Here is a 59,917-nt window from a genome sequence, read left to right as displayed (position 1 = left end):
GCCCTAATGTTATTTTCTTTTTTTTTTTTATTTTTTTTCAACGTTTTTTATTTATTTTTGGGACAGAGATAGAGCATAAACGGGGGAGGGGCAGAGAGAGAGGGAGACACAGAATCGGAAACAGGCTGCAGGCTCCGAGCCATCAGCCCAGAGCCTGACGCGGGGCTCGAACTCACGGACCGCGAGATCGTGACCTGGCTGAAGTCGGACACTTAACTGACTGCGCCACCTAGGCGCCCCCCTAATGTTATTTTCAATGGAAGTGCTTTCTTAATTCCCTTTTCAGATTGTTCACTGCAGGTGCACAGGAACATAACGTTTTGATTGCTGATCTAGTCTTGCAACTTTCCTGAATTTATTAGCTCTAGTCATGTTCTTGTGAATTCTTTGGGATTTCCTATACACAGGATCATATCACGTGCAAACAGTTTTACTTCTTCAATTCCAGTCTGAATGCCTTTTATTTCTAGTGGCGGTGGAAGCAGGTCGTCCTGTCTTATATCCGGTCTTAGAGGAAAAGCTTCGTCTTTCACCGTTGAGTGGGATGTTGGCTGTGCGTCTTTCCATGATCACCCTTTATTGTGTTGAGGAAGTTCCCTCCTACCTACGGTTTCATGAGTGTTTCTACCATGAAGGAGTGTTGGCTTTTGTCACGTGCTCTATGTCAATTGCAGTTATCGTGTATTTTCTCCACTGTGCTCTATGAATGGAGTGTGTTACTGTTTCTTTTTCCTCCTGGTGTGTGCCTTCTTTCATTCAGCACGATGTCCTTGAGGTCCATGCAAGTTGTTGCTTGTATCCACAGCTCATTCCTGTGTATTGTGTTGTGTGGATGACTGATCTCCTTACATTGAAACACCTTGATCATGGTATAGAATCTTCAAACGTACTGCCAGATTTGTCAGTATCTTGCTAAGGATTTTTGCATTAATACTCACAAGGAATATTGGCCTGTAGTCTTTTACTGAAATGTCTGTATCTGGTTTTGATATCAAGGTAATTTTGGGTTTACAGAATGATTTAGGAAGTTTTCCCTCCTCTCAATTTTCTGAGAGTTTGAGAAGGACTGGGGTTAACTCTTAAAATGTGTGTGTGTGTGTGTGTGTGTGTGTGTGTGTGTGTGTGTGTGTGTTAAGATTTATTTTTAAGTGATCTCTACACTCAATGTGGGGCTCAAACTCAACCCCAAGATCAAGAGTTGCACGCTCCACAGACTGAGCCAGCAAAGTGCCCCAACTTTGAAAATGTTTGGCTGAATTCCCCAGAAGCCACATGACCCCAGGCTTCTCTTTGTTGGGAGGGTTTTGTTGTTGTCTCTTTTTTTACTATTGGATCCATCTATTTGTCCTAGGTCTGTCGAAAACTTATAGATCATCGAGTTTAGATCATTCTTGCATGTCTGGGAACTTGCCATCTTAAAAAGACCGTCAGATTTCATGGTGTGAAATTTTTCTGTAAGACCACTGGTGACGCCCCCACTTCTGTTTCTGGTTCTAGCTATTGGACATTCACCTTGTTAGTGTAGCTCGGAGATTCAATTTTGTTGATGCTTTCAAAGAACCAACTTTTGGTTTTGTGGACCGTCTCTGGTGTTTTTCTATTCTCTATTTTACTTATCTCCATTCTACACATTTCCTTCACACTGCAAGCTTTGGGTTTAGTCTGCTCTTCCTTTCCTAGTTCTTCAAGGTGCATAGTTAGGTACTAACTGGAGACCTTTCTTCCTTTTATATTATTTTTATTTTTTTTTAATTTTTTAATGTTTATTTTTTGAGAGAGAGAAACAGAGCGTGAGCGGGGAAGGGGCAGGGAGAGGAGACACAGAATCTGAAGCAGGCTCCAGGCTCTGAGCTGTCACTACAGAGCCCGACGCGGGGCTTGAACCCACAAACCGCAAGACCATGACCTGAGCCGAAATCAGGTGCCCAACCGACTGAGCCCCCCAGGCGCCTCTATATTATTATTTTTAAAGTAGGCTCTACACCCAACACAGGGCTCGAACTCACGGCCCCGATAAGGAGCTGTGTGTTCTACCGACTAAGCCAGCCGGGCGCCTCATACATTTTTAATTTTTTTTTAATGTAGGCATTCAAAGCTATGGATTTTGATCTGAGCACAACCTTCCCTGCATCCCATAAATTGTGTACTTTGTGCTTTGAATTTCATAGGTCTCAAAAGTGTTTAACTTCCTTTCTGACTTCTCCACTGACCCATTGATTGTGTTTATTTATATTTGGGAGACAGAGCATGAACAGGGGAGGGGCAGAGAGAGAGGGAGACACAGAGTCGGAAGCAGGCTCCAGGCTCTGAGCTATCAGCACAGAGCCCGATGAGGGGATCGAACCCACGAGCAGTGAGATCTTGATCTGAGCTGAGGTCAGCGCTCGCTTCGGCAGCACATATACTAAAATTGATCTGAGCTGAGGTCGGATGCTCAACCGACTGAGCCAGCCAGGCCCCCCCTTTCAATCATTTAAAATACGCTGGGGTGCCCGACTGACTCAGTTGATGGAATGTGCAAGTCTGGATCCTGGGGTTGTGGGTTCGAGCCCCATGTTGGGTATAAAGTTTACATAAAAGTAAAATCTGTAGGGGCACCTGGGGGGCTCAGTCAGTTGAGTGTCTATTTGAGCTCAGGACATGATCTCACGGTTGTGGGATTGAGCCCAGTGTCAGGCTCTACACTGAGCATGCACCCTGCTAAAGATTCTTTCCTTCTCCTTCTGCCCCTCTCCCCAGCTTGTGCTTGCTCTCAAAAAAAAAAAAAAAAAAAAAAAAAAAAACTTAAATAAAATGCATTAATACTTGTTTTGTGGCTTAACGCAGACAATGGAGAATGCTCCATGTGCCCTCGAGGAGCAGGAACACTCTGTTGTCAGGGACGCTCTCGTCTGTTGGGTCTGCCTAGTTTGTAGCCCTGTTCGTGTCCTCGGTTTCCTCGCTGGTCTTCCCCTAGCGGGTCTGTGCATCTTGAAGGCGACTAACGAAGTCTCCAACTGCCACTGGAGACCCGGCTATTTCATTTGACTCTGCTGTTTGATGCATTTGTAACTGTTCTACCTTCTTTATAACCCTGTCTTTTCTTCCCCGTGGAAAAATCTTGTTTTCACTGAATACAAACAAAGCAAGCTGCATCTACGTTGACCTCTTAAAAGTTTTTTTTTTTAATTTTTATTTGAAAGACACCGTGTGCAAGCAACGGAGAGGGCAGAGAGGTAGAAAGAGAATCCCAGCAGGCACTATGCTCGGCGTGGGGCCCGATGCAGGGCTCCACCCCACGACCCTGGGATCATGACCTGAGATGAAATCAAGAGTTGGGTGCTCGACCCACTGAGCCACCCAGGCACCCCCCGTGTTTGAATTAAAGCCTATTTCGTCTGGCGTTCACAGCCATCCCAGCTCTCTTTGGGTCACTGTTTCCATGGAGTGTCTCCCCCCATGCTTTTGCCTTCAATCTATTTGTATCTTTGGAAGCATGGTGTCTGCTAGACAGTACGTACTTGGGTCACTGTGTTTTAGTCCATTCTGCCAAGCTCTGGTTTTGATCGAAGGGTTTCATCCATTTTATTTTACATAATTACCAGTAAGACTTCTTTCTACCACTTTGCGAGTGTTTTCTATACGTTAATCCTTTCTCATGCCTCATTTCTTCCAAGGACTTTTTTTTTAAAAAACTTTAGTGAACCATTCTCACTCTCTTCTCCTTTCCACCCACGTGTATCTTTTTGATAATTTCATCGTGGCTATCATGGGTGACATCCCGAATTTCTAACACTCTGGTCCACACATACAGCGACTGTGTTCACTAACATACACGACCTATCTCTGAGACGGCTCAGACCAGTCTGCTTCTGTAGCTACTCTCAAAACTCACGCTGCACACTGTGGGCCCCAAAACATAAACTTGTAATGATCTCCCATGAACAGCTTTTAAATCCTGGAGAATAAAAACAGGAGTGGCAGCCAAACACGTAACTGATTTGACGCATCCCAGCCGCGTCTTAACAGAGCCCCGAGTTCCCATCCGGCAGCAGTTCCGCCCAGAGTCCTTGGAGCATTTCATGCACGTCAGGCCACCTGGCGACAAGCCATCCGGCTTTCCCCTGTTAGTACCCAGAATTCTCCATTTCTGAGTCAGTTTTGCTGTACATGGAACTCCGGGGTGACAACTTTTCTCATCAAAGCATCATTCCATTCCCGCCTTCCGGCCTTTTTTCTCCCTCACTGGGAGGCTGGCCTTGCCGTGGGTCTACACGTCACAGGTCACCGCTCACGGCGGTCAAGCCTCCCCCACCACTTATCCCAGGTCGTCTTGTGTTGATTCTACTAGGAAGTGTCTGACCTTCTTGAATTTCTAATTTACATCTTAGAACGTCACATTTGGTCAGCGTTCAGCACTGTTTCAAATCCCCTTTTGCCTGAGACCCCAACTCTAACAGACTTGTGGGGCCTGCGGAGGGTGGGACCTGTCCCTCGGGCTCTGTCCACGGCTCACATTCTGTGGTCTCCTCGCTGCTGTGGCTACGGAACTCTGCTGATGAATCTTTCAACTGCTGCACATTTCAATGGAAGAGGATTTTTAATAATTATTCCCTCTGGTAATTTCTCTGGTAATCTCCGTGTGCTCGTAGTATTTCCCCAATTTCCCCTACTTCCATGTGTGTGTTCAAGTCGAGAACGTTTAATTTAGTTTTATTAGTCCTTTTCTAACAATTCTCAAGGCTGGACTGTCTTTAGCGACAGTTTTTAGCAACTAATTTTGTTCCTTTCATGGAGCCACACTTCCTTTTTTCCTCATGGTTCATTGGCTGTTGTCAAAACTGACCGCGACGGTTCTACTGCTGTTTTGTTTCTGGGGAGAACGGGAGGTGGATGTTGCCGCTCTGCCCCACCACAGGAATCTTTTCTCTACGCTGACCTTTCCGAGGTATCCGATTTTGCATTTTGTGAACTTCTGTGTTTCACGAAATACACAGAAGCTGAGGAAAGAACTTGGGCGTGGCGCTCGCTGGCTCTCTTTGCTGTGGGTCTGTGTTTGGGACAGGCCGCGAAGCACACCTTCCGCTCCCACGCCCTGATGCGTTATCTCGTCCAACGACAGGTAAGGTGCGTATGTGCTAACTTATGTATGGAGGACGGCAGGATTATCGGGCTGGAAACCTGACACCCCTGTGCACTGCAGTCACAAGCGCCCCAAAGCGACGATGGCTTTCTCTCAAACTACGCAAAGATGTTTCACGGTAAAGGACCCGTTTACCAACAAAGGAAACAATCCACGTTTATGCTGCCTGGAAAGTCCGTTCTGTCGGGTGGTCCAGGAGCAGGATGAACTTGTCCACCCGCCCCTCCCCGCCCCTGCAGGGCCGGGGGAGGATCCCTGAGTCCAACATGTAAACACCACAGCCGGCCAGGTGCCCGGATTCGCAGGAGGTCACAAGTGCCCCCCCAGGACTCCCGGGTCAGGGCACATTCACAGACTCTGAGACCCCGGGCTGAACCGCATGTCGGGCTGTCCCTTCAGCTCATCTCAGAACACGTGTGGGTCCAGGAGACCCAGAGCGGCCCCAGGGGACGAGCAGAGACACTGGGGCCACACAGAAGACGTTTGGGGATCAGGAATGTAAGTCATGATTCAAGCAGGAAGGTCCCCAGCAGGTGGGGCCTCGGGGATTCACGGCGCTGACCTCACGACACCATCCGACGTCATGAGAACCACAAGCCAGAAGTGCAAAGCCAGCGGCAAAGCACCGGGCGCCCAGCTGCCCTGACCACCTCTGAGGCCCTGAGACGTCAGGCTCGGTAACCCCCTGGGGAATGTCATCAGCCTGACCCTGGAGCACGGACAGTCGGCCGAGGGGACACGCCGCGGCCAAGGTCGAGAGAGCGAACCTACCCGAGGCCAGGGTTCCGAGGACAGGTACCCACAGACGCAAGACGTGTGAGGCCCCCGGGCAGTGCCCACGGGGGGGGTCACCCCACCCTAGGCGGGGCCCAGATGGGCAAGGGGTGAGCCTCAGTGTTGAACACGTAGGCGTCCAGGCTGAGCAGGGCCGGGTCGTCGGAGAAGAGCAGGTACAGGTACTTGAGCGTCTCCCCCAGAAAGAAGCTCTCCATCTTGTCCCGGGGCTGGGGATTGAGGGGATCCTGGACGTTGCCGATGGAGGAATAACCACCCGAGGGGACCTGCACGAGAGCGGAGACCGCGGCGTCACCACGGCTGCAGGCCCAGCCAGCTCCCCACGCCGGGCGCAGCCCTCGGGGGCGCCGGCGGCCGCAGGGCCCCCGGCCGGGGCCCCTGCGCCTCACCGCGGCACCCGTGGCCAAGGGCAGGGTCTGAGGCAAACGACCCCAAGGTCCGCCGGGGGACCGGCCCCCCGGGAGCTCAGCCGCAGCTCCTCCAGACGGGCCCTCAGAGACGCCAGCCGCCCTCATGCGACCCGACGTGCAGCGCGTGCTCCGGAACCCGGAGGCGGCCTCCCGAAGGCCCCGAGCACCTGAGGAGGCCGGGACCCACCGCCCGGCCGCCACAGGGCGTACGCGGGTCGGGTTTTGGCGCTCGCGCTCTACCGGGGTGGGTGGCGGGCCCCGGACACGGCGTGACCTCCGAGCCACGGCCCAGAGGGCGAGACGGGTGTCGGGGCCACGGTCACGGCGCCGTCTGGGGTGGGAAAGGGCTGCCCGGGGCCACACGGAGGATCCGGGAGGAGAGTCGCCCTGTGCACACCGGGCCACAGAGCCTGGTCCCCGAGACCCTGGGGCACGTGGCGCCGAACTCCCGAGGCCACCGCGAGCTGCACCGCCCCCGCCCTCGCCCCCCTCTGGCTGCCCCGGCTAGGGGAGCAGGGACTCGGGGCGGGGCGGGGCGGGGCGGGGCGGGGCGGGGCGGGGCAGGCGCTCACCCGCGTGTACTTGTTGAAGCTCTGCAGGATCTCCCAGCCCCAGTCCTGGTACTTGTGCTCTCCCGTGAGGCGGTGCAGGTAGAACAGACTCTCCACCGTCTCGGGCCGCAGCAAGTTGTGCCTGTCGGCCGGCTGGGCGGGGGAGCGGGGGAGGGAGGGATGGGGGACACAACACGGGCTGAGCTCGGCCGCCTGGGGTGGGGGGGTGGGGGGTGGGGGGTGGGGGGACACGGGAGGAGCTAGGCCGAGCCCGCAGGGGGCCCCCACGCCCAGACCCCGGCCCGGCTCACCTTGACCTGCACGTCCTTGCGGTCGCTCTGGGGGTACAGGTTGAAGTGCACGATTTCGGGGCTCAGCCCCGTCTCCATCTGGCGGTTCATCTGGTAGCAGGTGTCCATGAGCGCCCGGGCCAGCTCCATGTGGTCGGCGGGCAGGCCGTGGTGGGCGCCCAGAGCCAGCGTCCCTGGCAGGAAGCACACCAGGTGGTCCTGAAACCAGAGCGGTTTCCTCACCACTGTGAGTCGGTGGCCACGTGGGGCAGGGGCGGGGGCGGGGGCCACACCGGGTGCAGGGTCCAGCGCTCCCTCAGGCCCCCCGCATCCCCAGGGGTCGACGGGCCTGAGCGGGGACTTCTCAGGGCCCACAAGGGCAGGAACGTGGAAAGCGACTCCACTACGGGCCCGGCCCCTGGAGCTCCACACGGGCAGGGGGGAGGGTGGCGGACGGACACCCGCCTGCCAGGGGAGCGGATGCTGACCCGGGTCTGGCCCTGACCCCACAAACACTGATGGAGTACCAGGGGCAGGGGACAAGTAACTAGACCCAGGGCAGAGGGCAGAGGGCAGAGGGCAGGGAGGAGAGAGGGGAGGGGGAGGGGAGAGGAGAGCGGGGAGGGGGGAGGAGAGAGGGGAGGGGGAAGAGGGGGCAGGGGGCGGGGAGGGGGGAGGGGCCGGGGACCCATCACAGACCCCAGCCCCCCTCGCCGCACACCGCCGCGCAGTCCATCGTCGACCTGTGAGGGCTCACGCCCCACGACCAGAATCTGAGCCATCTCTCCAAGGTCCAGACTCGCGAAGCCATCGGGGGCCCAGAAAAACGGGTGCGTGCGGCCCCCTACGCCCCACCTGCATCACGACCGTGCTCACCATCTTGGCGCTGAACCGGCCGTGGGCCAGCTCCCCCACAAAGGTGAGCTTCCTGGGCTCAGACCTGCGCAGCAGGTGCCTTTTGATTCCCTCGACGGCTTCGAGGTAGTCTTCCAGTAACCTGTGAACCGGCAGGCCCCGTGGGCTCAGGCCAGGTGGGTGCGCGGCCCGACCCCCCCGCCCGGTTACCCAGGAGCGGGCACGTGGCCACGAGCTGCCATCCCCACGCTAGTGGCCAAGAGGCCTGGCCCTGTCTGGGGTGGCACCACGCCAGCCTGGAGATGCAGGCTCGTGGCAGTCGGCGGCCTGGGGCACACACGGGGCTGTGCCCGCCGCTCCCCCGAACGGGGTCGTTCCTCTCAGCCGGCCCCCGTGGACCACCCGGGACCCCACGTGCCCACCAGGGTTCTCTCAACGTCCCCACGTTCAGGCGTGGGGAACTCCGGCTCCCAGGCGTGATGCCCTGATCTCTGCCCGTAGGGGTCGGCCTCCTGGAGCTGCCCACCCCCAGCGGTCCTGGGCCGTGGTCACCCCCTGGCGTGAGACTTCAAGGATTTCCAGTCCCTTCACTAGAGTGACCTGTGTTTTCCCGACCGCACGACGAGGCTCCCCGAGGCACTGCCGTCTGGGAAAGCGCACGTCTGAAGCGTCAACCAGGCAGCGCGGGGAGGCCCAGGGGCCCCTGGCCACCTTCTGCTGGGGAGCGGACAAGCAGAGCCGCCTCCACAACCCCGAGGACGAGAGCTCGGCCGGTGAGCCGGGGGCCCCTCGGCCGGGCCCAGACCCCAGGCCCTGCCTGGCGCAGAGGGGCCGGGGACCTCCGTGACCAGCCAGGCGTCCTCTCTGGCACGAAGGCCGTGCCGGGAGGAGACACATCCCCCGCGGAGGGGCCGAGTCCGGGTCCGGCACGGCCGCTGCCTCCTGACCGAGAACTCGGGACAAGGGGAGCCTCGGGGACCCCGTCCCCGAGGCAGCAGAAACAGGCCTCACTGCGTCTCCTTCTTTCCGCCCTGGATCCACTGCTTCAACAGGTACTCGTAGTAGCTGTCGGCCCTGGCGCCCAGAGTGAACACTCCCATGTGAGTGAAGAGGCCGCTGTGCGTGTTGATGAACATGGGCACCAGCCCGTCCTTCTTCCCCGACAGGGAGTGCACACGCCTCGTCACCTCCTCTGCGGCCTCCTGGGACACACACACACACACACACAAGGGGAGAGTGCGGGTGAGCCAGGGGGACGGGGCTGCCGGACCTCGGGCCAGCCGAGGAAGGCGGGCCTCGTCGGCTCACCCCTCCTCCGTGACAGGCGGGCCCGTTCCCAGCGGAGGACGGAAGAGGACGGAAGAGGCCGGTGTCCCGGCCCACGGCGCTCCCCTGCCCGGCTGCACCGGGCAAGGGCTTCTGAGGGTGGCCCCAGCCACGCGGCAACCAGGTCCCCACCCTCACACGCGGCTGCCTCGATGAGCGGGCAGATGCCGAGGGCCCCGAACACGGGGCTGAGCTCCTCCTCCTGGCAGGGGACCGTGTCTGAAGGCCACAGCCGCGGTCCCCGGGACCTCCTGCCCAGGCGTGGCCGTCTGCTCCCGCTCGCTGGAGGGAAGGCAGGCGCGTCTGCTTCCGAGCCCGCGGTCGCGGCACACCCGCCCGCCGATCCTGTTCATCCTTCGAGACCCAACCAACCTCAGCTCCTCCCGGGCAGCGCCACGCATCTGTGCTCCATGGCCCTGTGCGCGTTTGCTCGCGGCGCTCGGGACCCTGCCTGGGGAGTGACTTCCTGGCCTCCACCCGCCACGTACGCCCGCCCCTTTTTACAAAGTCCTCTGAGGCAGGAGCGGCTTCAATTTCCCTTGGGTCTCCAGCAGCTACAGAGATCCGGCATCGCAACGGCGCCCGGCCGGCGTCTCAGAGCAAACAGAGAGACGCTGAGCTTCCGGAGTACGAGCCAACGACAGGAAAGCCGCTAATCCGCCGACAAGCAGACAGGCACCCGGACGCCCACCTCCACCCGGGAGATGAACACGGGGCCTGCGGGCGTTTGGAAAACGCCACACGTCATCAGGACAAAATCCACAGCCCAGAGGAGGCACCCTCACGTGCCCACCGCGAAGGCTACCGAGGAAGACCGGAGGACAAGCGCGGGCTGCCGCGGAAAAGCCAGAGCCCTGTGTGCGCCTGGAACCTTCTCCCGGGAGCGCCGCTCTTACCACCCCCGCGTGGGAAACGACCCAGCTGCTCCTCAACGCACGAGAGCCCGGACAGCACGTGGTCCGACCGCACGATGGCAGACCACCGGGCCACGAAAAGGGATGCTTCGGACACGTGCTACGACACGGGTGCGCTTCTCCCGGACGCTTCCAGCGCGGACGAAGACGTCACGCGTGGCGACAGAACCGGCCACAGACGGCCCACGCCGTACGTAGGACCTCGCTCACGCCGAGCATTCCAAACAGAGAAAGCCACGCACGACAAGTGGGTTTGCGGCCACCGAGGCAGGGGGCCCGGGTGGGAGCGCTAGGGTGCGCTGGCCTACTTCCTGAGGCGAGGACCTGGTTCTGGAATCAGACGGTGGCAGCCGCTGCCCACGTGGGACTGTGGCGCGACGTTCAAGCCAAGAGGCAAAACTTCCTGACGTTCAAATCGCAGCTCAGGTTTTTAAGGCAGAGGAAGAGTGACGAGGCAGAGCGCCAAGTCCAGAGGGTCCGCCGCGTCCTGGAGACTCACCCACAAGGAGAGGGACCCCGGCCAACAGGATCGGGGCGAGGGTCAGGAGCGAGGTCCACAAGGACCGTCAGCGACGGGCTAGCGAGGCCGAAACCCACGACCGTGGGCCCCTGCCTCGCTCCCGGCACGGACCACCCCCGGGGGCCACCACAGCACGAGGCAGGGGGCAGTTGGGACCCCAAGGACACGGGCCCGCGCTCGGACTCAGCCCCCAGTCGACACCCTTCCCGCCCGCGCAGCTGAGGAAAGGCGAGGAACGAGGGACTGGAAAGCACACAGGACGGTGGTCCCGCGGCCCGGGGTCAAGTCCACGCACGCCTCCGCTTGGTGTGACGCCTCCGGCCGGCAGGCCGGCCCCCCCGTACCTGAAACTTCTTACTCCCCGTGAGGCGGGAGAGCTCTCGGAACTCCAGCTGAATGCTCGTGACCTCGGCCACCGTGCTGTCCGAGGTCCAGCGGGGCGGGTGGGCGGCTCCGGTGCCGATGTTCACGTCCGAGTATGGGATCCTGGAGGGCGTCTGGAACGCAGGCAGCAGCCGATTCCCAAAGTCTTCCTGATGACGCGACACGACGAGGACCGAGGTTTCCCGTCACACGCCAGCCTCGGCTCCGTTCCACGACGCCCACCCTCCCGCCCCACCCCCGCCACCCGTGCTCACCCCCGTAAGCGGACACGGGACCTCACTGGCTTCACGTGGCCTCGGCGCTCAACAGCGGTGAGACCGAGGAGCCCCGAGAGCGCTTCCCCACGGGTCGCGACGGTGACAGGGACCTTCCCACGCACGTGCGCGGGAGCGAGACCCAGACGACCGGGGAGACGGGAGACCCGGAACAGACCCCCGCCCCCACCCCCCGGGGGCCCCTCGAGCCGCGGAACCTCCACCGGCGCCCGGACACTCACGGCCTTCCTCAGGAAGAGGTCGTCCCCGGACAGGTGGTAGGCGCTCAGAAGGCCGCCCAGGATCCGGATCGTGCTCTCGAACAGGTTGACGTCCACGTCTTTCTGAAACCGGAGCTTCTTAGACACCCACTTGCGGGCTTCTTCAAACTCTGCGACGGGAGACGGGGTGGGAGCGGCAGCAGGTTACAGGTCCCGGCGCCCCCGTGACCGCTCGCTGGCTCTGGGGCCACGTGCGTCCTCGTGTCTCTCTCTCCCGAGGGGCCTCGCCATCACTTCCCACGGCAAGGGGACACACCGCGGAGCCCCCTGCACCCGGAGGACGGGCAGCCAGCGTGCCGTCGTGAGCACCAACGCTGACGGGTAAAGGCCACGGCACAAAGGGCCACGTGAGGAACTCAGGGGGAGCCTCTGGCCTCTACGGAACACCGGAAATGGACTCCGAGAGACCGATTCGGAAGTACCCAAAGACCCGTAGCCTCAACCACACCCCGTCCACGTGGCCTGAGAAGGGTGTGATGGAGAGACCCGGGACGCCGATGGCCTTATAGGATCACGTGCCGCCTCCCACCAGGGAGCCCCTTTCCGGCTAGGACGGGAGCACGGGCTGGAACTGCCCCCGGACGCCAGCCCAGGCCTTCGGCCGGGAGCCGAGGGGGCGACTGCCCTGAGCGTCCCCGGGACGCCTGCCATCAAGGGACAAAGCGACTGCCTGCCACCCAGGGGAAGGGAGAGCTCCTCAGACGGAAACAGTGGCGTCTACACCCTCCAGGGCACGGCTCGCTCACTCGCGCGCCCAAGCGTTCCACCGGGGGAACTTGGCCGCGTGCTCGGGGACGAGCAGGTACCTTTTTTCAGACCCAAAATCCACATGGTGTCCAGGGCGTCAATCAGCGTAAGTCCCAGGCCAAACCACTCGCTGAAGGACCTGGACACGGGTTTCAGCTCGTCGTGGCCCCAGGCGAACTTGCGGTAGCCGGTCCACGCGTGGCGGAAGGCGTCTATCACGGCCCTCTGACGCTCGTTCGGGGAGGCTGGGAGGAAGACGGCGGGTCGTGGGGACCGGAACCGCCCAGGGTTCAGACACCGCCCCTCTGCAGCCCCAAGCCGCGGGGCGCTCAGTGGGGTGGGGGGACACCGTCCGGGGCCGCAGGTCAGCAGCGGACGACCCCAAAGATCGGGGCGCGGCGCCGCCGGGCTCGGAGCCGCACGGCTGGACGCGGCTGCCAAGGTGGCGAGGCCTCCAGGGCCCACACGCGACGGCTCGGCCTCTCATCCGCCTGGCCTGCGCCCGTCCGCCTCCACCAGACGCCCGGCGGGCACGACTCTCTGGAGCTGCGGGGAACGCGCGGTGGGCGGCGGTGTTTGAGGCAGCAGACCGGTGCCTGCCGCTCCGCCACGGCAGCCGCGCTGTGCAATCCGGCCGGGGGAGCATCAGACGTGGCGGGCGGGCCCCGGTGACCTCCACGAGAGCGCCTCATCTCACAGGTGCCCGCGTCGTGCGTCAGCAGCTCTGGGTGTTTTCGGGGAGGGAACAGCGTGTGGCAGACACACCCAAGGCCGCCCTGGGGCCCTCCCAGGGTGGCCTTGACGCCGACCGAGAAGGTTTCTCCCCTCCACACGTCGGAGGACCAGGCACGAGTTACAGGGCCAGCAGGCGGACAGAAACGTGGGCGTCGGCGGCTTCGCGACACGTGTCCTCTCGGTGTGGCCCGAGGCCCAGTCTGCCTCCCCCCACACGCCCGGGCCGCCCGTCCGGGCTCTGGGCTCCTTCTTCCTCCTCCCCTCCTCAGCGGCAACAGCGACAGGACTGGAGGGTCACAGCCCGGGCCCCAGGCTCAGCTGACCCGGCGCGAGCCCCCGCTCCGGGAGGCAAATGGCCGTGGCCGCTGCCGGCCTAACCTCGGTTCTCCCGTCCGTGGAACGGGCCTACGACAGACCGATGACCTCAAAGGCTGCCACGAGAACCAAAGCAGACAGGCCGCACGGGGCGTACAAAGCGCCAGTGCCCCGGGGGCCCCCCACTACAGGTGCCAGAACGCAGGACCCCAGGACCCCACCGAGCCAGGGCCGTGTCTTCGCTCTCCCCGGGCCCCGCGCTGGCACGGACGCGGGCAGTTCCCGCACAGGCGGCCTGTGGCTGCCGCGATGGGCCTGGGACCGCGGGCCGCCGTGGAGCCCCGTGTCCTCCCCAAGGCTCTACAGAGAGCTGGGGCCCGCCCGGGTGCCCAGCTGGGTGTCCACGCGCCCTCTCCGTCACCACGTCCGGGTGAGGCCCGACGGGGCGCAGGCGGGGCCTTACCTGGTTGGTTCTGAATCCCGGGGGCCTGTGAGGAAGGCTTGGTGGGGGGGCCCCCTGCCTTTCTCGAAGGGGGTTCGGTGCCCTGCTCCGGCTCGATCACTGCACCCCTCCAGCTTCAGGGAGAGGAGGAAGAGGAGTCAGCCGGCTTGAGGGCAGAGATGCAAACGCCCGCGGTCACAGCCTGGCTGGGCTCGTGGCGGCCCTCCGCTCCGTGCGGCACGACGCGGAGAAGGCAGGGCCCCGCCCCCACCGGGGTCCCGCTCCCTCCACTGTCTGCTCTGAGAGGAGAAGCCGCTTCAGACAGCGCGCCGATCCTATCCCTTTGTTTTTCAGGAAACGTCAAACGGACCGGCCTCCGCGCGTCTGGCGACCCGTGCTGCCTCGTCTCTGGCGCTCCCTGTACCTGACCACCGTTCTCTGTGTGCTCTCTTCCTGACGAGCGTCGCCCACCACCTCGTCCCTCCGCCTCGTGTCATCCTGCCTCCGGTCCTTGGAGTCTTTGTCGGGGGCTCTGATCTGCAGGTTGGGCGGTCCCCGTCGGAAATGCCTCTGAGGCTTCTAGATCGAAGCAAGAGCCACTCGTGAAAACAGTTCAACGCCCCAGGAGCCGCCACTCCGTTTCCACCTGGGATGCTCTCCCTATCAGACCCAACCCCACGGACCACGTGGAATGGCTGGTGGCGCACGGCCCCCAGAGGAGATGCCTTCCCGCTCCCACGGCAACATGCAGATTTGGCCAGAAGATCCTTTCTCGCGATCTCCGGGCCCTGACCAACCGGGGCGGAGACTGTGCCAACGGGCTGGCGCAGCCCTGGGCAGTGGGTTAGCATCCTGGCCCAGGAGGGTTCCAGGCCGTCACGGACCCTAAAGGTAGCAATAAAGGGTCAGAGCCGCGTCCCCGTGGATGGAGGCGCAAAGAACACTGTCCCGGGCCTGTGCCCCAGGACCCCCACCCTCCGTGCTCAGAACCGGGTGGCCAGCGCACCGGGTCCGGGGACGGAGCGCAGGGGCCCAGGCGTAGCCTGTCGTCGGCAGAGGGCAGGAGGAGGCCCCTCCTCCGCAGGACGCAGCAAGGAGGCCGACTCAGGGATCGAGCACATCTCTGCCGCTCAGTACCCACGGGACCCGTGAAGAGGTCCTCGCTGTAAAGACGCCGGTGCCACGGAGCCGGGACCCCCGTGGCCAGGAGGACGGGATCCGGCCGCACACAAAGCACCGGGGCTGACCCGGGCCTGGGGCACAAGCGCCGGAGTCCGAGCAGCAGGAAAGGTCCCGGCGGCCCCGCCACAAGGGGCCCCGCGCCCCGAGGCCCGGACCCGGGGAGCCGTGCACACCGACCCCGGCCGCCGCCACAGACGGGATCACGGGCCTCCCGAGCAATGGAAGCGTGTCTTTCGGCGGGCAACCGTGCAGGCGGGCTCTGCTCCCGTCGCCGTCACGAGAGCCCAGGTGCGCGAGAGCGGCCGAGAGGAGCGAGAGACGTGCGCGTCGGCTCCACGAGGGAGGACGTGAGCCGTTTGACGCACGGCCTCCGAGTAAGACGGTTTGCAGAGAGGCCTCCTGGCCGCTCCCCGTGGGGCCTGACCCCAGCCCCCTTCCCCGCCCACGCCCTCTGAAACTGCAGCTCCCTGAACAAGCCCAGCTCCCCCTGCCTCGGGCAACGTCACTGGACTCAAGCCCTGCTCTCCCGACTCTACCCAGGACCGGCGGCCGCCCAGTCTCACACCGCAGTTCAGCGTCCCGTCCCCAGCCTCATCCCTGGAGGACACCACGGCCACCGGCCTGCTCCCGCCGGCCCGCGGCTCCCCCAGACAAGGGGCGGGTCTGTTTCGCTCACCAGCAGGTATCCAAGGGGAAGGAAGGAAAGGATATTCCTCCTCCTTGCCCCAAGCGTCATCCTACTGGCTCAGGATAAGGGGCGCAGGGCGCGAACATCAGACAAACAACAAGGGAGAGAACCGCTCCCCCGTCCGTGCGGAACATCACGCGCGGTTCTGAAACGCCCGTGGGACCGACCCCGGTCGCAACCCCACGTGTAGTTCACCGAACATACCTGGGGTAAAAGCCCCGGCGAGTTTTCTGGATTAGCATCTGCCTTCTGAGGAGCCGGCAAGACGGGCGGATCTGCTGGTCTCACCTTCCGCTCTTCCGCTGACCTGCCATCCACGGCTAAACGAGAGAACAGATTTTATCCCAAACGTGCCGCACAGCCCCAAGGAGAGCCCGAGCGAGCGCGCGGAGGAACACGTCTAGGTGGGCGCTCCTCACCACGAGAGGACACCGTGAGACCTGGGGAAGGTCCTTTAAACCAACTCAAGAACGGCCAAGGGTAACCAAACCTTCCTCAAAGCACTTGGCAGCTTCTGTCCTGCAGCCCAGCCCACACGGACCTCCCCTCAGCGGCTTCCCTCCCAGGAAGCGCAGACGCTGGCCTATGTGCAGCTGTCTCCAGCCGCCTGCAGCAGCTCCTGAGCTTTCCTCCCCCACAGGGGTTCCCTACGCCCTCACCCAGACTGCCCGGCCGCTCGGAACACACGGTAACACGTGTCAGGAAGTTCAGGGAGCGTGTCTGGACGGGGCACGCGACCTCAGGACCCGAACATCTCCGTGAGGCGCAGAGGACGGAGAAGCCGGCCCTTACACCGGACACCCAGGAAGCAGGCGGGCAACATCACATTAACTCGAGCCACGTTCTAGCAGGGTGGCTAAAGACACTCTCCGCTCCTTTTCATCTGCGCTTCTCGCCAATTCGCAGACGCTCCAGGCGCTTAAGGCGCACGGCCAGACCGCTTCTGCCCAGCCACCCGCAGTCAGTGACGCACACGCATGGGGTTGAGGCACACGCGCAGCCGGTACCTCTCCACTGGTCAGCCACGCTGATGTAGGACAGGAGCCCGCAGAGCAGGAGAAACGTGAGGAAGAAAAGGATCACGTTGCGCTGTAATCTCGACAGCTGCTTCCATTTCTACGGGACGGAAAACAACACAGCTGGGACACGTGCGACCGCTGCAAATTCAGGGAGGACAGTGGGTAACTCCCAAGGTCCGGTTTCTGAACCGGGGGAAGCGCCCCGGCGGCAGAGACTGACGAGCCGCGGGGATATTCCAGACGGTATAGGGGAACGGAAATAAACAACAGACGCAGAAGCCATACGTGTCCTATCGCAGGGGCCGTGAGGAAAGGCTCGCGCGACGCGCGTGTTCCGTCTCAGGCAGCCGGCGGGACCCCGCATCTGCCCCGATGTGGGGGTGTCGATGCCCTGCAGCCCGAGACCGCGGGGCTCCTGACCCGCCGCACCGAGGGGCAGCCTACAGCTTTCCCCCTCCCCGACCCCGCCCCGCCGAGCGCGGGCTGTAAAGACGGCCTGCGGCCGGCGACCACCGCTCCCCGGGCCCGGACGAGCGCCTGCGCTCCAGGCAGGGGGCGGCGGGCGGGCCGCGGGACCCCGGCCCGGCGCCGACCCTCACCCTCCAGCACGAGCGCCGCCGCCAGCTTTTGCTGCCGTCGTAGCTCTGGCCAAGGCTCAGCGTCACCGAGATGAAGTCCCGATGTGGCGCCGGCGGCGGCGGCGGATACATGACAGCGGTGGCGGCGGCCCGGGCGACCCCGCCCACTGGCGGCGTCAGGAGGCCGGGCTCTGAGAGGCGCCGGGGGCTTCGCTGGTCCGACACCCGCGGGCAGCCATCGCAGCGCCGTCCACACCCCGCCCATCGCGCGCGCGGCCAATGCGCCTGCGCCGCGCCCTCCTAGTCCCCACCGCGCCTGCGCCCGCCCTCGTGGCCCCCCCGCCCCTGCGTGGGTGTTTACGTCCCGCCGCGTCGGCGCACGGCCGCACCTGCGCCGTGACGCGCTTGCCCGCCCGCGCCTGCGCGCAGCCCGCCGGCGCAGACCCTGGGACTGGGCTGGGTACCGCGTCCCCGGGACCCGCCGGCTCCGTGGGGTTGGCAGGACGTCCGGCGCCCCGCGCTCCCGCCCCGGGGCTCGACTCCCGGCCCCGGGCTGACTTCCCGGCCCAGAGCTAGTGGGGGCCGCAGCTCAGCGAGAGGACAGCGGGTCCGGTGCGAGCCCGAGTCGAGGCGGGGCGGCTGTCGGTGTCCGCTCTTTGGAGCCGATGGGCTGGGGGGCGCGCGGACGGCCGCCGCGGCGAGTTGTGCGCGCGTTTCCCCTCAGTAGACACGCGGCAGGGCGGAGCGAGCCCCGCAGCGCCGAGGGCCGTCCCCGCTCCTTGCCGGCCCCCTCGGGTGAGCCCGCCGCCTCCCGCAGTCCTGGCCGCCGCACTTAGGGGTGTGTGGCGGGCTCCCCGGCGTGTGCGCCTCCCTGGCTTGTCTGAAGCTGCCCCAGAAAGCGCCTCCTGCTCTCCGCCCCCCCCCCTTCCCTAGCGGGGGTCATCCCCGAGGCCCCTGCGGGTCTTTTCCCCACACAGGGCTCTGCCGGTAGTGCCAGCGGTGCCCTCGTGCGTCCGTCCCTGCGCATGCCGACAGCAGGGAGAAGGTGGTATCTGGAGGGTGGGTCACCGGGCTCTCCAGCTGAGGGCGCGGGAGCCCACCCCTGGAGACCTAGCCGGGGTGGGGTGGGGTGGTTCTGCCCCACCCCCACCCCCACCGCAGGGTGTCAGACTCACTAGGTGGTCCCTGGCCTCCCTGAGACCCTGGCGAAGAGCTGGGTGGGAGCTCGAGGGGACTCCTAGGCCGCCCAGAGCAGGTGCGGGCTCAGCGTGTGGCCTCTTGCTCTGTCGGATGCACGGAGCTGGGAACCCCTGGTTGCCGTTCCCAGCACCCGTGCCGGTCAGAAACTGCGCTCGCCAGGCCAGGGATCAATCACGGCATCTTGCGTTTATTGGGAATCCGCCACGTTCTGCGGGAAATCAAGGAGTTTGGCAGCCTCTCAGAAGCCCGTTGCTTCCTTATCGGTTGTCTGGGGAGGGACAGTTTTGTGCTGAGGGGCCCGTCCTGCTTCTTGAGTGCAGCGTGCACAGCAGCGCGCACGTGTGAGCAGTGACCTAGGGCTCCACCCGTGTTCCTGGTTTGGGGACGTGCTTCAATCCTGTGGAAAAGCCTTTCCGAAGGCTCTTGTGCCCCCGGATCTCTGGGCCGTGTTTGGAACTTTACACGCAGCTGTGATTCTTTTACAATAAACGGGGTCTTTTTTTTTTTTTTTTTTTAAACTTTTAATTTTTTTTTTTTGAACGTTTATTTTTGGGACAGAGAGAGACAGAGCATGAACGGGGGAGGGGCAGAGAGGGAGACACAGAATCGGAAACAGGCTCCAGGCTCCGAGCCATCCGGCCAGAGCCTGACGCGGGGCTCGAACTCCCGGACCGCGAGATCGTGACCTGGCTGAAGTCGGACGCTTAACCGACTGCGCCACCCAGGCGCCCCTAAACGGGGTCTTTAAAAACAGGCCGTTTCAGTAGCTCCCCCAGCTGGTGTAGGAAAGAGGCTGCCCGGTCGTCGGGCTGTGGCAGTGAGGAGCAGCAGCTGTGGGCAGGACCCCGGACCTGGGCCCCCGCCTTGGCTGGCCCTCCTCTGTCCCGGGCCCTCTGCTTGCCAGCGGAGCAGCTGGGAGAAGCGTCGTAAGGCACGCGGTTCGGTTCTGAGGTCTGCGAAGGACTGGCACAGCGCGGGTGGGAGCAGAGTCCTCCTCTGGGCTTTGGGCCTGGCCCCGACCCCGCCGCCACGCCCAGGTCCGGGTGCGGGGACACCCGTCCACCCTCCGCTAGTCCACTACGAGCCACTGGAGGAGTCAGCGGCCTCTGAACCCACCGCCCAGCTGACATCCTTGCCCTGGGGAAACCGGCTTCCGTGGGGGTGTCGCCGCAGCGTGAGGGCGTGGGAGCAGGCGGCCTGGCGGAGCGGCAGGCTGCATTCCACGCCGCCCTTCGCGTCAGCGGGCGGGGAGGTGCCCCGTGCTGCTTTCCGGAGGGGAGAGCAGCAGGCACTGGGGCCCGGAGCAGCAGGGCTAGGGGCCGGGGGCCAGCGGGTCTTCCCCAGCCTCGGTGGGGCCGCAGGGGTGCAGCGTGGGGACCGTGGCCCCGTACGTGGAGTCTGTGTCTCCCTCCAGAGAGCGCGGGAGGTCCGTGAGCACCGAGATCTGTCAGAAGCTACTAGCAAGCTGGTTGGGGGACGGTGCTCCCCGCCTGCTTATATTTCAGACCAATTAGCCACCACGTGCGGCCACTGGAATTGGTCCGACTGGTTGTTGGGGAAAAGAGCTAAAATTCAGCAGCCTGAACCAACCGTAGCCCTGGCCGAGGAGCCAAGGCCTCCAAGGGAGATTGAGAGAATTCAGTTTTAGGTGTGCAGGCTGTGCGTGGGGGGTGGGTGGGGGTAGCTGGTGGGCACTGGGGGGCTGGAGGGCTAGGCCGTGACACCCCCCCCCCCGCCCCCGCCATGCCAGGTACTTGGTCAGCTGCAAGAGAGGGAGGGAGCGGCACCTGTGGACAGGTCACCCTGCAGGGGACGGACACCGTCCCCTCCTCTCGCCTCGTCCGTCCGTGGGTCTGCAGAAAAGCTGGAGCGGCCGGTGCTCCCCGCCGGGCGGATCTGCGCGTAGGGCTTGAGGTGCCGTCGTCCTCACCTACGTCTCCGCTCCGACAGAGGCAGGCCTGCCGCCGTCCCCGAGGACGCCGCACCTCTGCCTCTCGCCCAGACCTCACAGCCAGGAGCACGGCCAGAGAGCCCTGTTTGGTCACTTGTGTCCCCGGGAACGATGACGGGAGCGGCGCCACCCCTCAGGACCCCGGGGTTGGCAGGCCAGAGAGCAAGTCGGGGCTGCAGAGCCCTGGCCCGGTTCTCATCCAGGATCAGCGGGGATGGGAACGTGCACTGTGGGTTGCAGCCATACCAGTGGGAATGTTTTGGTGTTATATGATGGACCGTCATTGTGGCCTTTCTGGTTGCCACAGTGACAGTCCTGGGGCAGTGTGTGGGGCAGCTAACTGGCTGCTCCCCGATCGTCTGGCCTGGCCTGGCGCCCTGGTTTCTCGGCTGGAACCAGAGCGCAGGACCCCAGCCTTGGCCTGTGCCTGTGCTAGACAGGCCGGACCTGGGCAGAGACTGGGGTCATGCTGGCCAGGGACAGTCTTGGCACGGGGACAGGTGACTCAACTTCCCTTTGTGGCCTTGGACAGGGGGTGGCTCTGCTGATCTGGCCCCTCACGCATGCCCAGGACTGGATGCCAAGGGAGAGGTGGCCCCCCTGGTGTCTGGGCACTGGTTATGTGCCGCAGCCCCTGGCACTGAGGGGCCAGTGGAGGGAATAGCCTGAGGGGCTGGGGTCACGGTCCCAGCTCCCAGCAGGGGCCTGGCGCCCCCATTCTTTTCTCCTGTCAACAGCTGGAAGCCTGGAGTCTATTATCCTTCCAGAAGCTCTAGGAATTCTGAAGTGTCCTGACCATTCCTGTCATGAGTGCTGGGGAGCCATGTCTGTCTCTGCCGCGTCTGGTGCTGTTTTTCAAGGACACTCGCTTCCCTACTCTTTGCATGGAGGCCTTCCTCATTTACAGCCTGTGTGACTCTCCCACTGGGGCCACAAACTCCCATGTGGCGTCTTTTCTCACCACCTCCAGGTCGACTAGTCGTGTGGACCCCTCTCAGAGCAGCTGGCCCTCACGTCTCCAATTCATGTGTGTGTGTGTGTGTGTGTGTGTGTGTGTGTGTGTGTAGGTTTCCATCCCATCCAACCTCCCAGGTCCCCTGAGCCTCCTTCCCTGTTCTTGCTTGCTTTCTGTTGTGACATTGGTGACCTCTCCACCTCAAGTTTCCTGGCAAGGTCCAGCCAAGTCCTAAAGGTCATGGTGAAGGCTCTAATCTGGCCTCTCAGGAGAAAGTTCCCAAATACAGCATCTTCCGTGTCAGGGGACGTTGTAACCCCTCATCAGAGGCTCCAGCATCCACTCCCACAGCCTGGCCCCAGCTCCCCAAATGTCAGCCGGAAGGATCCTGAGGTTCCTCGGGTGGGATCCTTTTCCCCCGGGTGCAAAGCTGGCTGGCCAGGTTCTGCTGGACTCTGCCCAGCAAAGGCCTCATGGTGGGGAGGGGAGATTGCTCAGGTATGATCTCGGGAGGAAGCTAAGTGTCTGCATTGTCTTCCTTGGGGCGGGTGGGGACCGTGTCTGCAGGCTCAGAAGGGTTAGGAGAGTCTGTGTCAAAGCTTTGGGGGCATTTCCACCCCAAGTGTGCAGCCCCAGGCTCCCAGCTAGGCTTCTGACCCTGGCTCATTGGGCCTGCCTTGGCTGCAGCCGTCCTTGAGATCCAGCTGTCCTGAGTGTGAAGGCTTGGGTTCTTTCCAGCACCCTTGAAGGGGATGAGAACTTCTCTACTAGTGACCGGAGGCCCCACCTGGCATTCAGTGGCTGTCCCCCAGCACCCAGGTGTTCATTGTCTTCCTGTCAAACAGGAAAGGGCTTAGCGCCAAGCCATCTGGATGACCCATCCCTACACAATCATTGGCGGCTGGACAGACGCCTCAGACCAGGGGCTGTCAGCTCCACTGCCCATCAGCGCAAGAGTCGCTGCCAGCGGGATGGGCCTGACTCAGACTGCCAGGCCCATCTTACTGCCCACCTTCTCAGACCAGTCCGGGAACAGCTGTGCCAGCTGGAGTTCTCTGGAAGCAGACGCTGAGGTAGAGTTTGGGATACAGGACAGCTGTCGGGGTTCAACACTGGATAGGGCAGGGGAGGGGGCGGTCAGCTGGCAGTGACAACCTGCCAGGCCTCAGTCAGCCTTTTGGACCTTCATCCGGCTCATCACCGGTGTCCGGGAGGGTGTGGCTTTGTGTGACGTGACTCTCTTCAGGCAAGGCGGACCCCAAAGGGGCTGACGGCTAAGGCTGCCTGTTGACCACACTCCCCGAGGCTGGGCAGCAAGCCTTTCCTGGCAGTGAATCTCCGTTTCCACCACGTCCCTTCACCCTGCATTTAGGGACTGCCCAGCCTAAGGCCTCTCCACCTGCTGCCAAGATCTGCAGCCTTTAGAGTTGGGGGAGGGATTGGTGGGTAAACAACAAAAAGCTGCACAGCAGCCTCCTGGAAAAGCCTCGGCCACCTTTTCTGAACCAGGAGCATTCAACCATGGCTGATTCAGGGCTGAAGGAAACCAGCTGCTGGAAGAGAGAGATCCACATTAGCAAGGAGAACAGTGCCCCTGAAAGCAGAATCCAGGATCAATGGGGTTTAAACACCGTGACAGATTCTAGGAAGCATCGCATCTATTAAATAAGAATCGTTTGCGGTAAAAGAAAACGAACAAGAGAAATTAAAAACATAGGGGCGCCTGGGTGGCTTTGTCTGTTGAGCGTCCGACTTTGGCTCAGGTCATGATCTCACAGTTTATGGGTTTGGGCCCCGTGTCGGGCTCTGTGCTAACAGCTCAGAGCCAGGAACCTGCTTCAGATTCTGTGTCTCCCTCTCTCTTTGCCCCTCCGCTGCTCGTGCTCTCTGTCTCTCAAAAATAAGTAAACAGCAAGAAAATTTTTTAAAAATATTGCTGCTGAAAAAATCCTCCATAACTATTCTGGAAGACAACATAGTGGAAATCTGCTAGAATATGAAATAAAACCCTAAAAGGGGTGTGGTGGTAGCAAAAAGATACCATGAAAGAAAAGATTAGAGGTCGGCCCCAGTGCCGCTCAGATCTTTTTGTGCAGACAAACCACATGCAGATCTCTTTTTAAAAGTAGGCTTCAGGCTCAGCACGGAGCCTGTAACCAACTAAGCCACCCAGGTGCCCCCTGCAGGTCTTAAAATGCATATTGGGGCTCTGGGGCTCTGGGGTAAAGCCTGAGGTTCTGAATTTCCTAAGTCTTACCAGGGGATGCTGCTGCTACAGCTGGTCCAACAGACTATACTTAGAATCCCTCTGGGTTAATTAGGCAAGGAGAACAAGAGGGAAATAGAACGGAGAAAATTGTCGGAGCCTAACAAGAAATTTGGTAGCTGAAAACCTTCCCGTTTCAAGACAGGATGGATGAACAAAACCCAGTGCTAGACACACCCTTGTGAAGTTTTAGACTTCCAAGGATCAGTGAAGGTCTCAGAATAATTCAAAGAGAAAAAGCAGGCCGGCCATAGCCATCATTACTCTGATCCCAGAAAGGAAAGGCACACCTTCAAAATTCTGAGGGGGGTGGTGAACTTTTTGTCTCTAGTAACATTGTTTTGTCTTAAAGTCGATTTCATCTGATATGAGTATAAACACTCCAGTTCACTTATGGTTGTTTTCATAGTATATCATTGTCCAGTAAAACAATTAAACATGTATGCGCCTAACAACAGAGCTCTAAAAATACATGAAGTAAAAACTTACAGAAGTGAAGAGAAAAATAAATAATTCAAAAATAGTATTTAATATTCCACTCTCAATAATGGGCAGAACAATGTACCAGCAGAATACCGGCAAGAGTTAGGAAGACTTGAACGATGCTAGCAACCACTTTGACCTAACTGGCATCTATACAACACTCTACCCAACAGCAGCAGGTTATATGTTCTTCTCAAATGTATATGGAACATTTTCCAGCACAGAACATGTGCTAGTCCATGAAATAAATCTAGGTAAGTTTTAAATGTCTGAAGTTGAGGGGTTCCTGGGTGGCTCAGTCAGTTAAGCATCCGACTTCGTCTCAGGTCATGATCTCACAGTTCGTGGGTTCGAGCCCTGCATTGGGCTCTACACTCACAGTGCAGAGCCTGCTTGGGATTCTCTCTCTCTCTCTCTCTCTCTCTGCCCGTCTCCCACTCACTCGCGTGCTCCCTCTCAAAATAAATAAATACACTTTAAACGAAAAAGCTGAGGGGAAAAGGAGCAAACTAAATCCAAAGCAAGGAGAAGAGTAAAAGTTGAAGATGTCAGTGAAACAAATCAGAAAAATAACAGAATCAGTGAAACAGAAAGTTGTTTCTTTGGGAAGGTCGACAAAATCGACAAACATTTAGACCAATGAAGAAAAAATAATATCAGGAAAACAAGAGAGCCTGGCTGACTGGAGTGGGTGACTCCTGATCTTGGGGTCATGAGTTTGAGCCCTGCATTGGGTGTGGAGATTACATAAAAAATAAATTTTGGGGGGCGCCTGGGTGGCACAGTCAGTTAAGCATCCGACTTCAGCCAGGTCACGATCTCGCGGTCTGTGAGTTCGAGCCCCGCGTTGGGCTCTGGGCTGATGGCTCAGAGCCTGGAGCCTGTTTCCGATTCTGTGTCTCCCTCTCTCTCTGCCCCTCGCCCGTTCATGCTCTGTCTCTCTCTGTCCCAAAAATAAATAAACGTTGAAAAAAAATTTATAAAAAAAAATAAATAAAAAATAAATTTTTTACAAAAGGGAAAAAAAGGAATAGAGGAGGGGACATTACTGCTGACCTTACAGAAATCGAAAGGGTTAAAGGGCATACCGTGAACAACTTTATGTCAATAAATCAGTTTAGATGAAATGGATATATTCCTAAAAACATATAAATTCCCCAAACTGATGCAGGAAGAAAAAGAAAATATGAATATGCCTACAAGGAAATTGGAACCGTGATTTTAAAACCTTCCTCCCTTCTCCCTCCCCAACAAAAGGCCAGGCTTTTGCTGGTGAATTCTACCAAAAACTTGAAGAAGAATTAACACCGATCTTTCATGAACTCTTCCAGAAAATAGAAAAGGAGGAAACACGGTCCAACTGATTCCACAAGGCCAGTGTTAACCTGATATCAGAACCAGAACCAGACGGAGACATCATAAGGCACTACAGACAAATATCCACTAGTAACATAAATGCAAAAATTCTCTACAAAACATTAGCAAACAATGTGTCAACACATAAAAAGTATAACATAACCAAGGAGGATTTATGTCCAGGATGTAAGGCTGATTTGACGTTCCCAAATTAGTGTTCTATACCATATTAATAAAATAAGTCACAAAAAGTACATGCAGAAAAAGCATTTGACAAAATCCAACATCCATTCCTGATAAATACTCTCAACAGCCTGGGGCTAGGAGAGCACTTCCTCAACCCAGTAAGGGTACCTGCCAAATCCTGCAGCTGACATTGTCCTTATTGGTGAAAGACTGAATGCTTCCCCTGTGAGATCAGGAACAAGGCAGACACTTGTGTTTGTCATGGATGGAGGTTCTACCCAGCTCACTTGGGCAAGAAAAGAAACAAGAGACACCCGGACTGGAGAGGAAGAAGGAAACCATCTACTGAGAGACAACATGACCCTGTTTGGAAATGCTAAGGGCTCAACAAACAAAAAAACCTACTAGGATGAATGAGTCTGGACAGCCCCATACTCAAAAGTCAATTTTATTTCTACATATCAGCACTGAATAGACCAGAAATAAAATGAAGAACACAATTCCATTCATAATTACATCAGAGAGAATAAAGTACTTAGGAAGAAATTTAACAAAATAACAGCATGGGAGTGCAAGCTGGACACAGTCCGGAGGTTCCTCAAAAAACTAAAAATAGAACTACCCTACGATCCAGCAATTGCACTACTAGGCATTTACCCATGGGATACAGGAGTGCTGTTTCGAAGGGACACATGCACCCCCATGTTTATGGCAGCCCTATCGACAACAGCCAAAGTATGGAAAGAGACCACATGTCCATCAATGGATGAATGGATAAAGATGTGGCATATATATACAATGGAGTATCACTCGGCAACCAAAACGAATGAAATCTTGCCATTTGCAACTATGTGAATGGAACTGGAGGGTATTATGTTAACTGAAATTAGTCAGTTAGAGAAAGACAAAAATCATATGACTTCACGCATATGAGGACTTTCAGAGACAAAACAGATGAACGTAAGGGAAGGGAAACAAAAATAATGTAAAAACAGGGAGGGGGACCAAACAGAAGAGACTCATAAATATGGAGAACAAATAGAGGGTTGCTGGAGGGGTTGGGGGAGGGGGGATGGGCTAAATGGACAAGGGGCATTAAGGAATCTACTCCTGAAACCATTGCTGCACCACATGCTAACTAATTTGGATGTAAATTAAAAAAATAAAAAAATTAAATAAAAAAAAATAACAGCAACGCCCGTCCATTAAAACCTACGAAGCGTTGCCGAAAGTAAAGATGATCTAAATAAATGGACCAAAGATGGGGCGCTTGGGTGGCTCAGTCGGTTGAGCATCCGACTTCAGCTCAGGTCATGATCTCACAGTCCGTGAGTTCGAGCCCCGCGTTGGGCTCTGTGCTGACAGCTCAGAGCCTGGAGCCTGCTTTGGATTCTGTGTCTCCCTCTCTCTCTGACCCTCCCCCATTCATGCTCTGTCTCTCTCTGTCTCAAAAATAAATAAACATTAAAAACATTTTAAAAAAATAAAAATAAATGGACCAAAGAGACTCAGTGCTGGGAAGCTAGCAGTCTTGCACAAACTGGTCTATAAAGTCAGCGCGATCTCCATCAGATTGGTTTCTTAGCGGAAACCAGAGTGTGGGAACAGGGGTGGGAGCGATCTCGTGGTGGAGGCAGGTAGCAGAACCATGTGGATAAAGCGAGTGGAAATCAGCACGAGAGCAAGCCAGACGGCATCACTGGTGTCTACGGCTGTCCTCTGTGGGAGTCCTGGGGCGTCCCCAGATCAGGGGGCAGAGAGCCCGACGCCAGTCCGTGTCGACAAGCGGCCAGGCCTCCTGACGGCCCGCCGCATTTCCCCAGTCCTAATTCGGAGGCAGGCCCTCACGGCAGGTGGACATCAGACGAAGGCCTGTCCTCTGCCCCCTGGGCGGGCCGTGGGCAAGGTGTCTGCCTAGCTTCTGCACACCCCTCCCTGCCCGCCAGCCTCCTCCTCTCAAACTGCTTTCCTCTTGGCAGAATGTGTCCACCAGCGGCTCTTGGGCCCCAATTCTCAGGGAGTCACCTCCAGGGAGGATGTAGAGATGGGCTCTTGTGCCAGTTTCTGATCTGGCCAAAATCCTACGGAAGAACCCTGAGCGGTCCGCTTCGGTCTTGGGCCAAACCCTCGGCCCATCGACTGAGGCTCGAAGGAGGGCTGTGCGGTGACTGACAGCCGCTCGCAGGGAGGTGCCCGGAGTGGGGGAGGGGAGGAGCAGCTCCCTCCATAGGGCCTGCTGTGCCTCAAGCATCTCCCCTGGGGGAGGCCTGGGACAGACCCAGGCCTCCCTCTCCGCCCAGGCCAGTGGAAACACCCAGGCCCCTGAGTCCTCCCCACAGAATTTGATGAGGAGGGTTCAGAGGCGCCAAAGTCCAGGAGGGTTCTTCCGTCACAGTGGGAGCAACGCGAGGCCCAGGCCTTCTATGGCTGCACCACCAACCCCCTTGGAAAGAAAGGGGAGGGCAGATCTCAGGAGGGACTCACTCATGGGAGGCGACCGAGGTCTGGTGGGCAGGCATAGCCTCCACCCCATCCCTGGATGTTTGGAATCTGTGCAAGAGGCTTGAGACAAAAGCTTCAGCGTTGGCAGCCCAGGGGAGGTGGCGATCTGCCGGTAAACTCACGCTCTAAAGGGAAAACATCAGCGCCGATTTGCAGGGTCTGACAATTTCCCTGACATAACTGTTTCCACCACAGCCAACTTGAAGCTCCCAGCTGCGTGAAAACTAGCTGGCAGATTTCTGCGTATTTAGAAACCGCCCCTCCAGGGCTGATGGGAGTGGCCCCAGCACCCGACTGGCAGATGGGGGTAGACGGGAGGGGCCGGGCTTTCTGGCTGCAGCCCCCTGCTGAATTCTTTCCTCCCTCAAGCATCCTGGAGCTGCCTGGGCCACACCGGAGCTGGCTGCCAGCCCCCCATGCAACCACACAGCCTCCAAGCTCTGATCTGCCACAGGCCACAGAAGTTTGGAGACTTACCACAGACCCTGTGGAAGTGGGGCTAGCTCTGGGCCCCCAAGCATCCTCAGTATATCTTTCTGTGAGCCTGCTGCGTCCTTCCACTGTGGACCTCAGTCCCGGAACAGAGAGAGGTGTGGGCCTGCAGCAGGCTGTGGGAGGTTGGCCCCCCTGAGCAATGATTCCCTGGCATTGAGAGAGAAGGGGGCGGAGACAGGGAGCATGCCAGGAGCCGAGCCCCTGCCTCTCAGAGCCAGGGATGTCCCTCGGTGTCCGTGTTTGGCTCTGGAGGGGTGGGGGGCAGCATCAGCCTAGTGCCGAGGACTGCAGGGGACAGGGAGTGAGACCCTGAGGGAACAGCATGGCTTCTCCCCTGCCTGATGCTCAGAACAGCACTTAAGTGCAGGGACCGCCCTTACATTATCCCTACTGGGGGCTTTTGCAGTTGGGTTTGCAGAATCCTCAGTTGCTATTGGAAACAATGATGTCACTGGCAGGGGGCGGAGCTTGAGCCATCCTTTGCTTTAGGGAGGTGAAGCACTCTGGGGCGGGGGGCGGGGGGATAATTAGGATCATGAGGGCAAGAGGGACAAGGGAGGCTCTAGAAAGGGGCAGGAGGAGTGGGGGCCGGGAGTGTATTAGGAAAGGGGCTGGGGAAGAGTGGAAGCAAGGGATCTGGGGTGTCTATCTTGGTACACACCTCACCAGAGCAAGTGCTTTCTGATGTCTAACCTTAGTCCCATCTGCTACAAATGCAACTCCCTCTGGCCTTGGCTTCTCCATAACTGATTTGGGTCCAGACCCCCAGACTCTCCTGGAAGATCCAGCTCTACATGGGGGCAGCCACAGTCACCCCTTCTATTCTTATCAACTCTCTGGGGGGAACGCAAGTCACATGGCCAGGCAGATGGAGTCTGTCCCCCATTTTTGAGCCTTTCAGAGAGGGGATCCTTACTGTCCCTCCCCCAGAGGCATGGCTTAGGGCATCTCCACACCCCTAGGTCTCCAGCCAGGAGAGTCTGGCAGAAATATCGTTGACTATGGGTGAGAACTCGCGTGCGCGCGCGCGCGCGCGCGCACACACACACACACACACACACACACACACTGGCCGGACACATTCGGTCATGTTAAAAGACACGCAAGGCTGCACGCAGTGACACGAACCCCTCTAACCTCCCCAAACTCTTCCTCCTTGCAGGTCTGAGACAGTCCAGGTCACTGTCCCGGCGACCCCTCCAAGCACACCCGCGCACACACGCATACTCGCGCACAGGCTCCCCCGCTCGCGTGCTCTGATAAATGCTCACACCAACGCAGGCGCACACTCTGGCGCGGGAGGCGCCCCTCCGTGTTGGGAAGCGGGGGCGGCGGGAGGGGTAGGAGACGTTGGCCCCACTCGCGGCTCCGCAGCTGCCGCAGTCGCCGCAGCGTCGGGACCAGCACCAGCGAAGCCCGCAGAGGAGCCGCGGCCGCGGCGTCCTCCCGGCGCGGGGCGCCTGGAGCAGCTCCGGGACGCGCTTCAGCACCGCGGACAGCGCCAGCCGCTCGCGCGGAGCGAGGCACCCACGCGCGCCCAGCACAGCGCCCGCCGGCCCGTGGCTCGGGTGCCCTCTTCCCGCCCGCAGACGCCCCAGGACTACGGCTCCGGGGGAAGACCTGGCGCCCCCAGCCCGCGAGATCGGGCGCGCGCAGGACGGCCGGGACACCCCGCTGGGGATGCGCCGAGGGCCCCGCATTCGCGCCGCCCAGAGCTAGGGCTCTGCCCGGAGCCCATGAGCACCATGCGCCTGCTGACACTCGCCCTGCTTTTCTCCTGCTCCTTTGCCCGTGCCGCCTGCGACCCCAAGATTGTCAACATCGGAGCCGTGCTGAGCACGCGAAAGCATGAGCAGATGTTCCGTGAGGCCGTGAACCAGGCCAATAAGCGGCATGGCTCCTGGAAGATTCAGCTCAACGCCACCTCGGTCACCCACAAGCCCAACGCCATCCAGATGGCCCTGTCGGTGTGCGAGGACCTCATCTCCAGCCAGGTGCCCACCCCTCCCCGCCCCCCCCCCCCCCCCCCCCCGCCAGGGCTTCCACTGCGTTGCTCTTGCCCCTCCCCCACCGCCTCCCCACCATCTTCCCTCCTACTGTTCCAGTTTCATCCTAGCCTTCCCCAGCCCTCTTAAGAGACGACTCGTCGTAAGTGAGCTGGCTCATTCTGGAGCAAGCTGGTCTCACTAGCAGCTGAACGCCACCTCCCCATCTTGCTCCCCTAAGCTGGTCACCTGCCACCCTGGTCAGTCCCCGCAAGGGTTCCAGGGCTCCAGATCCCAACCAGCGTGTGCAGACATGTGGCAAGCATTTCGTGGTTTGTTTCCTCACTGTGTCAGTGAGGGGGCGGGCATTCTGGGCTTATGGGCAGAGATGCTGTCCCAGCCGCGAGCACGCGCTAGGCGCGGGTCTCGAAACAGGACAGGCCCCGGGGCCATCTTTGTCTCCGCTTTTAGACCTCCTTCCCTTCCTCCTCCCCCTCCCCCCATCCGTGGGTTTGCCCGAGATGGGAAACGGCCCAGGTGTCGAAGCAGGGTGTTCTGTGGGGTGGGAGTGGGGGCTGAGCGTGTGGGAGGTGTCAGGGCCCAGCATGGCAGCCGCCGACAGCCAGCGCTGTGGGGGAGGACATGGCTTCTGGGATTTCGCCTGTCAGAGCTGTCCGCCCCTGTGCCGTGCTGCCTGCTGAATTCCAATGAAAGCACAGGAGCACTGCAATGCAGCCCTTTATGTAAGAGCCAGGACCGACACGGGGCCAAACGAGGCTCTCCTTGCTCACCTGACAGGCACACCACATCTGTGGACACGCACACTCACACACGCACGCATTTACACCCAGGTTTACGCACAGAGACGCACAGACTTACATTAGCACACACTCACGCACATCAGCATCACACAGCCAATTTCACATACTCACACACACTTGCCCACACACACGTGCACATCCGTGGACACGCACACTCATGTGCCACATACTGCCTGGCATACCCAGGTGTACGTGCAAACACATGTGCCCACGCACACGGGCTCAATCGTGCACACACACACACAGTATACATATGGACATGTTGGGCCATAAATGTATACACAATGCACATCCCGCACACACTCGTGGGCACTGGCATGGCCAGAGACTCATCCAGACACGGACCGGGAACTTCTGGGTGCAGACTGGTGGGACGGCCTGGGATGGATAACCAGTCCTCACAGCTCCAGCTGCAGACAGGACAGGGCTGAGCTTTGCTCAGAAATCTGCCCCCCCCCCTGCATACCTCATAAGCCACCCCACGCTTCCAGCCCCGAGCACCAGAGACGACTGGGTGACGCCTTTGTGGCTGGCGGCTTTGGTCACACGTCCCATCCGGGATGAGGGAGAGACATAAAGAGGTAGAGTTAGAGAGTCCAGGTAGGGCCCTTTCCGGGGGCCCCTCCTGCAACTCACAGGACACAGTCTGTTCCCTCAGAGAACAGCCAGTGCCAAGAGCAAAGGTGACAGCAGCTGCCACTCACTGAGCGCGACCTATGGGCAAGCGCCACGCTGGCATGGCAGCCGTCGCCCCCACCAGATGGGTCCAGAGCCTGCCACCCCCACCCCATTTGCAGGAAAGGGGGCACCCCGTTGCTCAGAGAGTAGAAGGCAAAGTTGGGACAGAACAGGTCCTCCCCGTGAGGGTAGCGTGGAATCACCCAGACATCTGCTCCCCCCACCACCTCTCTGCCTTGGAGAGCTGAGCCACTGGCTTCAGACCTGCCCCCGGGGGCCTCGGTCTGGGCAGGAAAGCTGGGCTGCCCCCCCCCAGCCCCTCCCTTCCCTTCCGTGAGGATGTGGTCAGCGCTCAAAATCAGCACTGGGTCTCCTCCAAACTAAGCGGGGCTCAGCCGGCCCCCGGAAGACACTGGCGAAAAGACGGAAGGTTCCAGGGGCTCCTTGCCTGGCTTCTCCAGACAAGGCTCAATGTGCAGCTTTAGATGCAGCCTTCTGGAGCTCCTCCCAGTCTCTGAACTACGGGCTTTCGCACCCAGGAGGAGGGCCAGTGGGTGGCATGGGTGTGCCTGTCATCATGATGCGGGACCAGTCACTCTCCCCAGCCCACGCTGGGGGCGGTGCGTGCCACCACAAGAACAGTCCTTCACCCTCCCTGTCAGGGTCTCACCACGCACCCAGCACAGCCCCCCCGCCCAGTGTGAGAGGGTGAAGGGAGGCCCCGGCAGGGGAGGTGTGGGGAGGGGCCGGTCGCCTCCCTCTGTGTTCTTGCTGCACCCTGCAGTCCGGCTCTGCCTCCGGCTCACCCCTGTGATTTGTTTCTCCTCTGAGGGTGGTTATAGGGTCCCGTCCCCTTGGCTGGGAGCGTGTCCCCTGGGGCTGTATGTGTGCACAGTCGGCGCCCCTGCCTGTCCCCACCCCCGGCCTGCTGAGTCAGCCTCTGCTGCTTCCCGGCAGCCAGCTCCAGTGCCGTGCCCGCCCCGCCCTCACCCCCGACGTGCGCTGACCCTGTCCCCTGTGTCCACAGGTCTACGCCATCCTAGTTAGCCACCCACCTACCCCCAACGACCACTTCACTCCCACCCCCGTCTCCTACACAGCCGGCTTCTACCGCATCCCCGTCCTGGGGCTGACCACCCGTATGTCCATCTACTCAGACAAGGTAAGCCTGACCACTCGGTGGGGACCCAGCTGGCTCTGTTCCTGTGTTCAGACCCAGTGGCCGCCGGAGGCAGCTGCCCCGGGGAGGGGGAGGAGGCCGGGCAGGCACCACGCAGGCCGGGCGGGGCACAGACGTGCGCGGACCAGGGGCTCCGGGCTCGAGGAGCAGCAGGGTGATGCGTGAGCTCACGCGTTCAGGCATGTGCACACACTCTCACCCATACCCATAGCCTGAGACGCAAACTCATGCACACGCAGGCACCCACACACCAGCACAGACTCAGACTCACAGTCACGGGTACAAACAAACCCACACACTCGCTCACGCCCACACGCATCAAGTTCATGTGCACACGAACACATTCACACGGACACTTGTGTGCTCTGACACGCACACGCATGTTACGCACGTTGACGTGCACAACCACATCATCACACACTTGCGTTTGCACTCACGCACACACTCACAGACACTCACGCTCCAGCACACAGACCGACCATCGCAGGCACCCTCACGCACTCACGCACACGCACACGCACACGCTCACCCTGGCAGGTGTCCCACTGGCAGGTGGCAGGCACCAATAGCAAGCCCTTGGGAGCAGCAGAGGTCCCCGTGGGCTGGGAGAAGCCCTCCCCACCACAGGGCACAGCTGAGAAGGATGTGGGCACGCGCGCAGGGTAACAGAGGAGGCGGCTTGCGGCAGGAGAGCCTGGCCTGGGGTCTGCAGGCCCAGGGCCGGGAGCAGCACCAGTCGGCAGCACGTAGAGCCCTTGTGGTCCCCAGGAGGGGTGTGGGGGAGCCATCCGGTCCTGGAGTAGCAGCTGGAAAGGCCAGGAGGCCACTGGGGTGGTTTCCCACAGAGGTGGGGAACTTGTTCGAGGTCACGCTGCTCTCCCACGGCGTCTGCTCGTGATTCCGGGAGGACTCATCAGCTGGGGGTGCCACTAGCCACCAAGAGGCTGGGAGGCCCCCACAGCCTGGCCCACACCCTCCTTCAGACCTTGGGCTTACCTGCAGACAGGTCGGGAGGGGCCAGAGGAGGGGCCGTGTGGTGGGGGCTGCCCGGTCTCCCCATCCCCTCCAAGTCCGTCTTGCTGGGAGCCCACAATTCTAGACAAAGCCGCCTAAGGCACGAGGTCATCCCAGCCAGGGCCAAGGGTGTCTGGGGAGGTCAGGGATGTGTGTGTCCTGAGGCTCTGGGAACCCTGGCACGCAGCCGAGGCACCCAAACTGTTCAGATGCACTTGCCCTCAGCTGCAGAGAAGTGGGGGGTCCTTTCCTGGGCCCCCCAACCTTAGCTCTCTGGCGCCAGTCCTCCCATATGTAGAAGGAGGGAAAGCGGCCGACAGGCCACCTCACAGGCAGGGAGGAGACACCCTCTTCCAGGGCAGAACCCTAGCCCAGACCCAGATTGTGGCCCAGCTCCCTGGTCCAGTATGAGGTCAAACCAAATGACCGAACCTCACAAATCCAGCCTGGCCCCACTCACCATCCCGGTCCACTGCGAATCTGTGCCCAGCACTTGGACCACGAAGGCCTGGGTCAGAGTCAGTCCAGGACCCCAACCATAACCCCCTTGTAGCCACGTTGTCTACAAGTGGATGAGGGACAGAGGCAGAGGGGCATTCTCACAGCCAGGTTCCAAAACATTGCCCCTCGGGTCACAACGAGGGAGCAGGTAAAAAGCTAATCTGGACGTCTCAGAGGACCACAAGGTCACCGTGGGTCTGCGGGGTCACCGAAGGGGCTAACACAGAGGACCTAGGCCGAGGAGGGCTGCACACATGCTGTGTCCTGCCACGCCCCTGGCTGGCTGCTAATATTTGCACACAGAGGGGCGCCTGGGGGGCTCAGTCCATGAGCCTCTGACTCTTGATTTCGGCTCAGGTCATGATCTCACGGCTCATGGGTTCGAGCCCCACACTGAGCTCTGCGCTGATGGTACAGAGCCTGCTTAGGATCCCTTCTCCATCTCTCTCTGCCCCCCGCCCCCTGCTCACTCTCGCGCGCTCTCTCCTTCTCGAAAATAAATACATAAACTTAAAAAAAAAAAATCTTCAAAAATACGCACACAGAGAAGTAAGGCAGGGTCAGCAACCAATAACCCCTGGACTTGAAGAGAAGAAATATTTAGCCACAAATAAAGATTTCCTGACAAATACTACAGTTATGCAAATTTGGGAAGCTCCCCAAGTCAGCGGGAACTTTCTTGAGCCCAGGCTGTCTGGCAGGGGGTGGCTGGTCGCCTCAGGAACAATTCCACGGAGGCTGTTTCTGAGATTAGATGACTTGGGGGTGGGAGGGGGGAGGGAGGCAGCAGTGGGAGTAGGGTCCCCGCGTCTGGCAGGTGTCCCCCAATGGTGCGAGGGTAGGGGTAGGAGGAAGCAGGGTCTCCAGCGGCAGGAGGGCAGGCCGGCGCAGCGCCCCCCGCTGGCCGCGGGCTCAGGTCTCCGTCCCCGAGGCCCCTCAGCCCCCTCCGTGTCCCCGGGAGAGCGCCCCCCGCTGGCCGCGGGCCGAGGTCCCGTCCCCGAGGCCCCTCAGCCCCCTCCGTGTCCCCGGGAGAGCGCCCCCCGCTGGCCGCGGGCCGAGGTCCCGTCCCCGAGGCCCCTCAGCCCCCTCCGTGTCCCCGGGAGAGCGCCCCCCGCTGGCCGCGGGCCGAGGTCCCGTCCCCGAGGCCCCTCAGCCCCCTCCGTGTCCCCGGGAGAGCGCCCCCCGCTGGCCGCGGGCCGAGGTCCCGTCCCCGAGGCCCCTCAGCCCCCTCCGTGTCCCCGCAGAGCATACACCTGAGCTTCCTTCGCACGGTGCCGCCCTACTCCCACCAGTCGAGCGTCTGGTTCGAGATGATGCGCGTCTACAGCTGGAACCACATCATCCTCCTGGTCAGCGACGACCACGAGGGCAGGGCCGCCCAGAAGCGCCTGGAGACGCTGCTGGAGGAGCGCGAGTCCAAGGTGAGGCCCGGGCCGCGGGCGGGAGGAGCAGGAGGAGCCGAGGCGCCGGAGGAGAGGGAGCAGGAGCCGGCGCGCTGCCTGCCGCTGTGTCTGTGGCCCGTGTGTGAACACCCTTTCTTTCCATCGTGCATGGTCAGCACCACTACGTCTGGCGAGCGCCCGCCCCAGCCTGTTCTCGGCTCATTTCACTCGCTTTGCCATTAGTCGAAATCTCCTTCGTGTCAGTCCCTGCGGGGCGAGGGCAGGACCACCTGGAGCTCCGCAAACACCCCACCCCGCCCCCCGCCCGCGGCCGGACCCTCGCAGCCCCGCCCCCCGCCCCACCGTATACCCCCGCCCCCCCCCCCCCCAAGTTCCCCAGCCAGGCCCCGGCTCGGCCCCTCCCACTCCCCAACCCCAGCGGCCTCAGGGCCACAGCGGCCCCGGCGCCAGGCCCCTCCCCAAAGGACCCTGTACCCTCGCTGCTGTGACGCGTTCCGCGTCCGCAGGCCTCGCCTCCCCCCCACCCCGCCCCCCACGCTGCCCGCCCCCTCTCAGCTGCCCATTGTCCTCACCAAAGCTCATCCAAGACATCTGCCACCCGGACCCCTCAGCCTGGGCTCTGCCCCCTTCAGGCCTCCCCCTCGGCTCCCCTCCCCACTGAGCCCCTTGCGGGTCCCCTCCTCACCCCCACCCTGGGGCTGGGCTCTGGACCCCTCCAAGAGACACTGGCCGACCAGCCCCAGCCTGGCGCCCGCTCTGGGGCTGCAGAGAGAGCAGAGTGGCAATTTCTGGGGGTCCAGGTGACCCCCATCCCCACCCCCACTGCCAGCCTGAGGAGGCCCAGGGTCCCGCCTTCACCCAGCACAGAGCCCTGGGTGCTCAACACCCGTGCCACGGCCCCTAAGTCAGGACGAGGCCAAGCCGGGCAGAGAGGGAGGGAGGCCTAGGCTGGGGCGGGCCCTGGAGGCCAGACCAAGGGGGTGGCGGGAAACACGTTCGGCCTGTGGAGTCAGAGCTGGCTTCAACAAACTTAGCGCCAACCCCAGGCCCCTCGTAGGCCCCTGAAGGGAGTAGAGGGCACCGCTGGGGTGGGCGGAGCCAGAGGGCAGACTCAGAGGGTCCTGGGGGGGCCCTGCTGTGGGACACTGAGTCTGAGAGGGAGGGCTGACCACCAGCGTCGTGGGCCCCACCCCTCCCAAGACAGCATCCCCCAGCGCCTGGCAGGCCGGTCACCTCCTGGCGTGCCCACCTGTGGCCGCACACACTCACTCGCACGCTCACCAGCCACGTCCCTGCACATCCACCCATGTGCACCCTTGGTCACGGGGACATGCTATCATTCCCAAGACAGTCCCTTCACACCTCACATCACCCACCACACGCTGAGACCACAGCTGGGCACACACAGGGGCATGCAGCCCACGGGCACACTCACCCCCCCCGGCTCACGCACATGCACATGCTTGCACACACACGCGCGCGTGCACACGCACACACATGCCTGGGCTCAGATGGCTCTGGCCCTCATTTCCCCACCGAAGAGCGTATGTAGACTCACACTTTCACACAGATGCCCACAGGTGCTCGCCACCCCTGCGCGCATGTGCGCGTGCACACACACACACACACACACACACACTCCTATCATACTCGCTCTCCAGTGCACACGTGGGCCGACGGGTGTGCACACACCGGTCAGTGAGAACAGGCACCTGGGCCGCTAAGGGAGACAGAAGGGAGGACGCCATGGGCGGAGGGACAGAGGGGACAGGGCATGAGGGAGGGGCTGCTCACCCCCCAATTCAGGACCGACCGGGGCGGGGTGGGTACTGCTGGGGCCACACGGCAGGTGCATGGCAGGGGTCGGGAGGGCAGGCGGGACCCCAAAGGGACACGTTTGGTGTGGACACAGACAGGGCCTCCCTTTCTCCCAAGTATGACCGTGTCCGAGAGCACAGCTCCGTGGCCGGGAGCCCCGGTGGCCCCCGTGCCCCCTCGTCCCCAGCACCGCCCTGGCCCCCAGCCCCGCTCGGGCCTAGGTGTTTGCGAGCTCCAGGTACGTGCCCGTCTGCAGACGTGCCGAGGAGGTGGTGTGATTGCTTTAGCGCCGTCATTTTCAACCGTTTATAATCTTCTTCTGTGTCTGCATATTTTCTCTGTGCACATTATTCATCAGAGTAAAAAAAGGAACTATGAAAACCTCGACCAACTGTCCTATGACAACAAGCGTGGACCCAAGGTATATATGCATGGACGTGCACGCCGCCCACCGGCTAGGGGGCCCTGCTCCGGCGCCTCGGCCGCTAGGGCCGCCGTCGGCCCGGCCCTGCCGCGCCGCAGGCCCGAGCGGTGAGGAGAGTGAGCTCGTGAGGCAGGCAGCCGCAGGCAGGAGAGGGCAGGAGCGGGCCGCGAGGGTGTCCGCGGCCCGCCCACCGCGGCCCCGGCCTTGGCCTGCGCCGAGAAGCAGGCGCGGCCGCAGGAGGAGCCGCTCTCCGGGAAGTGCATGCGAATCTCTGGGACCCCCCCGGGTTTCCTCGTGGAGCCCAGGAGGGAGCCCGCCCGCCCAGCCGCCCGCCTGCCCCGGTCCAGCCGCTCTCGCAGGGGGCCTGCGGGGTCGGGCCTGAGAGGATCTCCCGTGGTTTTGGAAAAGTCGGCCCCATCTCTGCTCCCGGTTGCCTTCCAAAACTCTTTTCTGTTTCCTGTCCGCTGCACGCGTCCTTCTGAGTCTCAGCCCACTTCAGCTTGCATGCTCAGCGCAAAAGTGAGGACAGGAGAGCGAGCAGGCTGAAGAAGGGACAGCGAGCGAGGCCGGGCCAGGCCAGCAGGAGCCAGGCAGGCAGGTGCACAGTGCAGGAGGCAGGCGCAGGCCGGGGCAGCCCGAGCCACGCCGCCTCTGGGTTCCTAGCAGCTGCGGCCCGACTCTCGCCCCTGAGGCGCTGTGTCCCCGGCCGCAGCCGTCCGCTGACACTCTCGCTTACACCGCAGGCTGAGAAGGTGCTGCAGTTCGACCCGGGGACCAAGAACGTGACGGCGCTGCTGATGGAGGCACGGGAGCTGGAGGCCCGGGTCATCATCCTCTCTGCCAGGTGAGGCTGGGCCGGGCCCCTCCCTCCACCTCACCCAGGGCTGCACCTGGGCCACGGGCACTGTGGGGCCGAAGCGGAGTTTCAGCTTCCGAAATGCCATCGCCAGGGAGACCCCCGCCCCCCGCTCCCGTGTACACAGCTGGTGCCCTGGCAGATGCCACGCCCTCCACGTGTCCATCCCAACTCCTTCCCGTCGCCTGCCGCCGCTCGCTCCGAGCTGGACGACGGATAAGCCCCTGCCTTTAGGAAGGCAAACACGGCCCGAGGTGATAGACGTGTCACAGGACTCTGGGAACTGGGCACAGGGAGAAGGCCCAGGGAAGTGGGAAGTGACATGTGTGCAGGTGAGCCCAGGCGAGAAGGCCACAGCGGGGAGAGAGCCAGAGTCCTAGGACGGGAAGACCGCGATGGTCAGAGTGGGCAGCACGGAGAAGGGAACCAGTTAGGGACCTGTGAACACCAGGCCGCCGCCAGACAGGGCCTGACCCACACCTCGACTTTGGAAATGAGCCCCTAGGGAACCTCTCCCTGTCTGTAAATGGCTAGGATCCCCTGGGAAGGGAGAAGGCAGGCCACCCGGAACAGGAAAAGGAAGAGCCCCGCTCCACGGAACAGCCAGGAGGGCCTGGGTGGGCACGGCCCCCCGGCCACCCCTTCCTAGAAGCACTGCCAGGCTCCAACAGAGCGGGGGACCAACGGGGGTCACCTCACCCAGAGAAGCATTCCCCAAATGCTGCTCTCCGGCAGACCACAGACAGACAGACAGACAGCAATACGCCGAGGCTCAGGACAGGTGTCCGTTGTGCATTCAGTCAACAAATCTCTGACACAGAGCCGGGCGCCCCACCTCGAGGTGCAGGAGCAAAGTGGGGCCAATCAAGGCTCCTTGGGCCGGAAGGCAGGAAGCCCTCACTCACCACTCACCCGCGTCACGGGCCACTTGCCAAGCCAACCATCCGACCCTGGGCGCTTGGGGAGGAGAAAGGTTTGAGGGCTTGTCCAGACAAGGTCAGGGGGCTGCACGGTCCCTCCCAGAACAAGCCCCTCCAAGAAGGTGCCACCAGATCCTCTGATTGGTTCTATTCCCCCTCACCCATCATAGGGCTTGAGACAGACTCCGTGGGTGCAGTGGGGTGAAGGGTGGGTGGATGGGCCAGTGGACGGGCAGGTGGGCAAGCAGACGGTCAGCTGGCAGCCAGAAGGCCCCTTCCCCCGGGACAGAGCAACTCGAGGAACTCATTATGCCAAAACATAGATGTTCAACCGTTGGGCGCTTTTACAAAGGATGAGGTCACGTCAGACTAGACCCGTCCAGCCCACACACTGCGATCAGAGTGGCCACCGGGACGCAGGCCAGAAAGCCACAGGTAAAACCGACCCACGCAATCCCACCACACCCGGGTCCCAGCGGAGGGGTGGGTGCTTTCTGATCGGTTTTCGCCTGGTCAGCGAGATCCCACACCACACCCTGAAGCCCCCTGAGCTCGGGCTGGGAGGGGCTCACCCTGTGTCGCCAGCCCCCAGGGTCAAGGAGGGGTTTGGCAGATGTGAGTCCAACAAAAAGGCCAGCCCGGGGAAGGGTACGTGGTCACATTAGACAGTTGCACACACACCACACACACAGGGCCACGTGCACGAGTACGTGAGCACACACCGTATAACGCCACACGTACACACACATCATCTGCACACGCACACCTCAGCAAACGGGTGCACACAGGCACACGGCATATTCACACCAGTCACACACATACACATATACACACACGTTCACACACTCACCTGCACAAATACCACGTACGCAGCACACACAACACGTACCGAGCACACACACGCCACATGCACACACGTTGTGCACGTGCTGTATAGACACGTGCACACCATATACGCACTCACAAGCTTGCACGCTCACACCCACACATCCATACACAGTGCACACACACGTACCTTACACATATGCACACAAGCCATTCACACGCACAGACACCATATGTGCGCATACAGGCTCATCACACTTATGTGCAGACATATGCACACCTGCACACAGGTGCGTGCACCCCACACACGCACGTACTCCACACCCGCATGCACAGCGCACACGTGTTCCTGCGTGCATACGCACACACACCCCACACGCGCACACGCTGCCGACAAAGGCACAGCACTCGTATCGACCACACAGCCACCAACACCCCCTCTTGAATTCCTGTAAGGCCCCCGCCTGGACTGTTAAGACTGGAAGAAACCCCTCCGCTCACATACGGGGCTCCTTGGAGCAGAGACGCCCCAGTCCCACGACAGAGGCTAGCCCGGCCCCCAGCACTCCCAGCTCCCCAGGAGCGGCACCTACAGGCCTTCCTGACCCTGGGACCTCCCCCCACACACTGGCTCCTCCTTCTTGAGGGCTGTTGAGAGCACTTTGCAGAGAGACCTCATTAAGCCAGTCTTCATTTCTGAGCCATTTCCTATGGAGGGCGGAGAAGTCGTTCCTCAGACTTTTCATTCCTATCTTCCGGAGATTGTCTCCTCTGGGGCCAATTACTTCCCTCAAACAGTTTTGATGGATCGATCAGGATTTTGTGCACAACTTTTTACTGGCGATACCGATATACACAGATACGAGCACAGGTGTGTGCTTGTTCCGTTAAGTCGAAAGTCACAGACCTGCACTGTGTCAAGCAGATGAGCTTCTCTGCCAGGTTTTGTGAGCACCACTGACAGGGGGCACAGGTGCCCCTCCACACACAGTGCTGGTCTTTCCGGATCATCTTGGCTCGATATTCTCCTTTGGCCTTGGGTACGGGGCTGCCTGGAGTACCTCTGTTTGCGTTGCTTATGTCTGAGTAGCATGTCACGTAGAGCAAACACTGAAGGTCTTGGCTCATTCTTGAGAACATCAAGGGCAGACCCCTTAGGGAGCCTCGGGCCACCTGGGTTTCCAGAGTCAGCCATTGTGAAAATAACCCAACGCTCAGTCTGTCCAGCCTCTCTGTGCCCCGTGCCCACGTGTTAGAAAGGCAAAGTGCCAGGTGTGGTCTAGGCCTGTGTGGGGCCAAGTCCAGTCCGGCAGAGAAGCAAGCAGTGGTTCCGCACTCCCCCGCCCCGTGGCCCCCACGGCCCTACCGGGCCCAGGATCCTCGTCCTGACCAGGAGACCCCTAGGGGATCAGGTGCACAGGGGCTCGCCTGTAAGGACATCCCGAGAGCTCAGGACCACCTGCACTGTCCCCCGTGATGGCCCAGTTCTAGGCGGCAGGACACAAAGCATAACGGGTGCAGCAGCTACCGGCCCCCTCCAGCAGCTTCCGCTGCAGCGCTAGGGGCAGTTCCCAGGCGCTGGGTCCCACCAACATCTGACCCGCCTGGAGAGTCCCCAGCCCCTCGTCTCGCATGTGTGGACTTGGAGAACCAGAATGTGCGCAGCCTACCCAGGAGGTCACAGGAGCATGGGCCCTGGGGTGACTGTCCAGACGCAGACCCGGGTCTGCCATTACCGTCACTCGTGTGCTTTGGGTGCCTTGGTTTCCCCTCCTGACACAGGGATAGTACTGATGTCCGTCTCGTAGGGATACCGTGAGAATTAAGTAAGAGAGTCCGTGTAACGCGCTCAGAGCAGTGCCTGGTACCGTGAGCAAGTAAGCAATCAATGATCCGTCACCATCTGGGGCGCCGTGACCCTGCTCACCAAGGGGGGAGGGCCAGCAAGAGAGGCCTGGGAAGCTCTGGGGGTCTGGGCCCCGTCACCCCATCCCCACCCTCCACCCGTCACCTCTGCTGTCGGGGTGTGTGTGTGGGGGGGTGTTCTCCTGGTCCAGGTGCGGGCTGGCGATGCAGGCTGGGACCGGTCACCTGTGTAGGGTCAGTGGGCCCAGCTAGGGGGGTACCGGGGACTGTCCACTCTGCAGCATCACTGGACCCAGGAAGGGCTGGAGGTGGGGGGGTGCTGGGCCTGTCAGCTCTGCAGTGTCTCCGGGCCTCTTTCCAGGGGAGGGAGGGGCTGGGGGGCAGGGCCAGGGCCACACTCCAGAGGAGGACCTGTGAACCCAGAGCATCCACAGGCACAGGTCCGGTGGGGAAGGGCTGGAGGGTTGGCCGGGCCCGTCACCCCCCTCTGCCCCACAGCGAGGACGACGCCGCCACCGTGTACCGCGCAGCCGCGATGCTGAACATGACAGGCTCCGGGTATGTGTGGCTGGTGGGGGAGCGAGAGATCTCGGGGAACGCCCTGCGCTACGCCCCGGACGGTGAGTGCTGGACCTCTCTGGGTCCCGGTGGGCAGGGGTCCCCCACGGACACTAAGCCCACCCCACTCGCCCCAGGCATCATCGGACTGCAGCTCATCAATGGCAAGAACGAGTCGGCCCACATCAGTGACGCCGTCGGTGTGGTGGCCCAGGCGGTGCACGAACTCCTGGAGAAGGAGAACATCACCGACCCACCGCGGGGCTGCGTGGGCAACACCAACATCTGGAAGACAGGGCCGCTCTTCAAGAGGTGGGCCGGGATTGTCTTCAAGAGGTGGGCGGGGACTCTCCTCAAGAGGTGGGCAGGACTCTTCTAGAGGTGGGGGCAGGATTCCCTTCTGGAGGAGGGGCGGGACTCTCTTCTAGAGGAGGGTGGGACTCTCATCAAGAGGGCGGGTTTCTCTTCTACAGGCGGGCGGGACTGTCTTCTAGAGGTGGCTGGGGTCTCTTCAAAAGGAGGGCGGGACTCTTCTGGAGGAGGGGCAGGTCTCTCTTCTAGAGGTGAGGGGGGCGGGATTGTCTTCTAGAGGTGGACGGGACTCTATTCTGGAGGTGGGTGAGGCCTCTCAGAAGATGAGAGTGGTCGCTCCTCAGCAGGTGGTCAGACATCCTACACGTACAGGCATCTCCCGGACTTCCCCCCTGGCCCCCCATCTGTCTTCCACCACCACCTCCAGCTCCACTGTGATAATCATCTGTCCCATTTCCAGCAGCGACATTAATGTCTCAAATGTCACTGAAATCGTGGCTGCCTCCACTGCTCCTGACCCCGAGACCCACCCCAGCTCCCCAGGGTAGCTGACAGCCCTTGGGAGGAGGCTCCTGCTGCAGATGGGGACAGGGGGCTTCCAAGTACCGAGAACATCAGACAAGGAGCCCCCTAAGGATGGAACCTAAGCCTGTAGGGAGCCAGGGCTGGCCAGACGTCCAAGTGGATGGACATAGTGGGGCAGGAGTTACTTCACAGCACCCTGGACACTATGCCACTCAGCCTATCACCAGACCCCCTCCACCCCACTGAGTAGCAGACGCGGAATCGCATGTGCAGAACCACAGTTATGGCGCCCACAACAGGAGCACACACACAACGGCAGGCTTGTGCAGCAGATGTGCACACACTCGGCGAGGCACGTGGCACGCACACACGCGTAGGGATGCATCCACACAAGGGCCACGCGTGTTCACGTGTATGGCTCGTGGGCACGCTACGCGTGCACGTACCAACAGGACAGCACATCGGCCCTACTTCCCTTGTTGGTGAGCAGGTTACTGCTCCCTTCCGGGGCAAGGATAGCTGCTGGGAGGCTCGAGTGTCCCAAAGCGCAGAAAGCCCTCGAAGGGGGCGTGGGCTCGGGAGTTGCTGGGCTACCACGGCGGTGCTCTCCGTCTGGTGCAGGCAGGCACACCGTCCGGCAGGCAGGCAGGCACACTGTCTGACTCCCAGCACGAGGGTCTGGTTCCTGCTAACCTCTCCTTGTTGGCACTGAGGCAGAGGAAGGGGCTAGGGCTGCTCAGAAGGCCGGGGAGGGGGAACGTGTCCGGTAAGTGTGCTCACACCGCCCTCCCCAGGGTGCTGATGTCCTCCAAGTACGCAGACGGGGTGACAGGCCGTGTGGAGTTCAACGAGGACGGGGACCGGAAGTTCGCCAACTACAGCATCATGAACCTGCAGAACCGCAAGCTGGTGCAAGTGGGCATCTACAACGGCACCCACGTAGGTGGGGGTCATGAGGGGGTGGGGGCTGGGGCCTTAGGGTCCTGGGGCCAAGACCCCTGCGTGGCCACCCTCCATCTCATACTCCCACCCCCAGGTTATCCCCAACGACAGGAAGATCATCTGGCCAGGTGGAGAGACAGAGAAGCCCCGAGGGTACCAGATGTCCACCAGGCTGAAGGTGGGGGCCTATCGCCCTGTGCCAGCATCCACACCCAGACACTCCATCCAGCTCCACGGGCCCACAGGAGGGGACAGTGAGGCCAGTGCAAAGGACCCAAGCGAGTGGGGAATGGACCGGCGCCCGGCTGCCACAGCCCACACCTGGTGACACAGAGCAAGCAGGGAGAGCAGGTGGAGGGAGGAGAGGCAGCTGCTGGGCCCCGTCCCGTGGGCTCTCTCCAGAGCGTCTCTGGATCCAAATGCACTTCAGTCAGGAAGCCGTGTGGGATAGGACTCTCCTGGGGATGAGCTGCTAGGGGACGAGGGACAGACAGAGGTGGTTCTGTGGACTCGAGCTCCTGCACTCATCACCCCTCTGGGGGACCCTAGCCACCCCACCCGCAGTCTTCACAGCCTCTCACCATGACTGAGTCAAACAGTCCTTTCACCCCTGCCCCCTCCCCCCCCCACAGCATTCTCCATGGCAGGCTGTTCCCTCCTTGACCCTCCTGCTGGGGCCTCTGGGAGACCCTCCTGGCTGGCCTTTCCCCTCACAACTTCTCTTCCTTGCTCCTTTGGGCTCATCCCTGGGCCCCTGTGTCCTCCTCGGCACTCTCGTGAGAGCCCCTCCTGTTTCCGGCCCACAGCAGCACTGGGCCAGAATCTTAGATCACCAAAGGCAAAGATCCTAAGTGCCGTGGGCCCAGTGAACCTTCTCCCGGCACGCACAGGTCCTCAAATGTCTCTTGACCTAGTCTCCTTTCTGAGGCCACCCCCTAGGGCCTCTCACCCAGACCCATGTCAGCACCTGCCCGCAGGTCACCATCCTTCATGACAGGCAGAGCGGGCTTTTCCAAAGCCAACCCGGCTCCTTGCAGTTCGATACCTTGTGTTGGAAAGTGAAAGTAAGAGCCAAAACACCGATGGCCAGATGGTCCAGATGGTCCCATCCAGGCTGCCAGATTCAGATGGCTTTTTCAACTTTTTTTTTTTTTTTTTTTTGGTCTCACCGATTTTTTAAACGTGCAAACATACATTGCTTGTATAATAGAAAAACGTGATGAAAGTTTACACAGCTCCTGCAGGGGCTCCCAGTCCCCCAGGGGAAAAGTCAAAATGCTGCGCTTACAGCTGAGGCTCTGGCCAGCCCGCCCTGCAGACCCACCGTCCCCCATGTGCCAGGAGAGAATCCTTCTCAAACTGATCCCTGCTCACTCCGCAGGCTCAACCTGTTGCGTTTGGCTCAGCCCCCCGTGTCCTGTATCTGTCCCCCTCATCCCCTAGGCTATGGGCCCCTGGAAGATAGGAAGAAGAGAGAACCCCAGCATAAGCCTCAAGTATCCCCTTGGGCTGAGAGGCAAGCTACGGGAGAGAGGACAGCATTGGCAAAGGAAAGAGAGAGGCAGGACAGATAGATGATCAGATAGCCATTGCTGAAGAGGCTGAAGGCCAGGAGAGGCCAGGTGGTCAGACAAGGGTGATCCCTGCGGGTCCCAGGTCCTGTGCAGGCTCAGAGTGGATGTCAGACATGCCCCTGTCCTCATGGTGGATGGTGGCAGGCAGGGTGCATGCTCTGGGCCGGGACAGGGAGTTTCTCATCCCTGAGAGATCAGAGAAGGTGCTGGGCACACTGGCCATTCCAGCAGGCTCCTCTGATGGAAGGAGTGATGTGTAAGCCAAGATCCCCAAGACAAGTGGCCAAGAGGAGGGCACACTGTTTCAGGAGACCATGTGTCTTCTGAATGCTGAGGAGTCTGGGGACCCTCCTGAGGGCAACGGCCAGATGTTGTTGATGGTGGCCGGGGAAGATGTGGATTGGCCCCCTGAGGCTGAGCAGAAGGGAAGCGGCTGGAGTGGGGGGACACCAGGGGCTTGGAGGGAGTGCAGGGGAGTCTGGGCGCTGAGGGTGGATGGTCCAGGCTGGGTCTCTCCCCACCCCCACCCCCACCCCCCCAGATTGTGACGATCCACCAGGAGCCTTTCGTGTACGTCAAGCCCACGCTGAGCGATGGCACATGCAAGGAGGAGTTCACGGTCAATGGGGACCCGGTGAAGAAGGTGATCTGCACAGGACCCAATGACACGTCACCGGGCAGCCGTGAGTGCCAGACGGGCGTGGGGCGCGGGCGCGGAGCGGAGTAGCCAGGAGCTCGGTGGTTACGGCCCCTGTCCACCTCCCTAGCACGCCACACAGTGCCTCAGTGCTGCTATGGCTTCTGCATTGACCTGCTCATCAAGTTGGCGCGGACCATGAACTTCACTTATGAGGTGCACCTGGTGGCCGATGGCAAGTTTGGCACTCAAGAGCGGGTACGCGTGGATTGCTGGGAGCCACGAGGGGCGGGACCGGGCGGACCGAGTCTTACTAAGGACTGGGACAGGGGGTGGGCGGGGCCTGCCAGCGGGGGCGGGGCTTGAGCGGGTGTGGGCGGGGCCTGCGAACCGGGCGGGACCTGGTATGGGCGGGGCCTGCAGACTGGGGCCGGGTCTGGAGTGGGTGACCCAAGAGCTGAGCCCAGGCGGGAGCCGGCGGCTGGAGTGGGACGGACGGTGTCCGCGCACCCACCGGAGCATCGCCGCGCAGGTGAACAACAGCAATAAGAAGGAGTGGAACGGGATGATGGGCGAGTTGCTCAGCGGGCAGGCGGACATGATCGTGGCGCCCCTGACCATCAACAACGAGCGCGCACAGTACATCGAGTTCTCCAAGCCCTTCAAGTACCAGGGCCTGACCATTCTGGTCAAGAAGGTGGGCAGGGCCCGGCGCGGCTGGGGCGGGGTCCGAGGTGAGGTCGGGCGGCGCTGACAGCCCATGCACCTGCAGGAGATCCCCCGAAGCACGCTGGACTCGTTCATGCAGCCCTTCCAGAGCACACTGTGGCTGCTGGTGGGGCTCTCGGTGCACGTGGTGGCGGTGATGTTGTACCTGCTGGATCGCTTCAGGTGAGCGCGGCCCGAGGGCCTGACGCCTCCACCTGCGGGGGGGGCGGGGGGGGGCGGGCGGAGCCCGGCGAGGGGCGGGGCAGGGCTGCCCTTCCAGCCCTCTCCCGCCGGCCCTCTGCTCCCCGCAGCCCCTTCGGCCGGTTCAAGGTGAACAGTGAAGAGGAGGAGGAGGACGCGCTGACCCTGTCTTCGGCCATGTGGTTCTCCTGGGGCGTCCTGCTCAACTCGGGTATCGGGGAAGGTGAGGCCACGTCCCGGCCGCCTCCCGCTCCGCCCCTTCCCGCGCGCCGGGAGCTGACCGGCCTCTGCCCGCAGGCGCCCCCCGAAGCTTCTCAGCGCGCATCCTGGGCATGGTGTGGGCCGGCTTCGCCATGATCATCGTGGCCTCCTACACCGCCAACCTGGCGGCCTTCCTGGTGCTGGACCGGCCCGAGGAGCGCATCACCGGCATCAACGACCCGCGGGTGAGGCTTAGCCGCTGCGGGCGGCCGGCGTGAGGTCGGCGGGTCTCTGCCTCGGGTGGAGCCCGGGAGCAGCCGCGAGCCCTGCCCTCTGACCCGGCAGCTGAGGAATCCCTCGGACAAGTTCATCTACGCGACTGTGAAGCAGAGCTCGGTGGACATCTACTTCCGGCGGCAGGTGGAGCTGAGCACCATGTACCGACACATGGAGAAGCACAACTATGAGAGCGCGGCCGAGGCCATCCAAGCCGTGCGGGACAAGTGAGGGGGGGGGACGGGACGTGCGGGACACGCGAGGGGGCGGACGGGGGAGGGGCATCCACCCCTACAGGAAGAGTGTCCGTCCAGGCTGGACGGGAACCACGGGACGGAGATAGAGGTGAGGACTCGGGTCGGGCAGGACGAAGGCGTACCAGGTGCAGGGGCGAGGGCAGACCGGTTGTGCCGCGCGCCCATGACCCCCGCTCCTGCCCGCAGCAAGCTTCATGCCTTCATCTGGGACTCGGCGGTGCTGGAGTTTGAGGCCTCGCAGAAGTGCGACCTAGTGACCACTGGCGAGCTGTTCTTCCGCTCAGGCTTCGGCATCGGCATGCGCAAGGACAGCCCCTGGAAGCAGAACGTCTCCCTGTCCATCCTCAAGTGAGTCGGCCTCCCCCGCCGCCCGCGGTCCTGCACCTTCCTCCGAGAGCCTCCCACCGGAGGCGGACCCCTCCCCAGAGCCCGACCCCGCCGCCCGCCGCCGCGGCACACAGACACCGCCCACCGCGGGCCAGGCCCCGCCCGCTCCGGGCCCCGCCCACTCCGGGCCGCGCCCTCCCCCCCAGGTCCCACGAGAACGGCTTCATGGAAGACCTGGACAAGACGTGGGTGCGGTACCAGGAGTGTGACTCGCGCAGCAACGCCCCTGCTACCCTCACCTTCGAGAATATGGCAGGTGGGTGTCCCCATCGCCCTCCGTCCCCCTGCGGACACTGGCGGGGTTCTCCAAGGGGCCTGCAGGCCGGCAGCCAACAGCTAAGGCCCTGGGTCCTGGCCCACAGGGGTCTTCATGCTGGTGGCTGGGGGCATTGTGGCCGGCATCTTCCTGATCTTCATTGAGATCGCCTACAAGCGACACAAGGACGCTCGCCGGAAGCAGATGCAGCTAGCCTTTGCCGCGGTGAACGTGTGGAGAAAGAACTTGCAGGTAGGACAGGCACTCTCCGAGGCCTGGTGCCCACGGCCCGGCCTGGCCCCGGCCCTCCTCCATTCCCGCAGGCCGAAGCACTGGCTCTGGCCCCCCGGGAGCCCATGTGGGCAGGACCGGAGCTAGGAGCCACAGCCAGGGGCAGCGCTGCCGGGGGCCACCTGCGGGTGGCTGCCCCCTGCAAAGCCCGGCTCCAAGCCTCCGCCTGGCCCCTCTGTCTCCAGAGTCGCCCACCGGCGCCCATTCCATAGGAAGGCAAACTGAGGCAGGGTAAGACAGGGACCCACCTGGGTATAGCACGTGAGTCCAAGACATTCTGCCCTCGCCGCCCCACGCCTCCCCTCGGCACCCTCCAGGGACCCCCTTCCCTGCTGCCCTGCTGTGTCCTGTGCTCCATAACTCCAGCCTGAATCGGGCGAGCTGGCCCTGCCTGGCACTCCAGGCCGTGTCTGTGGGAACTTGCTGCCGGCTGGAAACAGGCTGCACACGGGGCAGCCACGGCCCACCTGGAATAGGGCAGGCAGTGGGGCCTGCGCAGGCCTGAGGGCTCACGCCCCAGGGTCCTTTCTGGCTTGCTTCTTCTCTTCTCTTTCTCTGGGTGATTCCCCAGAGCCTGTGTCCTGGGATGAATTTGATGTTCAGAGAGGGAGGGCCAGGTCCGGGGCGGGGGAGCGGGAGGATGGGTTGCTGGAGCCCCCACACCTCTCATCTGCCCACTCTTGCTCTTGGGACCTGGTCACTGCTCTCACTAGCTGGCACAGGGCCATCCTGGCCATCAGACCCCAGGCCAGGGTCTGGAAGCCACCTCCATCTATCTATCTCTCCGGTTCATCTCGCCACCTGCCTTCGGCCCCTCGGCCCCTTCCCGAATCTTGGCGTGCCCCCTCAGGGGACAGAATCGCTGGCAGGGCCCGAGGGGCGACTCCTCCGGTGCTTGGGGGACCCTTCTCCTCGGGACACCTGTAATCCAGGGCCACCCAGGAGCCAGGGAGCCAGGCAGACGTCCCAGGAAGAGAGCCAGACGGGACCCCCACCCCCACCCCCTCCCAAGTCCAGCCCCAGCACGAGCAAGGTCAGGCCCAAGACCGGGCAGGAGCAGAGGCCGCCTGCACACGTTCGGCTGTTGGTGCGTCTGTCCAGCACAGGGAGGCAGGCAGGAGCGAGGGCCTGAGCGGCGGCCAGGCTGGGCAGCAGCCCCCGAGAAGCAGGCGAGGGCAGGTGTGGCCGCCACCCTTAGCCGTCTAATCACTTATACATATTCATTTTAGGATAGAAAGAGTGGTAGAGCAGAGCCCGACCCTAAAAAGAAAGCCACATTTAGGGCTATCACCTCCACCCTGGCTTCCAGCTTCAAGAGACGTAGGTCCTCCAAAGACACGGTAAGGGGAAGAACGCCCAGTCCCACGTCTCCGACTCTTATCTCGCCCCGCCCCCGTGTCTGTGTCCCGTGCATCAGGCGTGCCCTCTCCCTCACCATCCCATCCACCCCACCTCTGACCGCTGTGGCCCTTCTGCCCTCATCTCTATTTGCCCAGCACACGAGGTCTTCACTCTCTGACTCTCTAGACCTTTCTTGGTCCTTTCTCCCACTGGCCCTCACTGGGCCCTCTTTCCCCATGTGTCTCTGCGTTGGTCTGCCCCCCATGCCATGACGCCATGCGCCATCTTGAAGCTGTGTCATGTTGTTGGTCAGCCTCACCGACTCGGGGCTGCGCCCAGGGCCCCGGGAGCCCGGCGCCAATCTGTCCCGGACTCCTCACTGTCAGGAGGCCACACCACCTCTCTGTTACGTCCGTTTCTCCAGCCTCTCCCAGAGCGGCCCACTGCCCTCTTTCCCACCCCTTGCGACATCCATGGAGGGGTGGCTGTGATGTCCCATCCGCCCGTCTGTCTGGCCGCCAGCCCCACCACGCAGACACCTGTCTCACGTGTCTCACCAGAGCCATGCCTGTTGCACCCTTTCCATGTGGTCTCTGTGTGGGCCGGGGCTGGGGGCCGGGCCTGGCTCTGTCTGGGTGGACGGCTGGGGCCTGGAGTTGGAACAGGCCCCCAGCCGCAGGGGACTGTCAGGCGGGGACTGGGTGGCACCAGAGGGGGTGGAACCCACCCCAGGCTGAGCTGTGGCCTACAGAGCCGGAGTCACTGAGGCTCCCAGACAGAGGCCCAGGAAGGAGAGGCCTCCGTGGAGAGGACCAGCGCCTCAGCTCCTGACCCTCCAGCTCCTCTCCCCACGGGGCCACGTCAGAGCAGGCCTCCTAACTTGGGCAGTTTGTCGCTGCATCAGATGCGCACACTTGGAATAAAAGCCCCTAAAATGGACCCAGCCTTGCTAGAGGCACCCCGGTCTGAGGTGGGGAGGGGGCCGCCCAGAGTCAGCACTGCCCTTGGCCTCCCTGCAGTCCAGGGGCAGCTTGGCCCGCATCCCGCAGAAGCTTATGCTTCAAGGTGGATATGGGATTTAGACTCCCCCACACACAGTCCACTGGAAGGGGGGCACATCTCCAGGACACAGACAGGGCTTGCACAGAATAATCGGGAGTCCAGGGTAAAGCCATCAGGGTGCCCCAAGAGCGGCCCATGAGACCTGGGCCGCTCTGCTTCCCAGGAGGGGCTCAGCACTGGCAGCGGGTGGAGACTGAGGGTCGGGGAGCTGGGAGCCCAAAAGTGTGCAGAGCTTGAGCCAGTGGCCCTTGCCAAGGGGTTCAAGGAGAAACCCAAGACCAGAGAGGAGGGGTGGTGGGGCAGGCCTGGAGACAAGGGTATCCTCACAGACAGCACTTTTAGGGAGGAGCACAAAAGCTACACAGGGAACTTTCTGAGGGCCTCCTTGAGCCGCCCCCCCCCCAACCAATACTCCTGCCCAAAGAAAACACACATGCCCTTAGCTTGTCCAGGTGCAGCTCAGAGACCTTCGAGGTGCCTTTCTGGGGACACACTCCCAACAGACTCTGCCTGAGCCTCTGTGGACACCAGGGACCATCCCCCAGGCCAGCCCTGACGCCATGTGGCATCTGGGGCTGGGGCTCTGCCCTGTAGGGGTGACTGGGGGTACTGCCACCTGGAGGGGCTGGGCGGGGGAGGGCAGCCCAGTTTCCCCGTTACGGGCTGGGCGCCTGCTTGGAGGGAGGCCTGGGTGGGGGGCTCTGTTGGGAGGGGTGGGGTCGGTCCGGCTGCTAAGATCCTCTGCCCCTGTCCTGTGGCCGGTCCGGGCCAGGGCAGCACTGGGCGCTCAGGGCTGGGGTCCCTGGCGGCCGGCGGGGCCAGCGGGTATTGATTGTTGGTTCTTATTTATAGAGCACCGGGGGTGGACGCGGCGCTTTGCAAAACCAAAAAGACACAGTGCTGCCGCGACGCGCTATTGAGAGGGAGGAGGGCCAGCTGCAGATGTGTGCCCGTCATAGGGAGAGCTGAGACGCCCTGCCCGCCCTCCTCTGCCCCCCTCCCCCGCAGACAGACAGACAGATGGACGGGACAGCGGCCCGGCCCACGCAGAGTCCCGGAGCACGACGGGGTCAGGGGGAGGAGCGCCCCCCAGCCTCCCCCAGGCCGCGCCCGCCCGCCCGCCGGTCGGCCGGCTGGCCGGTCCACCCGTCCCGGCCCTGCGCGTGCCCCCGAGCATGGGGGCTAACGGGCTGCCTTGTCTGTGTATTTCTATTTTGCAGCAGTATCATCCCACTGATATCACGGGCACGCTCAACCTCTCAGATCCCTCGGTCAGCACCGTGGTGTGAGGCCCCCCGGAGGCGCCCACCTGCCCAGTTAGCCCGGCCAAGGACACTGATGGGTCCTGCTGCTCGGGAAGGCCTGAGGGAAGCCCACCCGCCCAAGACTGCCCACCCTGGGCCTCCCGTCTGTCTGTCCGCCCTGCTGCCTGGCGGGCAGCCCCTGCTGGACCGAGGCTCGGACCAGAGCGGCTGAGGACAGGCCAGAGCTGAGCTGGCTGGGCAGGGCCACAGGGCACTCCGGCAGAGGCAGGGCCCTGGGGTCTCTAAGCAGTGGGGAGAGGGGCTAACCTGGCCAGAGGGGCTTGGAGCAGAGACCGAAGCCCCATCCTTCTCCAGCCACTACCAGAGCCACAGTGGGGGTGCGAGGCCCCAACTGGCTGGGTCACCCCCTCCTCCAGCGCCTGCTCCTGGCAGCCTCAGCTCCACCCCTCTTTTCTGACCCATTTCCCTTCTCCGCTTGACCCTATCCATCCAGCTGGCCCTGCCCGTCCCCCAGTGGCAGACTCTGACCCTCAGCTGGCAGCTGCCTCCTAGGAGCGCGCTGGGGATCCCCCACTGCCTCCGACCTTCTCCAGTCCCCACGAGGGCTGGGCCAGCTATTCGCGTCCTCCAGCCCGCAGCCCAAGATAGGCTCCCCGCCCCCGCCAACCACCACACTGGCTCGGGACTGTCCTCAGCCCTGCCCGCCAACCTGTACAGGCCCAGCCCTTCCCGTGTCGAGCGCGTGCCTTCCCCATGCGGCCCGTGCGCAGCCGCGCGCTGCCCCTCCGCCCGGGGGCCCGGCGCGCGCCGCCCCCTGACCCGGTGTGTGCAGTGGTGATGTCTAAAGGAATGTCACGGAACTTTCTGTCTGTGTCGCTTGTTGACGCCTGCAGGGAGAGTGAAGAAGGGCAGGGGACAGGGGAAGATTCGAGAACAGCCAAGGCCCGCTCAGTCCTGAGCAGCGGCCGCGGGGCTCCCGGGGCCAGGGGCCAGCGCTCTCCTCAGCGGGCCGAGGGCGGTGTCGCGCCAGCGGCGCGTGCGGCAGGCGATGAGCACGGAGCCCAGCGCCAGGCAGGCGGCCAGGCTGGCGAGAAAGGAGACGGGCCCGAGCGCGTAGACCACAGCCAGGTCCCGGGGGGCGAGCCGCTGCGCGCAGTGGCTGAAGGCGGCGTCCGTTAAGGCGGTCAAGGGTCTGAGCGTCAGGCGCCCTGGCAACACGCAGAGCAGCGTCTCGGCCTCTGCGGGACACAGGTGCACAGTCAGGTGGCGGCGGCGGGGACCGTGGCCGTGGCTCCCGGCCCGCCTACCCCCACCCGGAGGGCTCACCTGGCGCCGGCCGCGGGTGCCGGCGCAGCCAGGAGCAGAGCGGACGCAGCGCGCAGCCGCAGACCCAAGGGTTGCCGCGCAGGCGCAGTGCGCGGAGAGCCGGCAGGCCGGCCAGCAGTCCCGGCGCGAGCGCAGGCAGCTCGTTGTCCTGCAGGCTGAGCGCGTACAGCAGCGGGAGCGCGCCCAGCGCCGCCGGCTCCAGGCGCGCCAGCCGATTGCCTGCCAGCGAGAGGGAACGCAGCGCGCGCAAGGGCGAAAAGGTGCCGGGCGCCAGCTCCTCCAACTGGTTGGCGCTGAGGTCGAGCTGCTGCAGCGCGCCCAAGCTCCAGAAGGCCCGCGCGTGCACCCAGCGCAGCCCGTTCTCGCGCAGGTCCAGGCGCAGCAGCGTGTCAGCGCCCACGAAAGCGCCGGGCGGCAGCGCGCGCACACGGTTATGGTCCAGCAGCAGCGCGCGCACGCGCCGGCTCAGGCCCGCAGGCACGGCGGGCAGCGCGCGCCTCGAGCAGTTGGCCTGGCCGCCCGGCGCGCACGCGCACGCCTCCGGGCACTCCGGGGTGTCTGGGGTTCCCGAGGAGGCGGCCGCGGCGGACAACTGGGCCCAGACTGACCACGGCGACAGCAGCAGCAGCAACATCGGCGACGGCCGCCGCGAGAGAGAGGAGAGGCTCCGCATGGGGGCAGAGCTCAAGGCCTGCTGCCCGTGCGTTCACGTAGCCAGTGCGTCTTTGCCGCGCCTGCACAAATATTAATTCTCCAGCCCGAGTGCCGGCAGTTCCTGTTCCACGGCTGGTCCCCGCGCCCAGGGCGGGGGCTGGGCGGATAGCCAGCACCCTGCACTGCCAGCCACCTGTCCCGGAGCCGGGCTCCTCTTGGCTCTGTGCCAGCTGCGGCGGTGAGAAGCCCCACCTCTCCTCTCCTGGGGTATCCACCACCCTGTGCCCCCCTTGAGGCCTAAGCCGCTGCATGACCCCCCCCCACACACACACACACCCATCAAACTCATGGATGCCACGCATGGAATGGGACCCAGGGGCCTCACTGCTCACTCGTCCCTGCCTGTCTCCTGCCCAGCAAAGTGACCCTAGCACACACACAGTGGGCCCCCTCCCCGCACCCCCCGTATAGGGATGGTCCCATCTCCATAGTGGATGTTTGGTGGGGTCAGGAGTACATGATGGGAGCCTGAGCCCAGGGGATAGGCCGTAGGGTGGAGCGGGGACTGCATACCTGGAGACCGTCATGTCTGCCCTACCTGGCCCTATGAGGATTCTCCTAGAACCTCAAGGAGACAGTGTGGGTAGGGCACAGGCACCAGCCCAAGTTCTCCAGTCAAATGCTGTTCCCTCTGGAGTCACCAGAGTTGCACAACCTGTCCTGGGGTTTTCCGGGGTGGGGGTGGGGTGGGCAGGGGCCCAGGAGCCATGCCAACTTCGTGGGGCAAGGCAGCAGGACGATGCCGGGAGGAGCTAGACGGAGGCCATGGCAGGAGGAGATGGAAACACCAGGGCTGTGGCTCCTGCCCTGAAGGGCAGACAGCGGGCACTTGTGCAGGCAGCGCACACTCGTGCGCGCACACACACACACACACACACCCGCCATCCAAGATAAAGGAGATGACCTAGGTGCACACAGACCCCTCCCCACCCCTTCACGCAGCCGCACAGCGGCTCTAGGAGGAGCCCGCAGAGAGGACAGGGCAGAAGCACTAAATACCGTTTAATTCTCTTACCCTAGGCTGCCCGCAGCCCTACTCAGGTGGGGGGGTGAGAGGGGACGGCTCCTCTAGAGTCAGAGTTGGGGCCATCGGGTCCATGGGGATGGTTATGAGGCCGTGAGCCTCCAGGGGAGGCATCAGGGAGACCTCCAGGTCAGGGTCCATGAGGTGGGACTCCACATGCAATGTGTGCAGATCCGTGTGATCTTCCTGGACCCCGAAGTGCCCCACCATCCTGCACGACACGGGCTGGGTCAGGCTTGTTGCAGGCAGTCACCAGCACGGGCTCCCGAGGACTTAACCCCCTCCCAGGGCAGGCCTGGCTCTCAGGTCAGTGCCCCTGATGCATCTGTGACCACACCTCCCAGTGGGGCAGGGGCAGGGGCACAGCTCACCCGTGGGGTCCTCCCCTGAGGTTACTCACCTGCTGTCCATGTGTCTGCGGGAGGCATGTTCATGTCTGGGGGGCAAAGGAAGGTGTGAGTCCTGGAGCAGGGGAGCTGGCCCCCAGGAGCCCAGAAGTGCCCCTCCCGCACCCCACCTCTTCACAGCCCAGTTCCGGGAAATAGCGTTCCCCAGCTCTGGCTGACATCTCACCTGGGGCAGAGGCCCCTCTCCGAGCAGGGCCCCGTGGCCCTCACCCACCCTGCCCGCCCCGGGGCCTACACACCTCTTGGCTCGCATGGCACCAATTGCCACGATGACGAGGGCACAGAAACAGCTGGCACCAACGCCCGCCAGCACCACCAGCAGGGCAATGAGGGCCTCGCGGCTGAGGCCGAGGCTGCACTCACAGTACGTTCCAGCTGCAGAGACAGGGCCCGTGTGGCCGAGGGGCCCTCGTCACCTGCCAGTGGAGGGCCCCCGGGGCCACCCCTCTCCCCAGGAGGGGCCCTGGCTGGGGCGGGGTTCAGGGACGGGAGGAGGCACCTGCAGCAGGGATGAGCAAAAGGGACAGACATATCAGGCCGAGAGGGCCGCCAGCCAGGCAGGAGTCAGGCTGGGGACAGGGGGCCATGTCCAGCCCCCAACCCCACCACACACCTCTGGATGGAACCCACTGGAAGGCGCTGACCTCACAATAGGGCTGTGGAGCAGGGTGGAGTGGTGGGGGAATCGGGGGTCTGGGAGGTGTGTGGGGGTGGGCAGGGCTTCAGCCGGAGCTTCACTTGAACTTCTGTGTGGGAGCAGAGGAGACCTGGGCAGGCAGTCCTCGGGGTGAAGCAGGTAGGGTGGCTGGGGGCCTGGGAGCTGCTCCCCAGTGCCCTACTGGATCCAGCCTCAGGGGATGGTGTATTACAGGGAAGGGGGTGGAGATCACCCTTAGGCTCTTGGGATAGTGGAGACAATGACCCGGAAACCCTGGGGGGCCCTCAGCAGACAGCGGGAGGCCTGTTTCTCAGGGACTGTGACAGCCCAGGTGAGGCCTGGGCCCCAGCTGACCTATGCCACCATCCTTCCCCCAAGGCTGGCAGGAGCAGGGGCCAAGAAGGGGCAAGGCATGGGCCTGTGCTCGCTGCCCTCCCTCGCACTGGCGGTCTCGGGGAGGATCCCGCCCCCAGCTCAGCAATGCCGGAGGCCGGAGGAACCGCCAGGCTCTCCGAATCCCCCAGGAGGTGGGGGCGCTGCCCACAGGCCCTCCCACAGCCACAGCCGCTAGGCGCTTCTGGCTGAGAAAAGGCTACAGGTAGCATCTGAGGCTCCCAATCTGTATCATTTATCAGAGCCCCCCTGCCCTGCCCTGCGGGCTTCTTCCTCTGCATCTTCCTGCCTGAGGGACTTAGCTGCAGGCTGGCGTCGTGGGACTTAACCTCAGCCTCCTCCCTGGCCTCGCAGTCCAGAGGCCTCCTCCCTCCTCCCCTAAGGACCTAGGCCAGCAAACCACACAGGCAGCAGGGGGAGTTGTCCCACACCACGGATGACCCCACAGGGCACCAGGGGCAAGGGTGCAGAGGGGCCCTGGCTGACTCCTTGTCATTGGGGACCTCCCTGACTCCTCTGACACAGGTGTCTCCTCCTAGTGTTGAACCCTCCTTGGGGACCAGCCAGCAGTTTCTGGGACACCTCTGTGCCTGTTGTGTGATGCTGTGACCCAAGATGCAGCTTTTTTGTTTTTCTCAACATTTTGTTAACAAACCAAGTCCAAAGGGACGTGTGCCTGTGCCCAGGAGCTGACCCCGTTGCCCCGCCAGACCCGTCTAGCCGGTTTGCATCCGGGTTAGGATGACGAAGTAAACTCAGCCCCATGCCAGGTGACCTTCCGCCTGGAGGGAACGGTGGGTGTTAGAGCCTTCTGGGCCTCCAGCAGAACTCAGAGGAAAGCGGGAAGCCCCTCTCCTAGTGACCACAGCACAGCAGCCTTGGTGGTGGGTGGAGCCCAAGTGAGGCAAACACCGGCTCGCCAGAATCCTGGAACTGCTAAGGCTACGTGCCTAGTCCTACTGATCGTTCTCCAGACCCGTGGCCAACAGGACACTCTGGAGTGAGAGGGGGTCCCGTCAAGGACTGATACCAGGGCCCCAGGGGAACAGGTCGAAGTGGAGAGGTGGGGGTAGCCACTAGAAGACAGCCTGGCGGAGGGGGCTGCCCAAGGGTGTCTGGGGGCAACAGGCATGACTTCAGGCCTGGGAAGGCACCCCGGGTGGGCGGGAACAGGACGCCGGAGGCTCGTTCCAAAGGGCCTTTGTTGCCCAGGAGGCTGGCACCACCAGCCAGCACGGAGCCTCCTGCACCGCAGGCTGTGGTGCCCAGTGCTTCTGAAGACCTCCAGCCTGCGTCCAGCCAAAGCCCTTCCCTGCCTCCCGGGACCTCAGGGGCTGGGGGCGGTGCCAGGACCCCTCGTGTGCTCCAGGGACGTCCACGTGCCAGGACCGTGGGTCTGGAGCCCGGTGACAGGTGTGCAGGCAGGGCTGGGCCCGGACACTCGTGTGTTTCCCCGCACCTGCTCCCAGGGAGCCAGGCCCTGCTAGGCTGAGCTGGAGAGGCCGCTGT

General features: G+C 62.0%; 4 protein-coding genes across 14 annotated transcripts; 1 reads left to right on the top strand and 3 right to left on the bottom strand.

Annotated features, from left to right (window-relative positions):
- Positions 1 to 5,827: 5,827 nt before the first annotated feature.
- On the bottom strand, positions 5,828 to 17,685 carry LOC147571691 (endoplasmic reticulum mannosyl-oligosaccharide 1,2-alpha-mannosidase-like). 3 transcript variants are annotated; one of them, XM_086696141.1, is made up of 13 exons: positions 17,430 to 17,685; positions 16,819 to 16,927; positions 16,016 to 16,131; positions 14,366 to 14,520; positions 13,963 to 14,075; positions 12,509 to 12,694; positions 11,664 to 11,812; positions 11,128 to 11,316; positions 9,035 to 9,225; positions 8,045 to 8,165; positions 7,190 to 7,387; positions 6,900 to 7,031; positions 5,828 to 6,183 (listed from the first exon to the last, which is right to left on the bottom strand). In XM_086696141.1, exons 1-13 carry the CDS (start codon positions 17,538 to 17,540, stop codon positions 5,971 to 5,973), a joined length of 1,983 nt encoding a protein of 660 aa, XP_086552267.1. In that variant the 5' UTR covers positions 17,541 to 17,685; the 3' UTR covers positions 5,828 to 5,970. The 3 variants fall into 3 exon arrangements, with proteins under 3 accessions (XP_086552267.1, XP_086552268.1, XP_086552269.1); XM_086696142.1 differs by having other exon boundaries at positions 11,128 to 11,280; XM_086696143.1 differs by lacking the exons at positions 14,366 to 14,520; positions 17,430 to 17,685.
- A 12,489-nt stretch (positions 17,686 to 30,174) lies between these two features.
- Positions 30,175 to 54,746, top strand: LOC147571690 (glutamate receptor ionotropic, NMDA 1). 9 transcript variants are annotated; one of them, XM_086696144.1, is made up of 21 exons: positions 30,175 to 30,796; positions 33,314 to 33,448; positions 36,226 to 36,402; positions 38,561 to 38,623; positions 39,370 to 39,470; positions 43,592 to 43,713; positions 43,789 to 43,963; positions 45,283 to 45,427; positions 45,525 to 45,608; positions 47,546 to 47,687; positions 47,772 to 47,899; positions 48,174 to 48,338; positions 48,414 to 48,532; positions 48,661 to 48,773; positions 48,848 to 48,996; positions 49,097 to 49,254; positions 49,471 to 49,632; positions 49,818 to 49,927; positions 50,034 to 50,179; positions 51,448 to 51,558; positions 53,474 to 54,746. In XM_086696144.1, exons 1-21 carry the CDS (start codon positions 30,539 to 30,541, stop codon positions 53,588 to 53,590), a joined length of 2,880 nt encoding a protein of 959 aa, XP_086552270.1. In that variant the 5' UTR covers positions 30,175 to 30,538; the 3' UTR covers positions 53,591 to 54,746. The 9 variants fall into 9 exon arrangements, with proteins under 9 accessions (XP_086552270.1, XP_086552272.1, XP_086552271.1 ...); XM_086696145.1 differs by having other exon boundaries at positions 30,418 to 30,796; positions 53,842 to 54,746; XM_086696152.1 differs by having other exon boundaries at positions 30,681 to 30,796; positions 33,387 to 33,448.
- Positions 54,747 to 54,751: 5 nt separating this feature from the next.
- Positions 54,752 to 56,606, bottom strand: LOC147571689 (leucine-rich repeat-containing protein 26-like). The gene is made up of 2 exons (XM_086696153.1): positions 55,213 to 56,606; positions 54,752 to 55,124 (listed from the first exon to the last, which is right to left on the bottom strand). Exons 1-2 carry the CDS (start codon positions 55,883 to 55,885, stop codon positions 54,835 to 54,837), a joined length of 963 nt encoding a protein of 320 aa, XP_086552279.1. The 5' UTR covers positions 55,886 to 56,606; the 3' UTR covers positions 54,752 to 54,834.
- A 305-nt stretch (positions 56,607 to 56,911) lies between these two features.
- On the bottom strand, positions 56,912 to 57,990 carry LOC147571688 (transmembrane protein 210-like). Its single transcript, XM_086696154.1, has 4 exons — positions 57,857 to 57,990; positions 57,597 to 57,732; positions 57,351 to 57,386; positions 56,912 to 57,161 (listed from the first exon to the last, which is right to left on the bottom strand). The coding sequence occupies exons 1-4, from the start codon at positions 57,942 to 57,944 to the stop codon at positions 56,960 to 56,962; spliced, it is 462 nt and encodes a 153-aa protein (XP_086552280.1). The 5' UTR covers positions 57,945 to 57,990; the 3' UTR covers positions 56,912 to 56,959.
- Positions 57,991 to 59,917: the final 1,927 nt, after the last annotated feature.

This window comes from Puma concolor, unplaced genomic scaffold (genome assembly GCF_028749965.1).
Source record: "Puma concolor isolate L17-30 unplaced genomic scaffold, mPumCon1.1.hap2 unalloc_scaffold_124, whole genome shotgun sequence".
Lineage (NCBI taxonomy): Eukaryota > Metazoa > Chordata > Mammalia > Carnivora > Felidae > Puma > Puma concolor.
This window is presented reverse-complemented; position numbering and strand designations above follow the sequence as displayed.

Excerpts from the sequence above, each read along its gene's own strand:
- LOC147571689 (XM_086696153.1), bottom strand. The coding sequence starts at position 55,885 with ATGCGGAGCCTCTCCTCTCTCTCGCGGCGGCCGTCGCCGATGTTGCTG. Across the intron at positions 55,125-55,212 it reads GCACCCGCGGCCGGCGCCAG|AGGCCGAGACGCTGCTCTGC; the intron begins GTGAGCCCTCCG and ends TGTGTCCCGCAG.
- LOC147571691 (XM_086696141.1), bottom strand. The coding sequence starts at position 17,540 with ATGTATCCGCCGCCGCCGCCGGCGCCACATCGGGACTTCATCTCGGTG. Across the intron at positions 11,813-12,508 it reads GATTTTGGGTCTGAAAAAAG|AGTTTGAAGAAGCCCGCAAG; the intron begins GTACCTGCTCGT and ends CTCCCGTCGCAG. Across the intron at positions 6,184-6,899 it reads GCTTCAACAAGTACACGCGG|GTCCCCTCGGGTGGTTATTC; the intron begins GTGAGCGCCTGC and ends GCTCTCGTGCAG.
- LOC147571690 (XM_086696144.1), top strand. The coding sequence starts at position 30,539 with ATGAGCACCATGCGCCTGCTGACACTCGCCCTGCTTTTCTCCTGCTCC. Across the intron at positions 38,624-39,369 it reads ACAACAAGCGTGGACCCAAG|GCTGAGAAGGTGCTGCAGTT; the intron begins GTATATATGCAT and ends CTTACACCGCAG. Across the intron at positions 43,714-43,788 it reads CCTGCGCTACGCCCCGGACG|GCATCATCGGACTGCAGCTC; the intron begins GTGAGTGCTGGA and ends CACTCGCCCCAG.
- LOC147571688 (XM_086696154.1), bottom strand. The coding sequence starts at position 57,944 with ATGGCCCCCTGTCCCCAGCCTGACTCCTGCCTGGCTGGCGGCCCTCTC. Across the intron at positions 57,387-57,596 it reads GGTGCCATGCGAGCCAAGAG|ACATGAACATGCCTCCCGCA; the intron begins GTGTGTAGGCCC and ends TTTGCCCCCCAG. Across the intron at positions 57,162-57,350 it reads CGCAGACACATGGACAGCAG|GATGGTGGGGCACTTCGGGG; the intron begins GTGAGTAACCTC and ends CGTGTCGTGCAG.